General features: G+C 44.6%; 1 protein-coding gene and 1 long non-coding RNA gene across 2 annotated transcripts; one reads left to right on the forward strand and one right to left on the reverse strand.

The window, feature by feature from the left end:
- Positions 1–3,926: 3,926 nt before the first annotated feature.
- Positions 3,927–7,198, forward strand: LOC121544227 (retinitis pigmentosa 1-like 1 protein). The gene is made up of 5 exons (XM_045218622.1): positions 3,927–4,861; positions 5,151–5,465; positions 5,538–5,876; positions 6,004–6,198; positions 6,656–7,198. The coding sequence occupies exons 1-5, from the start codon at positions 4,172–4,174 to the stop codon at positions 7,196–7,198; spliced, it is 2,082 nt and encodes a 693-aa protein (XP_045074557.1). The 5' UTR covers positions 3,927–4,171.
- A 26,569-nt stretch (positions 7,199–33,767) lies between these two features.
- On the reverse strand, positions 33,768–35,704 carry LOC121544560. Its single transcript, XR_006659752.1, has 3 exons — positions 35,643–35,704; positions 35,410–35,496; positions 33,768–33,872 (listed from the first exon to the last, which is right to left on the reverse strand). It is a non-coding gene; the product is annotated as an uncharacterized LOC121544560 (long non-coding RNA).
- Positions 35,705–68,251: the final 32,547 nt, after the last annotated feature.

Below are 68,251 nucleotides of genomic sequence, written 5' to 3' on the forward strand. Positions count from 1 at the left end.
TGTTATCGTTGTTTCCTGCAGCAAGGCCAATCAGAAAGCTGCTCAGACCCTGACTCCGCCTCCTGTGTTGCTGAAGCTGCCGACTACGCCCCCAAGCCTCCACAGCCCTCCCTGGAGGAGCCACAGCCACACTGTGCCTGCTGCTTCCAGAGACAGGACCCGGAGTATGACCTCTGGGAGAACCCCGCCCACATCCAGACCTCTAAGCACTCCCACTCCAGGGTTAGACACACCCACTCCTCTAGCTCCTCCTCCTCCTGCCGCTCCAGCAAGTTGGTGAGGAGGCGGGCGACCCACAGGCAGTGCTCAGAGCCCGGAAGGGTTGTCCAGGAGTGCTGCGTCAGGGAGGAGGTACAGCAACGGGTGGAGGTGGAGAGGGATGGAGGGATGGTGGAGGTGTGTACAGTCAGCCGCAGCTGCAGCCGCAGCGAGCTTAACCTGAGTGCCACAGACAACCAGGGGGAGGAGCGTCCTCTGTCTAGCTCCTCCCATGTCCTCCAGGCACTTCAGGAAGATGTGGTTGACCACCCTCCCAGTGTCTCACGCTGTTGCCATAGCAACGACCCCCCACAAGCCCTCCCCTTGACCCCACAACCTCCCAGCCGTGTGTCTACTTCCTCCAGGAGCAGGAAACACACCCCACAGGGAAAGGAGGTGGGAGAGAGGGAAGAGGAAAGGCGTGACATGGGTGAGGAGAGGGGGAGCAGAGCCTCCTCCCGGCCTTCTAGTAACTCATGCTCCTGCCGCGGTGGAGAAGTCATCCCTAAGGCCGACAAGGAGAGAGTGGACAGCTCGTGGTCGAAGGCCAGCCAAGCCTCCCATGGATCCAGATCCTCCCACAGATCCTCCCATAGATCCAGATCTCCCTCCAACAGAATCAGGACCCCTGTGGCTCCAGAGGAGGGAGATGATGAAGCTGAGGAGGGGGAGGAGAGGGCAGTCAGCGTTATGTCCACTCTCACCGGCCTCTCCGGTGGCTCGGGGGGGTCCATTGGGTCTTTGGGGTCTATGGGGTCCAGTGTATGTCCTCACTGTCGGGGGTGTGACCAAGGGTACAGCCCTGCATCCTGCCCCTCACAGAAGTCACATAGGTCAAAGCGATCAAAATGTGAGGAGGAGGTGGAGGAAGAGGAGGAGGAGGAAGAGGAGGAGGAGAGGTCAGGGAGCGGACTCTTAGGTGGCTCAGATGAGTGTGGTTTTTCTCAGAGGACCATCAGGTCCAACTGTACCCACTACTACCAAGAGGGCCGAGCAGCCAGCAAGATGTCACACCTGTCTCTGCTCGAGGAGGGGGAGGAAACAGGGAAGGAGGGAGATGTGGAGGGGGGAGAGAAAGAGGAGAGAGCAGCCAGCGCCCTCTCAGCCAAATCCTTCTCTTCAGTCAAGGGCAGGAACTCCAGAACCTCCCATAAGTCTAAGGCCTCAGAATCCCTTGCAGATATGGAGGAAGAGATGGAGGGAGAGATGGAGGGAGAGATGGAGGGAGAGATGGAGGGAGAGATGGAGGGAGAGATGGAGGAAGAGATGGAGGGAGAGATGGAGGAAGAGATGGAGGGAGAGATGGAGGGAGAGATGGAGGAAGAGGGAGAAGTGAAAGAGGGAGAGGTGGAAGAGGGAGGAGAGCAGAGAGCAGCAAGCATTATGTCAGCTAAATCTAGTCTCTCAGCCAAGTCCAGCAGGTCTCATAAGTCTACCTGTAGCAAAGCAGATGGGTCCACCAAAGCTTCAGAGAGGGCATCATCTCCCAGATCAGAACCAGAAGTTGCTGAGGATACAGGAGCAGCAGAGACAGAGGAGAGAGGAGCCAGTGCCATGTCAGCTAAAAGCAACGCTTCAGCAAAGTCCAGCAGATCCCATAAGTCTACCCGCAGTCATAATGTTAGGGCTGCTTCTGCGAACTCTGAAACACCTGAAGTCCCTATTATTGAGACAACGGGTGAAGGTGAAGAGGCAGAAGAGGGAGAGGAAACAGACGAGAGGGCAGAGAGCTCCATGTCAGCTAAATCAAGCCACTCAGCCAAGTCCCGTAGGTCCTGTCAGTCTACCTGCAGCAAAGCAGAACAGGCCCCTTCCCCCAACTCACCAGAGGTAGCAGCTACTGAACCTGAACCTGCTGAAGATGATGAGAGAGAAGCAAGCGCCATGTCAGCTAAAACTAGGGCTTCTATCAAGTCCAGCAGGACGCATAAGTCTGCCTGTAAGGCTACCACTCCAAAGCCAGCCGCTTGTGAAACTCCAGTCAACGATCAAGCAGAGAAAACAGAGGAAGAGAAGACTGTGTCAGCTTCTGTCAGGTCCAGCAGGTCCCACAAGTCCACCTGCAGTAGGAGTGTTAGGGCTGAGAGGCCTGTTGCTAAAGAGTTCCCTGCTACTACGACGACAGGGGGAGATGAAAACGGATCGGCTGCTGCTGCCGGAGACACAGAGGAGAGACCAGCGAGTGCCATGTTGGATAACAATGACGCCTCAGTGAAATCTAGCAGATCTCATAAGTCTACCTACAGCAAGGCAGAACGGGCCCCTTCCTCCAATTCACCAGTGGTACCAGCTTCTGAGCCTGCTGTAGATGCTGAGGGAGAGGAGAGAGCAGCAAGCGTCATGTCAGCTAAAACTACGGCTTCAGCAAAGTCCAGCAGGTCCCACAAGTCCACCTGCAGTAGGAGTGTTAGGGGCTGAGACTCCAGGGACTAAAGACATCCCTGTTATTACGACGACAGGGGGAGATGAGACGGTTGACGATACAACTGCTGCTGGAGACACAGAGGAGAGACCAGCGAGCGCCATCTCAGCTAAAACCATTGCTTCAGTCAAGTCCAGGAGGTCTCATAAATCTACCTGCAGCAGGAGGGCTGAGACTCCAAGCTCCCGACCAGCCGATGTCCCTGTTATCGAAACAACAGGAGGAGACGAGGTCGGAGAGGAGAAGGAGAGAGCAGCCAGTCTCATGACAGCTAAATCTAACGCTTCAGCAAAGTCCCGCAGGTCTAACAGGCCTGGAAGTAGTAGAGCTCAAGATGTTCCTGCTATCGAGACGACAGGTGAGGAAGAAGAGGGAGACAAAGAGGAAGAGGAAACTGAGAGACCAGCGAGCGCCATGTCAGCTAAATCCACCGCCTCTGTCATGTCCACCAGATCTCATAAGTCTACTAGTAGTAGGAGGGCTGGAACTCCAGCTTCAGAACAAGCTGATATTGTTGAGACCACCGGAGGAGAGGGGACAGAGAGACCAGCGAGTGCCATGTCGACTAAATCTAATGGTTCAGCAAAGTCCAGCAGCTCTCACAAGTCCACCTGTAATGGAAGTACTGGAGCGGTCTCTCCAGCACCCATAACAGCAGAAGTCCCTGCCATTGAAACAACAGGGGTTGACGGGGAGGGAGAGAAAACAGAGGAGAGACCAGCTAGCGCCATGTCGGCTAAATCTCACGTCTCAGCTAAATCCAGTACATCTCATAAGTCTAATGGCACTAATAGAAGTATGTTTCTGCACCTGAAAAAAGAGAGAGGTGAGAAGGGTTATAGAACTGCCCCCAGCACTACAGGAGATGACCTTGAGACAGGCAGTGTGAAATCTGCCGTGAGCACAAAACCCAAAAGTAAAGCAGATTCCTCAACCACCAGACCCCCTCTCCAGAGCACCACAGGCCAGTGCTAAATCCACCAATCAGACACCGCCTGCCACCACCGAAACCACCAAGACCAAAGAGGAGTCTCAAAGTAAAGCCGCCAGCCGAACTGCCAGCAAGGCTACACACAGAGATGATGATGTCAGAGATGATGTCACAGAGAAGAAAGCTCCCAGCGTGCACACTAGAGACTCCAGAGCTGCTTCCTCCGCCTGCTCCACCAGGTCAAAGGTGAAAGTTCAGAAGGCCAGCGAGGCCCAGGACGAGGAGAGGCCAGAGACAAGGCATCCTTCCTACAAGTGAAAGGTCACAGGGTCAGAGCTCAGAGTAACACGGGCAGCGTTCGCTCTGTGAAAACCTCCAAAACTGAGAAGATTGTAATCAAAGGGAACTCCAGACCAAAGTCAGCCAAAGCGGGAGACCCTCTCTCCCAGTCCCTCAATCCCCCCGAGGGCTCCAGACCCACCATCCAGCTGGGGACAGCCAGCGTCAGTGATAGCCTCCTCTCCCAGTCCCTGTCAGCAACTGACCTGCTCAGGGGGAACATGGCTGCCTCGCGTCCCTCCAGCCCTGCAGGGTCAAAGGTTAGCATCACTGATAGTGGGAAGAGTGGGAGTAGCCAGAGGAGCAAGAAGCCCAAACAGGAAGAGGAGGAGATAGAGGAGCTGGATCCCCTCTGTCTACCCAACACCTCGCCCAATGACGTCGTCAGTGATTGGCTGAGAGGCATCCCTGCTGACAGCAGCATGGATAACCCTGAAGACGAGATGAACGAGGGAATTGAGGAGACAGAAGAAAAAGGAGAGGAAGGAGAGGAGAAAGGAGGGGAAACAGAGGGACAGGGAGGAGAGGAGACTGAGGAGAAACAAGAACCGGTTGAAACCACAGAGATGGAGCAGGAGAACACGGCTGAAACAGGACAACAGGAACAGGAAGTAAAGAAGGCTGCCCAGCAACCAGAGGAAGAGGGAGAGGTGAAAGAGGAGGAGGAAGAAAGGGAAGAGGAGGAGGAGAAGGAGGTGAAAGAAGAAGAGGAAAGGGAGGAGGGAGAGTGCTCTGAGTGTGCTGACTGCTGCCCTGACCCAGCCCCGCCCACCAATGACATCACTTCTCCTTGTCATCCCCACCTGTTCCTCAGCAGCGAGTCCGAGCTGCCCCGGAGCTGCCACTCATCTGTGGCGGTGATGAAGGTTCTACTGAGCCCTTCACTGGGCCGATGCAGCTCCCTACCCGAGGTATTTCCTGTTTCTAGACTTTTACTCACATACTTTTACTTCCCAGTGAGCACAAGACGTTCAAAATACATATTTTCAATGTATTTTCAACTTACATGTCTTGTACTCATAGGGTTATATACTTTACAGTATAGTTTTACTTATATATTGCATACTAATAACTGTTATTATTTGAATACTTTTATTGTCATATTCACATGGTTTGTATGACTTTCAGGGGGAGAAAAAATAACTTTTTGATATGATTTATTCCTAATCCTTAATTCTCCCACCTGTCTCTTTACTCCAGATAGGTTCTGTGTACGGACGCAGACTGAGCTCCTCTGCTAAAGGTCTGCTGGACTGTCTGGCCCAGCTGCAGCTCATCGACCCGCCCACTTCTCCAGCTGCAGACCCGAGCCCTGACAGGGGCCAGAGTTACCAAGAGGTCATGGATATACTACAGTCACTGTGGCTGTCCGAGCCTGAGAAGGGGAAGGAGGACGAGGGAGAGGAGAAGGAGAGGCTGAAAGACTCTGGTGTGGACCTGACCAGCGTCTCAGCAGGGTCTGGGGGTTCTGGGAAGACCAGACCAGATGAAACAGCGGGTGACATCACTCTCATAGCGGAGGGAGAGAGAGGGGAAGGAGAAGGAGAGGGGGAGGCAGGAGAGGGGGAGGCAGCTGGAGGAGGAGAGGAAGCAGCATCACCAGCGGCGACCCCAGACATCACCAGCCGAGTGCGGGGCAGCCCAGGGGATGATGAAGGGAGAGGTGAATTGCTGCAGACCCCTGAGAGCCTACAAATCCCAGGGAGCCCGTCCTCTTCAGACAGCACAGCCTACAAGTCCCCCACTGACACAGAGAGAGACACCCCAGAGGACACCCCCAGCTCAGGGACACCCCCATCAGTCCAGAGAGCGCTGCTCACCAAGCGTGTCTCACAGGACCCTGACCCGGTCTGGGTTCTCAACCTGCTGAAGAAGCTGGAGAAACAGTTCATGACCCACTACGTAGACGCCATGGCTGAGTTCAAGGTACTGCTACAACAGTAATAAAAACCACAACAACAAACACAACAGCATTAATAATAATCATCATCATGAAAATCATAAATACGTTTTTTTATGGATAATCTTTGATAATACTGTTGTGTTTGTGAAGGTGAGGTGGGACCTGGACGACAATGCGATGTTGGACGCTATGATCACTGAGCTGAGAGACGAGGTGAAGAAGAGGATCCAGACGAGCATTGATCATGAACTGAGGAAGATCCGGGGGCGGGCAAGCCGGGGGCCACGCCCCCCTAACCTGTCCCGGGAGTCAGCTGAAACAGACCAGAGGAGGCGGAGATTAAAGGTGAGTGGGGCAAACCCCTGAGGTTTCTAAATCAGTTAGTGATTCTATTGCTCTTAAAGTTTAACAGCTTTAAAACAAACTTTTAGTAAGATTTGAAAGAGATTTTAGCAGTGAACTTTTTTTCTACTTACCCAGAGTCAGAGGAAATCATGGATTCGATTTGTATGTCTCTGCGTGCAGTTTGAAGGAAGTTGAAGGTAGTTTTAGCGTTAGCACAATGAATGCTAGCATGCTGATCCCCAAGACTTCCATTCATCGCGCTAATTCTAGTTAGAAACTTCCTTCAAACTGAACGCATACACATTTCATCCATGAGTTCATCTGATTCTGGGTAAGTAGAAAAATCTTGCACTATCCCTTTAATACATAGTGTTTTAATTCCTACTTTATTGTCAACTGTAGGCCCTATTGCCATATTATAAATGCACTCCAAATAAAGTTAGACTTTGCTTTGAAGGTCATGAAGGTCCAGTCGGTGAATGAGAGTGATGGAGAGCAGGGTTCAGGCGATGTTAGCGACCAGCGCAGCGAGGACGAGTACTGTCCCTGCGACGCCTGCATACGGAAAAAGGCGGAGGCCCAGGCAATCAAAATGGAGGCTGTGGTTGCCAAGGCGCCGGTGATGATGGCGTTTGATCTGTGTAAGATCCTACGGATGAAGAAAGACCCAGAGCCTCCGGCGCCCCCTACCCCCAAGGAGGGGAAGAACAATGACAACCTGGAAGAGGAGGAGAAGAAGGAGGAGGAGGAGGAGGAGCAGGTTGGGGATCTAGAGGTGGTACACGAAGACGAGGAAGACAAGGAAGAGGAGGATATTATACCAACTGTTGTCATACAGGAAGCTATCCCTGAGGAGGAAGAGGAAGAAGAAAGAGTGACTGGGGGAGAGGAGGAGGAGGAGGGACAGGAGAGTGATGGAGCTGAGTCTCTGATTGGGGAAGTAGAGGAGAAAATAGCTGAGGAGATAGAAGCTGAAGAACAGGAGGAGGACGGAGGGTAGAGGGAACTGAGGATGAGGAGGAGGAGGAGGAGGAAGAAGGAGAGACGGGAGAGGGGAGGAGATGGGTGAGGGTGAGGAGGAGGGGAGAGGATAAGGAAGTAGAGACTGAAGAGGGAGCAGCTGAGGAGGGGGGTGGAGAAATGACTGAAGGAGAGGGAGCAGTGGAGGAGGAGACAGACAAAGCTGAAGAGGAGACAGAGGAGGGTGGAACAGGAGAAGAGGAGGAGGAGGAGGAGGAGGAGGAGGAGGAGGAGGAGGAGGAGAGCAATGTGGTGTCTGAATTCAAGGTGGAAGAAGAGAAGGGAGAGTTGGAGAATGAAAACACAGCAGGAGAAACAACAGAGAAAGAGAGTGAAAAGGAGGAGGGAGAGATAGGAGGAGAGGGAGAGACAGGAGGAGAGGAAGAGACAGGAGGAGAGGGAGAGACAGGAGGAGATGGAGAGACAGAGGGAGGAGAGGAGGAGACTCCTGAGGAAGACACAGAGGATAATGTGGGGGTGTCAGCAGAGGCTGAGGATGAGGAAGAGGGAGGAGAGGAGGAGATGCCGGAGAATGCTGTGGAGGAGTTTAATCCTGAAGAAGATGGCGGTGAGGAGACAGAGGGAAAGAGAGAAATCCCTCTGATCCACCAGATGACCAGAACCTCTGTGGAGTCCCAGCCAGGATCAATGGAGAACACAGACCCAGATTCACAAATGTGCTCCTTAACCCTGATAGAGCCCAATGAAACTGTCTCTGATGGACACAAGATGGCGTCTGCGGGGGAGGGGTCAGGGGGGAAAGGCCAGAGGAGGAGCCGATCTCCAGCCAGAGCCAAACGCAGGAAACCAAAAGAGAGTGACATAGAACTGGACGTCCAAGATCTGTAATCCTCACAGGACATAGAACTGGACGTCCTAGATCTGTAACCCTCACAGGACATAGAACTGGACGTCCTAGATCTGTAACCTTCACAGGACATAGAACTGGACATCCTAGATCTGTAACCCTCACAGGACATAGAACTGGACGTCCAAGATCTGTAATCCTCACAGGACATAGAACTGGACGTCCTAGATCTGTAACCTTCACAGGACATAGAACTGGGCGTCCTAGATCTGTAATCCTCACAGGACATAGAACTGGACGTCCTAGATCTGTAATCCTCACAGGACATAGAACTGGACGTCCTAGATCTGTAACCTTCACAGGACATAGAACTGGACATCCTAGATCTGTAACCCTCACAGGACATAGAACTGGACGTCCAAGATCTGTAATCCTCACAGGACATAGAACTGGACATCCTACAGTAGATCTGTAACCCTCACAGAACAGACTGAGTCACATAAAGCACTTTATAATCCTCTCTATGGGTTAGGAATATCTATACTGGATGTATTGCACAGGTGAACGTGGATTCTGCCAGGTCCGAGTAGCATATACTGGTTAATTTAATCAAAGGGTTTAACTGAAACTTGAAACAATCATAATATTATGAAAACTATAAGATATCATGTGAAAATTATATTTGTATATTTCCAGAAACAATTGTATTTATGTATGATTATATTTTCATGGAGTGGTGTATATTCTGTACTGTATGGAGGGGTGTATATTATGTACTGTATGGAGGGGTGTATATTCTGTACTGTATGGAGGGGTGTATATTCTGTACTGTATGCTATGAGTATTTCTGCTTCTGAATAGGTGTGTTGTTAAACAGAATGTCACTCTAGAGTAGTGCTCCCCAAACAGGGCTCAAGCGGAGACCAATTCCTCTTGCGTCCCAGCCTGAAATATGGTATAGTTTGGGAAGCACTACTCTAAGGATAACCTGAATATATGTACACAATGCTGAGAGCACAGGGTACTGACATCACATACAGGGTGGCTTCTATCACTTAGCTATAAACATATACCTCCCTGTGACAATAGGTATTGGAGGAATGTATTCAAAGTAACCAACAAACCACATATTTATACTTTATGCGATTATTGTAGTGACAAGCTCTGAAGTGTTTGAGGACTGTTGTTGGAATCTCAGGGAAGGAGGGTTGTATGATGTATTATGCTAGGTATGGCTGTTTAATATACAGTTGAAGTCGGAAGTTTACATACACCTTAGCCAAATACATTTAAACTCAGTTTTTCACAATTCCTGACATTTAATCCTGGTAAAAATTCCCTGTTTTAGGTCAGTTAGGATCACCACTTTATTTTAAGAATGTGAAATGTCAGAATAATAGTAGAGAGAATGATTTATTTCAGCTTTTATTTCTTTCATCACATTCCCAGTGGGTCAGAAGTTTACATACACTCAATTAGTATTTGGTAGCATTGCCTTTAAATTGTTTAACTTGGGTCAAACGTTTCAGGTAGCCTTCCACAAGCTTCCCACATTAAGTTCGGTGAATTTTGGGCCATTCCTCCTGACAGAGCTGGTGTAACTGAGTCATGTTTCTAGGCCTCCTTGCTCGCACACGCTTTTTCAGTTCTTCCCACAAATGTTCTATAGGATTGAGGTCAGGGCTTTGTGATGGCCACTCCAATACCTTGACTTTGTTGTCCTTAAGCAATTTTGCCACAACTCTGGAAGCATGCTTGGGGTCATTGTTAATTTGGAAGACCTATTTGCGAGCAAGCTTTAACTTCCTGACTGATGTCTAAGATGTTGCTTCAATATATCCACATAATTTTCCTTCCCTCATGATGCCATCTATTTTGTGAAGTGCACCAGTCCCTCCTGCAGCAAAAGCACTCCCACAGCATGATGCTGCCACCCCCATGCTTCACGGTTGGTATGGTATTCTTTGGCTTGCAAGCCACCCCCTTTTCCTCCAAACATAACAATGGTCATTATGGCCAAACAGTTCTATTTTTGTTTCATCAGACCAGAGGACATTTCTCCAAAAAGTACAATGTTTGTCCCCATGTGCAGTTGCAACCCGTAGTCTGGCTTTTTAATGGCGGTTTTGGAGCAGTGGCTTCTTCCTTGCTGAGCGGCCTTTCAGGTTATGTCGATATAGGACTCGTTTTACTGTGGATATCGATACTTTTGTACCTGTTTCCTCCAGCATCTTCACAAGGTCCTTTGCTGTTGTTCTGGGATTGATTTGCAATTTTCGCACCAAAGTACGTTAATCTCTAAGAGACAGATCGTGTCTCCTTCCTGAGCGGTATGACGGCTGCGTGGTCCCATGGTGTATATACTTGCGTACTATTGTTTGTACAGATGAATGTGGTACCTTCAGGCTCCCAAGGATGAACCAGGCTTGTGGAGGTCTACAATTTTTTTTCAGAGGTCTTGGCTGATGTCTTTTGATTTTCCCATTATTTCAAGCAAAGAGGCACTGAGTTTGAAGGTAGGCCTTGAAATACATCCACAGGTACACCTCCAATTGACTCAAATGATGTCAATTAGCCTATCAGAAGCTTCTAAAGCCATGACATCATTTTCTGGAATTTTCCAAGCTGTTTAAAGGCACAGTCAACTTAGTGTATGTAAACTTCTGACCCACTGGAATTGTGATACAGTGAATTATAAGTGAAATAAACAATTGTTGGAAAAATTACTTGTGTCATGCACAAAGTAGATGTCCTAACCGACTTGCCAAAACTATAGTTTGTTAACAAGAAATGTGTGGAGTTGGTGAAAAACAAGTTTTAATGACTCCAACTTAAGTGTATATAAATTTCTGACTTCAACTGTACATGCTAAAGTGTATGGTATGGGTGTATGGTATGGGTGTATGCTATGGGTGTATTGTATGGGTGTATGCTATGGGTGTATGGTATGGGTGTATGCTATGGGTGTATGGTATGGGTGTATGCTATGGGTGTATGCTAGGGTGTATGGAATGGGTGTATGCTATGGGTGTATGCTATGGGTGTATGGCATGGGTGTATGCTATGGGTGTATGCAATGGGTGTATGCTATGGGTGTATGGTATGGGTGTATGGTATGGGTGTATGCTATGGGTGTATGGCATGGGTGTATGCTATGGGTGTATGGTGTGGGTGTATGCTATGGTATGGGTGTATGGTGTGGGTGTATGCTATGGTATGGGTGTATGGTGTGGGTGTATGGTATGGTATGGTATGGGTGTATGGTGTGGGTGTATGCTATGGTATGGGTGTATGGTGTGGGTGTATGGTATGGGTGTATGGTGTGGGTGTATGCTATGGTATGGGTGTATGGTGTGGGTGTATGCTATGGTTGTGTGATGCACAACTGCCCTATAATGTTTGCTACCAAACCTGTTTAAGTGTCTGCGTTTCTACCGCAGGTTAAAGGAGACAGGTTAGAGGGGTGACATAAATAACCATTAAGGCTTCTGTCACCCCTCGAACACACACAGTGTGATGCTGTAGAGTTGCACACTCCGGCTCAAGGTAACGCACCCCTGATCTGAGTCTGTGTTGTTGCGTTCAGGAGATGTGACGCAGGAGCTTCCCAAGTATTTAACCCATGTGGGATGGTATAATCACACAATATACTCAAGGCTTTAACTAGGAACTATTTAAGAGAAGTGCAAGGGTGCAGCAAATATATTTGGCCGCAACTGTATAAATGCATGCTGTAACATATTATTATACAGGGTTGAAACAGAGACGTGCACCATTATTCTCTCAGGCTCAGAGTATAAGGAGTCTATGGTTTTATAGTTTCAGGCATCAATCATAAAGTCCTATTAGTTGGTGCTGTGGGATATGTCTATGCTGCTATTGGTCTGTTCAGGTGTCAATCTTCTTCTGTGACATAACCTAGAGAACACCATGTAAAGTCTCAAACGAAGATTCTAATGTATTTTAATGTATAATAATTTATGAAATAAAATGTTTTAAACTAAATACTGTTTAGTTGAAATGTGTTGCTACTTAAAGGTGCCATGCACAAGAATTCCACTGACTACACCATTTCAACTCTTTTGTAAAGCATCTATTCCAGATAAAGACTTTAACAATTTTTTTAAGACTAGTTCAGATAATGCCCTATACAGTAATAATTTATGATTTGTTCTTTGTTTAAAGTAGGACTGACAAATAACATTGATAGGTTGTCTGCGGGGACCTGTCAAGATACAGCGTTAGATCAGTGTTTGGGGAATGTTAGAGGATTGATTGATTGATTTTATTTGCAAGTTAAAAAAATAAACTTACACACAGTACATACATTTAAAACATGTGACAGGGATTTCACAATAACGTCATACTTATTTCCATTGTGGTCCCTTTAGATTCTGTGGTCCCTACGGAGTGTGTGTAGTGTGTAGTGTGTATAGTGTGTAGTGTGTATAGTGTGTAGTGTGTATAGTGTGTGTAGTGTGTGTAGTGTGTAGTGTGTATGGTGTGTATAGTGTGTAGTGTGTATAGTGTGTATAGTGTGTAGTGTGTAGTGTGTATAGTGTGTAGTGTGTATAGTGTGTATAGTGTGTAGTGTGTAGTGTGTATAGTGTGTAGTGTGATAGTGTGTAGTGTGTAGGTGTGTAGTGTGTGAGTGTATAGTGTGTAGTGTATGTAGTGTTGTAGTGTGTATAGTGTGTGTAGTGTGTGTTGTGTGTAGTGTGTATAGTGTGTAGTGTATAGTGTGTGTGTGTGTAGTGTGTATAGTGTGTAGTGTGTGTGTAGTGTATTGTGTAGTGTAGTGTGTATAGTGTGTAGTGTGTAGTGTGTATGTTAGTGTGTAGTGTGTGTAGTAGGTGTGTGTGCATAGTGTGTAGTGTGTATAGTGTATAGTGTGTAGTGTGTATAGTGTGTAGTGTGTGTAGTGTGTGTATAGTGTGTAGTGTGTATAGTGTGTGTAGTGTGTGTGTGTGTAGTGTGTATGGTGTGTATAGTGTGGATAGTGTGTGTATAGTGTGTAGTGTATAGTGTGTAGTGTGTAGTGTTTGTAGGTGTATAGTGTATAGTGTGTATAGTGTGTAGTGTGTATAGTGTGTAGTGGGTATGTGTGTAGTGTGTATAGTGTGTAGTGTGTAGTGTGTAGTGTGTGTGTGTGTGGTGTGTACGTGGTGTGTGTATAGTGTGTAGTGTGTATAGTGTAGTGTGTATGGTGTGTAGTGTGCAGTGTAGGGTGTATAGTGTGTAGTGTGTATAGTGTGTAGTGTAGTGTGTAGTGTGTATAGTGTAGTGTATAGTGTGTGTATAGTGTGTGTAGTGTGTAGTGTGTAGTGTGTATAGTGTGTAGTGTGTAGTGTGTAGTGTAGTGTGTATATGTGTAGTGTGTGTAGTGTGTATAGTGTGTGTAGTGTGTATAGTGTGTATAGTGTGTGTAGTGTGTATAGTGTGTAGTGTGTGTGTGTATAGTGTGTATGTGTATAGTGTGTATAGTTGTGTGTGTGTGTAGTGTGTGTAGTGTGTATGTGTGTGTGTAGTGTGTAGTGTGTAGGTGTATGTGTGTATAGTGTGTATAGTGTGTATGGTGTGTATAGTGTGTAGTGTGTGGGTGTATAGTGTGTAGTGTGTAATATGTGTAGTGTATATAGTGTGTATAGTGTGTATAGTGTGTAGTGTGTGTGTATTGTGTAGTGTGTGTAGTGTGTGGTGTGTATAGTGTGTAGTGTGTATAGTGTGTGTAGTGTGTAGTGTGTATAGTGTGGTGAAAGGTAGTGTATAGAGTAGTTGTAGTGTGTTGTGTAGTGTATAGTGTGTAGTGTGTGTGTGTGTAGTGTGTAGTGTGTAGTGTGTATGTGTGTGTGTATAGTGTGTATAGTGTGTGTGTAGTGTTGTAGTGTGTATAGTGTGTAGTGTGTAGTGTGTATAGTGTGAAAAGTGTGTAGTGTATAGGTGTGTAGTGTGTAGTGTGTATAGTGTGTAGTGTGTATAGTGTGTAGTGTGTATAGTGTGTATTGTGTGTAGTGTTGTGTGTAGTGTGTAAATATAGTGTGTATAGTGTGTATAGTGTGTGTGTGTAGTGTATATAGTGTAGTGTGTATAGTGTGTAGTAGTATGTAGTTGTATAGTGTATAGTGTAGTGTGTAGTGTGTATAGTGTGTAGTGTGTGTGTATAGTTTGTAGTATGTATAGTGTGTATAGTGTGTAGTGTGTGTAGTGTGTGTGTGTATAGTGTGTAAGATAGTGTAGTGTGTATAGTGTGTGTGTAGTGTGTATAGTGTGTAGTGTGTATAGTGTGTAGTGTGTGTGTATAGTGTGTAGTGTGTAGTGTGTATAGGTGTAGTGTGTATGTAGTGTGTGTGTAGTGTGTAGTGTGTATAGTGTGTAGTGTGTATAGTGTGTAGTGTGTTAGTGTGTAGTGTTTGGTGTATAGTGTGATAGTGTGTAGTGTGTATAGTGTGTAGTGTGTAGTGTGGTGTGTAGTGTGTGTAGTGTGTAGTGTGTATAGTGTATAGTGTGTGTGTGTATAGTGTGTATAGTGTAGTGTGTAGAGTGTTTAGTAGTGTAGTAGTGTGTATAGTGTGTATAGTGTGTATAGTGTGTATGTGTGTGTAGTGTGTATAGTGTGTGTAGTGTGTATAGTGTGTAGTGTGTATAGTGTGTAGTGTGAGTGTGTAGTGTGTATAGTGTGTAGTGTGTAGTGTGTATAGTGTGTAGTGTGTAGTGTGTATAGTGTGTTAGTGTGTATAGTGTGTAGTGTGTATAGTGTGTATAGTGTGTGTAGTGTGTGCATAGTGTGTGTAGTGTGTGTGTAGTGTGTAGTGTGTAGTGTGTAGTGTGTATAGTGTGTATAGTGTGTATAGTGTGTATAGTGTAGTGTGTAGTGTGTATAGTGTGTAGTGTGTAGTGTGTATAGTGTGTAGTGTAGTGTGTATAGTGTGTATAGTGTGTATAGTGTGTGGTGTATAGTGTGTATAGTGTGTAGTGTGTATAGTGTGTAGTGTGTGTAGTGTGTGTGTAGTGTGTGTAGTGTGTATAGTGTGTAGTGTGTATAGTGTGTATAGTGTGTAAGTGTATAGTGTGTGGTAGTGTGTGTAGTGTGTATAGTGTGTGTGTAGTGTGTGTGTATAGTGTGATAGTGTGTATAGTGTGTAGTGTGTATAGTGTGTATAGTGTGTGTATGTGTATAGTGTGTGTAGTGTGTATAGTGTGTATAGTGTGTAGTGTGTAATGTAGTGTGTATAGTGTGTATAGTGTGTAGTGTGTGTAGTGTGTTAGTGTGTAGTGTGTAGTGTGTATAGTGTGTATAGTGTGTAGTGTGTAGTATGTAGTGTGTAGTGTGTATGGTGTATAGTGTGGTGTGTAAGTGTGTGTAGTGTGTAGTGTGTAGTAGTGTGTAGTGTGTAGTGTGTAGTAGTGTGTGTAGTGTGTTAGTGTGTTAGTGTGTAGTGTAGTGTGTATAGTGTGTATAGTGTGTATGTGTGTGTAGTGTGTATAGTGTGTGTAGTGTGTATAGTGTGTAGTGTTGTGTAGTGTTAGTGTGTAGGGTGTAGAGTGTATAGTGTGTGTAGTGTGTGTAGTGTGTATAGTGTGTAGGTGTAGTGGTGTGTGAGTGTGTATAGTAGTGTGTATAGTGTGTAGTGTGTGTAGTGTGTATGGTGTGTGTAGTGTGTAGTGTGGGTAGTGTGTGTAGTGTGATAGTGTGTAGTGTGTATAGTGTGTATGGTGTGTGTAGTGCAGGTGTAGCAGTGTGTAGTATGTGTAGTGTGTATAGTGTGTATAGTGTGTATAGTGTGTAGTGTGTAGTGTATATTGTGTAGTGTGTATAGTGTGTATAGTTTGTATAGTGTGTAGTGTGTATATTGTGTACAGTGTGTAGTGTGTAGTGTGTATAGTGTGTGTAGTGTGTATAGTGTGTATAGTGTGTAGTGTGTGTAGTGTATAGTGTGTAGTGTGTATAGTGTGTATAGTGTGTAGTGTGTATAGTGTGTATAGTGTGTAGTGTAGTGTGTATAGTGTGTATAGTGTGTATAGTGTGTAGTGTGTGTAGTGTGTATAGTGTGTGTAGTGTGTATAGTGTGTAGTGTGTATAGTGTGTATAGTGGTATAGTGTGTAGTGTGTGTAGTGTGTATAGTGTGTATGTAGTGTATATGTGTGTATAGTGTAGTAGTGTGTAGGTAGTGTGTATAGTGTGTATATGTGTATAGTGTGTGTAGTGTGTAGTGTGTATAGTGTGTAGTGTTTATAGTGTGTAGTGTGTATAGTGTGTATAGTGTGTATAGTGTGTAGTGTAGTGTGTATAGTGTGTATAGTGTGTGTAGTTTGTAGTGTGTATAGTGTATAGTGTGTCGTGTGTAGCGTGTATAGTGTGTAGTGTGTATAGTGTGTGTAGTGTGTATAGGTGTGTATAGTGTGTAGTGTGTATAGTGTGTATAGTGTGTGTAGTGTGTAGTGTGTATAGTGTATAGTGTGTAGTGTGTAGTGTGTATAGTGTGTAGTGTGTGGTGTGTAGTGTGTGTAGTGTGTAGTGTGTATAGTGTATAGTGTGTAGTGTGTATAGTGGTATTGTGTAGTGTGTATAGTGTATAGTGTGTATAGTGTGTAGTGTGTAGTGTGTATAGTGTATATAGTGTGTAGTGTGTATAGTGTGTGTGTGTAGTGTGTATAGTGTGTAGTGTGTATAGTGTGTAGTGTGTAGTGTGTATAGTGTGTAGTGTGTATGGTGTGTAGTGGTGTAGTGTGTGTAGTGTGTATAGTGTATGGTGTAGTGTATAGTGTATAGTGTGTAGTGTGTATAGTGTATAGTGTATAGTGTGTTATAGTGTGTAGTGTATAGTGTGTATAGTGTGTGGATAGTGTGTATAGTGTGTAGTGTGTATAGTGTGTGTGTGTAGTGTGTATAGTGTGTATAGTGTGTAGTGTGTAGTGTGTATAGTTTGTGGTGTGTAGTGTGTATAGTGTGTATAGTGTATATAGTGTATAGTGTGTAGTGTGTAGTGTGTAGTGTGTGTAGTGTATAGTGTGTATAGTGTGTAGTGTGTAGTAGTGTATAGTGTGTATAGTGTGTATAGTGTGTATACGTGTTTAGTGTGTATAGTGTGTAGTGTGTAGTGTGTTAGTGTGTATAGTGTGTATAGTTTGCATGTGTAGTGTGTGTATGTGTATAGTGTGTAGTGTGTAGAGTGTATAGTGTGTATAGTGTTATATTAGTGTGTAGTGTATGTGTAGTGTGTAGTGTGTAGTGTGCAGTGTGTGGTATAGTGTAGTGTGTATAGTGTGTAGTGTAGTGTGTATAGTGTAGTGTGTATAGTGTGTGGTGTGTAGTGTGTATAGTGTGTAGTGTGTATAGTGTGGTGTGTATAGTGTGTAGTGTGTCTATGAGTGTGTATAGTGTGAAGTGTGTATAGTGTGTAGTGTGTGATATTGTGTAGTGTGTGTATAGTGTGTGTAGTGTGTAGTGTGTGATGGAAATGTCTGTTGTTACGTGTGACATGTTTTTCTTTCTCCCAGTCTTCCTTTGTAGTGTGTGGGCGTGTGGTTCAGAGTGGTTGTTCTGTTTGTGTGTTCTGGTTATTACAGGTGTGCTGACTGGCGGCTGACGATGGTCAACACGGCCGGAGTCAGTCCGAGTCCTGGCAGCTGTGGTTGAGTGACTGGTTGACTAGAGTATAAAACTGTTTGCCGTGTTGCTCAAGAGGAAGAGGGGGGCACTTTTTGTTTGGCTGTTTGTCTGAGGATTTGGTTATTGGTTGTGAGTAATTTATCTTTGTTTGTGTGCCAGCCTGTCGTCCTGCTGTATTCCACCCTACCTGGGTCCTGGAGAAGGGAAAAGGTAGTTCTGCCCATGGGTGTACATTCACACGTAGATAACCCACTGTTTTACACACTAGGTTAGCTGAGGGTGTCACCCCTGTATTTGTGGTAAAAGCTGGTTAAGGCTTAGAGTGTGTTAGGAAGGATTAGGTGTGTGTAGAGAGAGGGAGCTTTTGTTTATTTTCATTACTTGGACCCCGTTCCCAAACATTCCCCTTCTCTTACCTTCCCTGGTTTACTTGGACCCCGTTCCCAAACATTCCCTTCTCTTACCTTCCCTAGTTTACTTGGACCGTTCCCAAACATTCCCTTCTCTTACCTTCCCTGGTTTGTTTGATTGGTCTATGTTTTATTACTGTTTCTTTATGGCTGTTGTATATTATTTGTTTAAGTACTTTACTAAACGTCCCCAGAGGGCTAACCTTGAGATCTGGTTGTTTATGTCTACACCCACATTTCTTCCCCATCCATCTAGTTTACATTGTGTGCGCAGGCACGGGGGCATTTATCTCCTCCTCAGACGAGCACACCCGAGGGAGAAACGTACCTGTAGTGTGTGTAGTGTGTAGGGCGTGTGGGGTGTGTAGCGTATAGTGTGTGTGTAGTGTACGGAGTGGTATCGTGTTTATGGAGCTCAGGCCGCAGGATCTAAAACAGCTCAGTCACTTTGAAGAGAGCAGCACCCACATCACTCTAATCATCTACCTGTGTGTGCGCTCGTGTGTGTGTGTGTGTGTGTATGTATGTGTGTGTGTGTGTGTGCGTTTGTGTCTGTAATTAGCCACAGATGGATTGAGGTTACTTTACATCACATCCCAAACTGAGCCATAGCCTCAGAGACACAAGCGGAAGCAGACACTGTCAATATAAACTACAGTACAGGTTACGTCAGTGTAACAGACACTGTCAATATAAACTACAGTACAGGTTAAGTCAGTGTAACAGACACTGTCAATATAAACTACAGTACAGGTTATGTCAGTGTAACAGACACTGTCAATATAAACTACAGTACAGGTTACGTCAGTGTAACAGACACTGTCAATATAAACTACAGTACAGGTTACGTCAGTGTAACAGACACTGTCAATATAAACTACAGTACAGGTTATGTCAGTGTAACAGACACTGTCAATATAATCTACTGTCAATCGGTGTAAAGTACTTAAGTAAAAATACTTTGAAGTACTACTTAAGTCGTTTTATGGAGTATCTGTACTTTACTTTACTATTTATATTTTGACAACTTTTACTTTTACTTCACCACATTCCTAAAGGAAATATTGTACTTTTTACTCCATACATTTTTCCCTGACGACCAAAAGTACTGCGTTACATTTGAATGCTTAGCAGGACTGGAAAATTGTCAAATTCACGCACTTATCAAGAGAACACGTGGTCATCCCTTCTGCCTCTGATCTGGTGGACTAAACACAAACACATCTTTGTAAATTATGTCTGATTGTTGGAGTCTGCCCTGGCATGCATCCATTTAAAAACAAGAAAATGTTGCCGTCTGCTTTGCTTAATATAAGGAATGTTGAACTATTTCTACTTTTACTTTTACTTTTGATACTTAGGTATATTTAAAACCAAATACTTTTTAGACTTTTACTCAAGTAGTATTTTACTGGCTGACTTTCACTTTTACTTGAGTAACTTTCTATTAAGGTATCTATACTTTTACTGAAGTATGAAAATTGGGTTCTTTTTCCACCACTGTCTACAGTACAGGTTACATCAGTATAACCGACTGTACAACACATAATGAGATATTTGCTGTGGGACACATTTGTGATAAATATTATATCTCGCCGGGTAGACGGATCCTAGAGATTTACATTTAAAAGCGTTGATTCATGGCTGAAAACATGGATGCGTGGTAGAAAAATGTATTAAAATATTCAAAAGTAAGTTGTATGCCCCTTGACTGTGTAGGTAAAACTTGCTTTGCAGAAATTGTTAGACAACGGGGTGAAACAGCTATTCTATAACCGGAACTGTACCAATAAAACCCTCAGGACCGTGTCAGAACAGTGGCTTTGTTCACAAAGAACTCCCAAATATCTAGAGGTGGATCACAGCTTTGACATGTTGGCGACTACTGGCTATAGGTGCTGATATTGGCAGCCAGGTCGACGTGATACAAGTCACTATTCGACGTCCATCCATGTCTGAGGTACGACGGGAGATGATGTGGAAACCAGCCACTAAGGGCAACCAACAGTGAGCGCTGTTACCTTCAAGTTGGTTTCGGTTTTGCAAGGGTGTTGTGGATGGTGGTTTGGTGGATGGAAGTAAACATCTGCCTCTGATTCCCAAAAAGTTGCAAGTTTGAATCCAGCCATAGAAAGTTGTTTTTGATAATTTTGTTTTAAGCCTATTCCAAACCTTAACCCTTACCTATAATAATAATAATAATATGCCATTTAGTAGACGCTTTATCCAAAGCGACTTACAGTCATCGTGCATACATTTTTTATTTTTTTGTGTATGGGTGGTCCCGGGGATCGAACCCACTACCTTGGCGTTATAAGCGCCGTGCTCTACCAGCTGAGCTACAGGGACCAGGTTACAGAACCATTCAGAGTTAATGCCTAACCTTGAGAATTTGGAGTTAATGCCTGAACATAACCTTAAAATATTGGAGTGAATACCTAAACTTAACCTTAAACGTTTTAAAATGTGACATTTGGAAAACATACAAATTTGACGTTTGAGAAACATGGATGAACGTCTAATTCTGATGTGAGACTGTGATAGCTGGTAGGATATTCTGATGTGAGACTGTGATAGCTGGTAGGATATTCTGATGTGAGACTGTGATAGCTGGTAGGATATTCTGATGTGAGACTGTGATAGCTGGTAGGATATTCTGATGTGAGACTGTGAGAGATAGTAGGATATCCTGATGTGAGACTGTGAGAGCTGGTAGGATATTCTGATGTGAGACTGTGATAGCTGGTAGGATATTCTGATGTGAGAATGTGAGAGATGGTAGGATATCCTGATGTGAGACTGTGGAGAGCTGGTAGGATATTCTGATGTGAGACTTGTGATAGCTGGTAGGATATTCTGATCTGAGACTGTGAGAGCTGGTAGGATATTCTGATGTGAGACTGTGAGCTGGTAGGATATTCTGATGTGAGACTGTGAGAGCTGGTAGGATATTCTGATGTGAGACTGTGAGAGCTGGTAGGATATTCTGATCTGGAGACTGTGAGAGCTGGTAGGATATTCTGATGTGAGACTGTGAGAGCTGGTAGGATATTCTGATGTGAGACTGTGAGAGCTGGTAGGATATTCTGATCTGAGACTGTGAGAGCTGGTAGGATATTCTGATGTGAGACTGTGATAGCTGGTAGGATATTCTGATGTGAGACTGTGAGAGCTGGTAGGATATTCTGATGTGAGACTGTGATAGCTGGTAGGATATTCTGATGTGAGACTGTGATAGCTGGTAGGATATTCTGATGTGAGACTGTGAGAGATGGTAGGATATCCTGATGTGAGACTGAGAGAGCTGGTAGGAATTCTGATGTGAGACTGTGATAGCTGGTAGGATATTCTGATGTGAGACTGTGATAGCTGGTAGGATATTCTGATGTGAGACTGTAGAGGCTGGTAGGATATTCTGATGTGAGACTGTGAGAGCTGGTAGGATATTCTGATGTGAGACTGTGAGAGCTGGTAGGATATTATGATGTGAGACTGTGATAGCTGTAGATATTCTGATGTGAGATGTGATAGCTGGTAGGATATTCTGATGTGACGAGATAGCTGTTAGGATATTCTGATGTGAGACTGTAGGAGAGCTGGTAGAGATATTCTGATGTGAGACTGTGAGAGCTGGAGGATATTCTGATTGATGATGATAGCTGGTAGGATATTCTGATGTGAGACTGCAGATAGCTGGTAGGATATTCTGATGTGGGACTGTGAGAGCTGGTAGGATATTCTGATGTCCGAGACTGTGAGAGCTGGTAGGATATTCTGATGTGAGACTGTGATAGCTTGTAGGATATTCTGATGTGAGACTGTGATATCTGACGTAGGATATTCTGACCAGTGTGGCCACACCATTCTATGGCAGCCATGTTACAACCTTCTGGTCAAGATTGACCAATAGCAGTTCATGGAAATGTCTGAACTTCCAAAGCCCATGGGCCAATGGGTAAATGGAATGTTCAGAGGAACCTATGATTTGGTTACAACTACAGATGCAGCAGTTTGTCTCAATGTTCTACTGCCCTCTAGTGATGCCATATATGCTGTTCTACAGCCATATGTTTGGGTCTACCCTGCCTTATTGTCATGGTTACAGTTTTCTGTTCTACAGCCCTATGTGGGGGGCCTACCCTGCGTTATTGTCATGGTTACAGCCTGCTGTTCTACAGCCTACCCTGCGTTATTGTCATGGTTACAGTCTGCTGTTCTACAGCGTACCCTGCCTTATTGTCATGGTTACAGTCTGCTGTTCTACAGCCATATGTGGGTGCCTACCCTGCGATATTGCCATGGTTACAGTCTGCTGTTCTACAGTGTACCCTGCCTTATTGTCATGGTTACAGTTTTCTGTTCTACAGCCCTATGTGGGGCCTACCCTGCCTTATTGTCGGTGGTTACAGTCTGCTGTTCTACAGACCTATGTGTGGGGGGGCCTACCCTGCCTTGTTGTCATGGTTACAGTCTGCTGTTCACAGACCTATGTGGGGGCCTACCCTGCCTTGTTGTCAAGGTTACAGTCTGCTGTTCTACAGCCCTATGTGGGGGCCTACCCTGCCTTGTTGTCATGGTTACAGTCTGCTGTTCTACAGACCTATGTGGGGGCCTACCCTGCCTTATTGTCATGATTTACATCTGCTGTTCTACAGACCTATGTGGGGGCCTACCCTGCCTTGTTGTCATGGTTACAGTCTGCTGTTCTACAGCCCTATGTGGGGGCGTACCCTGCCTTATTGTCATGGTTACAGTCTGCTGGTTCTACAGCCCTATGTGGGGGCGTACCCTGCCTACAGAAAGGCTGTTAGAATCAGATACTACATGCTAAATACTTGCATACTGCAGGAGTATGTACTTCACACTATACTTTATAGTGATCACACTATGTAGTATTTGCGTTTGTTACTCTTTATTGAAGGAAGATAAATAATGACGGTTTCATCCACCAGATTCCTATAGAGGGTAAGAATTGATGTTATCAAAGTATTTAATTAAACATACTTAATTAAAGTATTATATAATAATAATAATAATAATAATAATAATAATAATAATAATAATAATTCTTAAAATATTGTGGTTTCCAAATACAGGAAATGAGTAGTTTGTGATCGTCTGGCTCTGGTGATGATGTCAGATGTTGTGATGATGTCAGATGTGATGATGTCAGACAGCTTCTAAAAGCTTCACCACTTTGGGTGGGACTCCAGTGAGAGAGAGAAAAGACAGATAGAGAAAGAGACAGATGAATATATACACTACCATTCAAAAGTTTGGGAGTCACTTAGAAATGTCCTTGTTTACAAAGTTTTATGGCCATTAAAATAACATCAAACTGATCAGAAACAGGGACGGCTTGTTCAATAGGGCGATATGGGGCGCACGCGCCAAACGGGAAAAGGAAGGGGATTTTTTTTCTAATCAATTATATCACGGCAACAGCAGTTATCAGTGTTCACGTCTGATCTCCAGCCACTAAATGTCAAATCAGGCTAAAGTCGTACTTCAAATGGCCCGCCCGTTTTGGGGCGATTTCAGTCAAGTTGAAAATCGCCCAGAAGTCTCTCCTAGCCTGTCATGTAAAATCTATTTTCATTTCAAAGCTTTCAATCACATTCTCTATAGGTGTCTGTGGGCTTGCACTTACGGCTTTCGTCATACGTGACGTAACGTTGAACGCAACTAAGACAAAGGCGGCTAGAAGCGTCTCTGTTGCGACACCCTGCAGTGCAGCGTTATTTTATGTTTTTAATTTGTAGACTTAGTTTACAAACATTCTGCCAACCATGGATTTCCAGTGGTTGGTTTTGGACTGATCTTGTTGATGCGTGTACATACCGCCACGAACGGACTAAATAATGAAAACGCTGCTGGCAGCTGAATCCCAACACAGCTGGGAGACTTGGCTGGATAGAGTCCCGGACAGAGAAGTGGAGCCGGCCACCTTCACCCTGGTCAGAGCGGACCGCGATCCTGGTAAGAGCGACTCTGTACCCCATTGAACTGCTTTCTGTCATACGACCTTACTATCAATTCAATTCAATTTAAGGGCTTTATTGGCATGGGAAAGCGTGTGTTAGCATTGCCAAAGCAAGGGAAGTAGATAGTAAACAAAAGTGAAATAAACAATAAATATTAACAGTAAGCATTACACTCAGAAGTTTCAAAAGAATAAAGACATTTCAAATGTCATATTATGTATATATACAGTGTTGTTACAATGTGCAAATAGTTAAAAGTACAAATGGGAAAATAAATAAACATAAATATGGGTTGTATTTACAATGGTGTTTGTTCTTCACTGGTTGCCCCTTTTCTTGTGGCAACAGGTCACAAATCTTGCAGCTGTGATGGCACACTGTGGTTTTTCACCCAGTAGATAAGGGAGTTTATCAAAATTGGGTTTGTTTTCGAATTCTTTTGTGGATCGCTGTAATCTGAGGGAAATATGTGTCTCTAATATGGTCATACATTTGGCAGGAGGTTAGGAAGTGCAGCTCAGTTTCCACCTCATTTTGTGGGCAGTGTGCACATAGCCTGTCTTCTCTTGAGAGCCAGGTCCGCCTACGGCGGCCTTTCTCAATAGCAAGGCTATGGTCACTGAGTCTGTACATAGTCAAAGCTTTCATTAAGTTTGGGTCAGTCACAGTGGTCAGGTATTCTGCCACTGTGTACTCTCTGTTTAGGGGCCAAATAGCATTCTAGTTTGCTCTGTTTTTTTGTTTGTTCTTTCCAATGTGTCAAGTAATTCTCTTTTTGTTTTCTCATGATTTGGTTGGGTCTAATTGTGTTGTTGTTGTTGTTGTTGTTGTCCTGGGGCTGTGTGGGGTCTGTTTGTGTTTGTAGAACAGAGGGGCCCAGGACAAGCTTACTTAGGGGACTCTTCTCCAAGTTCATCTCTCTGTAGGTGATGGCTTTGTTATGGAAGGTTTGGAATCGCTTCCTTTTAAGTGGTTACTATCTGCCCCGTTGAGTTCCCCCAATTGTTTGTTACCGTTGTGTACTGTTGATAATCACAAGTTTACTGGAGAACTGAGACCAAGTAGAGACTTTGGACAGGTGGATATGGTATAATAAAGGCAGTTTATTCAGAGGTAAAGATATCTGGAATCGCGTGTACGGACTCGTGCACGTGTGTAGGTCACCCTAAATCATCAGAAAAAATTGCCCCTCCTGAGAATTTTTTCAGGAGCCGCCACTGATCAGAAATACAGTGTAGACATTGTTAATGTTGTAAATGGCTATTGTAGCTGGAAACGGCTGATTTCAAATGGAATATCTACATAGGCATACAGAGGCCCATTATCAGCAACCATCAGTCCTGTGTTCCAATGGCACGTTGTGTTTGCTAATCCAAGTTTATCATTTTAAAAGGCAAATTGATCATTAGAAAACCCTTTTGCAATTATGTTAGCACAGCTGAAACTTTTGTGCTGATTAAAGAAGCAATAAAACGGGCCTTCTTGAGACTAGTTGAGTATCTGGAGCATCAGAAATTGTGGGTTCGATTACAGGATCAAAGTGGCCAGAAACAAATAACTTTCTTCTGAAACTTCGTCAGTCTATTCTTGTTCTGAGGAAATGAAGGCTATTCCATGCAGAAATTGCCAAAAAAACTGAAGATCTCGTAGCAACGCTGTGTACTACTCCCTTCACAGAACAGTGCAAACTGGCTCTAACCAGAATAGAAGAGGAGTGGGAGGCGCTGCACAACTGAACAAGAGGACAAATACTTAGAGTGTCTAGTTTGAGAAACCGATGCCTCACAAGTCCTCAACTGGCAGCTTCATTAAATAGTACCCGCAAAACACCAGTCTCAACTCCGGGGATGCTGACCTAGGCGGGAGTTGCAGAGAAAAAGCCATATCTCAGACTGGCCAATAAGAAAAGATTAAAGATGGGCAAAAAGAACACAGACACTGGACCTTTTCTTTCGCAACTCTGACAAGGTCAGCATCCCGGAGTCGCTTCTTCACTGTTGACGTTGAGACTGGGCGAGTCGAGTTTCAAGTTCCTTGGTGTCCCATCACCCAGCAGTACTATCATGGTCCCAAACACACCAAGACAGTTGTGAAGAGGGCACGACAAAGCCTATTCCCCCTACAGGAGACTGAAATGGCATGGGTCCCCAGATCCTCAAAAAGGTTCTACAGCTGCACCATCAAGAGCATCCTGACTGGTTGCATCAGCACCTGGTATGGCAACTGCTCTGCATCTGACCGTAAGGCGCTACAGAGGGGTGAAAAAGAGCGTTGCGGCACAGTACATCACTTGGGGCAAACTCCCTGCCATCCAGGCCATATATAGGCGGTGTCAGAGGAAAGCCCAAAAATTGTCAAAGACTCCAGTCACCCAAGTCATAGACTGTTCTCTCTGCTACCGCACGGCAAGAGGTCCCTGAGCGCCAAGTCTAGGACCAAAAGGGCACCTTAACAGCTTATACCCCAAGCCATAAGACTGCTGAATAATTAATTAAATGGCCACCGGACTATTTACACTGACCCCCTCCCTTTGTTTTTACAACTGCTGCTCCTCGCTGTTTATTATCTATGCATAGTCACTTTACCCCCTACCTACATGTACAAATTACCTCGACTAACCTGTACCCCGCACATTGACTCGGTACCGGTACACGCTGTATATAGCCTTGTTATTGTTATTTTATTGTGTTACTTTTTTATTATTTTTTTACTTTAGTTTATTTGGTAAATATTCTCTTAACTCTTTCTTGAACTGCATTGTTGGTTAAGGGCTTGTAAGTAAACATTTCACGGTAAGGTCTACACTTGTTGTATTCGGAGCATGTGACAAATAAAGTTTGATTGTGTGTGTGTGTCTGTGCAGTATGTGTATAGCCCTGTGGTTGCTGTAGGTCTACCGTGTGGTTGCTGTAGAGCGTTCCCCTTTAAGAGGTGACCTTCTGTACACACGTTATTCAGCACCAACTTGCTGGACTCCACTGCTGGAGAAGAGAGAGAAGAGTAGGAGAGAGAGAGAGAGAGAGAGAGAGAGAGAGAGAGAGAGAGAGAGAGAGAGAGAGAGAGAGAGAGAGAGAGAGAGAGAGAGAGAGAGAGAGAGAGAGAGAGAGAGAGAGAGAGAGAGAGAGAGAGAGAGAGAGAGAGAGAGAGAGAGAGAGAGAGAGAGAGAGAGAGACTAGAGGAGAGAGGGCAGAGAGAGAGAGAGAGCGAGAGAGAGAGAGAGAGAGAGAGAGAGAGAGAGAGAGAGGGAGAGAGAGAGAGAGAGAGAGAGAGAGAGAGAGAGAGAGAGAGAGAGGGACAGGAGAGAAGAGAGAGAGAGAGAGAGAGAGAGAGAGAGAGAGAGAGAGAGAGAGAGAGAGAGAGAGAGAACATGAAAACAGTAATCTTAAAGGGCTGTATTGAACTGATAAAAGTCATGTGTTTTACCAGTGGGGCTCTGTCTCAGGGCTGCTGGTCTCTCAGGGTTCTGTTAGAGCAGTCTCCTCATGCTGGTCTCTCAGGGTGTTGCTGCTCAATATGCGATATTTGACAAGAATGGTGTTGTAAACAACAGCCAACTTTCCAGGACATAGACATGTCTTATATGGTCAGAAAGCTTAAATGATCGTTAATCTGACTGCAGTGTCCAATTTACAGTAGCTATTACAGCAAAAAAAATGCCATGCGCTATTGTTTGAGGATATGTGCACAACAACAAAACACGACTGTTATCAATACAATTGGTGTCACGTTCGATTGAAAGACGGGACGGACCAAGGCGCAGCGTGATATGACGACATGTTTATATTAACTGTTAAACAACCACGAAAAACAACAACTTAAACCGAAACGTGAAGTCAAGGGTAGCACACACAACATACCTTAACCGTAACAAGATCCCACAACTCAATAGTGCCAATAGGCTGCCAAAGTATGGTCCCCAATCAGAGACAACGAGCGACAGCTGCTCTGAATGGGAACCCACACAGGCCAACATAGATCTATACATACTGGATCCCACATAGAAAATACTACATAAGAAAGAATATACACACCCTGACTCAACATATACAGGGCGTGACAGTACCCCCCCAAAGGTGCGGACTGGGTTTTGCGCCAGACATAGCGTTTTCCTTGATGGCCAAAAGCTCAATTTTAGTCTCATTTGACCAGAGTACCTTCTTCCATATGTTCGGGAGTCTCCCATGCCTTTGGCGAACACCAAACGTGTTTGCTTATTTTTTTATGAAAGCAATGGCTTTTTCTGGCCACTCTTCCGTAAAGCCCAGCTCTGCGGAGTGTACGGCTTAAAGTAGTCCTATGGACAGATACTCCAATCTCCGCTGTGGAGCTTTGGAGCTCCTTCAGGGTTATCTTTAGTCTCTTTGTTGCCTCTCTGATTAATGCCCTCCTTGCCTGGTCCCGTGAGTTTTGGGTGGGCTGCCCTCTCTTGGCAGGTTTCTTGTGGTGCCATATTCTTTTCAATTTTTTATAATGGATTTAATGGTGCTCCGTGCGGATGTTCAAAGTTTCTGATGTTTTTTTATAACCCATCACTGATCTGTACTGATCTGTACTTCTCCACAACTTTGTCCCTGACCTGTTTGAAGAGCTTATTGGTCTTCATGGTGCCGCTTGCTTGGTGGTGCCCCTTGCTTAGTGGTGTTGCAGACTCTGGGGCCTTTCAGAACAGGTGTATATATACTGAGATCATGTGACAGATCATGTGACACTTAGATTGAACACAGGTGGAATTTATTTAACTAAATATGTGACTTCTGAAGGTAATTGGATTGCACCAGATCTTATTTAGGGCTTCATAGCAAAGGGTGAATACATATGCACGCAACACTTTTCCGTTATTTATTTTTTTGAATTTTTTGAAATAAGTAATTTTTTTGAATTTCACTTCACCAATTTGGACTATTTTGTGTATGTCAATTACATGAAATTCAAATAAAAATCAATTTAAATTACAGGTTGTAATGCAACAAAATATAAAAAACGCCAAGGGGGGATGAATACTTTTTGCAAGGCACTGTATACACTGCCAGTCAAAAGTTTGACACACCTACTCATTCAAGGGTTTTTCTTTATTTTTATTATTTTTACATTGTAGAATAATAGTGAAGACATCAAAACTATGAAATAACACATATTGAATCATGTAGTAACCAAAAAATGTGTGAAACAAATCAAAAATATATTTATATTTGAGATTCTTCAAATAGCCACCCTTTGCCTTGATGACAGCTTTGCACACTCTTGGCATTCTCTCAACCAGCTTCATGAGGTAGTACACCTGGAATGCATTTCAATTAACAGGTGTGCCTTCTTAAAAGTTCATTTGTGAATTTCTTTCCTTCTTAATGCGTTTGAGCCAATCAGATGTGTTGTGACAAGGTAGAGGGGGTTATGCAGAAGATAGCCCTATTTGGTAAAATACCAAGTCCATATTATGGCAAGAACAGCTCAAATAAGCAAAGAGAAATGACAGTCCATCATTACATTAAGACATGAAGGTCACTCAATCGAAACATTTCAAGAACTTTTAAAGTTTATTCAAGTGCAGTCACAAAACCATCAAGTGCTATCAAGTCCACCACGGGAATGGAAGACCCAGAGTTACCTCTGCTGCAGAGGATAAGTTCATTAGAGCTATCAGCCTCAGAAAATGCAGCCCAAATAAATGCTTCACAGAGTTCAAGTAACAGACACATCTCAACATCAACTGTTCAGAGGGGACTGTGTCAATCAGGCCTTCATGGTCGAATTGCTGCAAAGAAACCACCACTAAAGGACACCAATAAGAAGAAGAGACCTGCTTGGGCCAAGAAACATGAGCAATGGACATTAGACCGGTGGAAATGTGTCCTTTGGTCTGGAGTCCAAATGTGAGATTTTTGTTCAAACCATTGTGTCTTTGTGATTCGCGGTGTGGGTGAATGGATGATCTCCGCATGTGTAGTTCCCACCGTAAAGCATGGAGGAGGAGGTGTGATGGTATGGTGGTGCTGTCTGCGATTCATTTAGAATTCAAGGCACACTTAACCAGCATGGCTACCACAGAATTCTGCAGCGATACGCCATCAAATCTGGTTTGGGCTTAGTGGGACTATCATTTGTTTTTCAACAGGACAATGACCCAACACATCTCCAGGCTGTGTAAGGGCTATTTTACCAAGAAGGAGAGTGATCAGATGTGCTGCATCAGATGACCTGGCCTCCACAATCCCCGACCTCAACCCAATTGAGATGGTTTGGGATGAGTCGGATGGCAGAGTGAAGGAAAAGCAGCCAACAAGTGCTCAGCAGTTGGGGAACTCCTTCAAGACTGTTGGAAAAGCATTCCAGGTGAAGCTGTTTGAGAGAATGCCAAGAGTGTGCAAAGCTGTCATCAAGGTAAAGGGTGGCTATTTGAAGAATCTCAAATATAAAATATATTTTGATTTGTTTCACACATTTTAGTTACTACATTATTCAATATGTGTTATTTCATAGTTTTGATGTCTTCACTATTAGTCTACAATTTAAAAAAAATAGTCAAAATTAAGAAAAACCCTTGAATGAGTAGGGTGTGTCCAAACTTTTGACTGGTACTGTATATGTGGACTAACTAATATCACAGGCTAATTAATTTTGTGTTCAACACCTGAGAAAGTGGAAACTCAAAACACTGCCCGTATACACGTATACAACGGTCACAAGACGAGGAGATCTTTGTGTTCTATACTAAGCCTTGTCTCAGGGTAGTAAGTTAGTGGTCTGTTGATATCCTTTTGGTGGTATGGGGGCTGTGCTTTTGCAAAGTGGGAGGGGGTTATATCCTGCCTGGTTTTCCCTGTCCGGGGGTAACTTTGGGCGGGGCCACGTGTACCCTACCACCCCTGTCTCAGTCTCCAGTATCTCTGCTGCAATTGTCTGTGTGCCGGGGGGCTAGGGTCAGTCTGTTATATCTGGTGTATTTCCCCTGTCAAATCAAATCAAATCAAATCAAATTTTATTGGTCACATGCGCCGAATACAACAAGTGCAGACATTACAGTGAAATGCTTACTTACAGCCCTTAACCAACAGTGCGTTTATTTTAAACAAAAAAAGTAAGAATAAAACAACAAAAAAAAAAAAAAAGTGTTGAGAAAAACAAAGAGCAGAAGTAAAATAAAGTGACAGTAGGGGAGGCTATATATACAGGGGGTAACGGTGCAGAGTCAATAATGCGGGGGCACCGGCTAGTTGAGGTAGTTGAGGTAATATGTACATGTGGGTAGAGTTAAAGTGACTATGCATAAATACTTAACAGAGTAGCAGCAGCGTAAAAAGGATGGGGTGGGGGGGCAGTGCAAATAGTCCGGGTAGCCATGATTAGCTGTTCAGGAGTCTTATGGCTTGTGGGTAGAAGCTGTTGAGAAGTCTTTTGGACCTAGACTTGGCACTCCGGTACCGCTTGCCGTGCGGTAGCAGAGAGAACAGTCTATGACTAGGGTGACTAGGGTGTCTTATCTGGTGAACAGTCTATGACTAGGGTGACTAGGGTGTCTTATCTGGTGTCAGGTTAGATTTTAGGTATGCTTTCTCTAATTCTCCCATCTCTCTCTCTCTCCCCTCCCGGAGGACCTGAGCCCCCATGGCTCAGGACTACCTGGCCTGACGACTCCTGGCTGTCCCCGTCCCCAGTCCACATAGTTGTGCTGCTAATCCAGTTTCCACTGTTCTGCCTGCGGCTACGGAACCCTGACCTGTTCACCGGAAAATGCTACAGTCTATACTAGCAATACAGTCTATACTAGCAATACAGTCTATACTACCAATACAGTCTATACTGGCAATACAGACTATACTAGCAATACAGTCTATACTAGCAATACAGTCTATACTACCAATACAGTCTATACTGGCAATACAGTCTATACTGGCAATACAGTCTATACTAGCAATACAGTGTATACTAGCAATACAGTCTATACTAGCAATACAGTCTATACTAGCAATACAGTCTATACTAGCAATACAGTCTATACTACCAATACAGTCTATACTGGCAATACAGTCTATACTGGCAATACAGTCTATACTAGCAATACAGTGTATACTAGCAATACAGTCTATACTAGCAATACAGTCTATACTACCAATACAGTCTATACTAGCAATACAGTCTATACTGGCAATACAGTCTATACTAGCAATACAGTCTATACTAGCAATACAGTCTATACTAGCAATACAGTCTATACTACCAATACAGTCTATACTAGCAATACAGTCTATACTACCAATACAGTCTATACTAGCAATACAGTCTATACTAGCAATACAGTCTATACTAGCAATACAGTCTATACTACCAATACAGTCTATATTAGCAATACAGTCTATACTAGCAATACAGACTATACTACCAATACAGTCTATACTAGCAATAAAGTATATACTAGCAATACAGTCTATACTACCAATACAGTCTATACTAGCAATACAGTCTATACTAGCAATACAGTCTATACTACCAATACAGTCTATACTAGCAATACAGTCTATACTAGCAATACAGACTATACTAGCAATACAGTCTATACTAGCAATACAGTCTATACTAGCAATACAGTCTATACTAGCAATACAGTCTATACTACCAATACAGTCTATACTACCAATAAAGTCTATACTAGCAATAAAGTCTATACTAGCAATACAGTCTATACTACCAATACAATCTATACTAGCAATACAGTCTATACTAGCAATACAGTCTATACTACCAATACAGTCTATACTACCAATAAAGTCTATACTAGCAATAAAGTCTATACTAGCAATACAGTCTATACTACCAATACAGTCTATACTAGCAATACAGTCTATACTAGCAATACAGTCTATACTGGCAATACCGTCTATACTAGCAATACAGACTATACTACCAATACAGTCTATACTAGCAATACAGTCTATACTGGCAATACAGTCTATACTAGCAATACAGACTATACTACCAATACAGTCTATACTACCAATACAGTCTATACTACCAATACAGACTATACTACCAATACAGTCTATACCAGCAATACAGTCTATACTAGCAATACAGTCTATACTACCAATACAGTCTATACTACCAATACAGTCTATACTAGCATGTCTTGTCTGCAGCCCAGGGGCTTAATTTACTGGGCTAAGTGTTTGTCCCTGTCACGCCCTGACCTTGAGAGCCTGTTATTCTCTAGTTGGTTTGGTCAGGTGTGAAAATCTATGTATCTATGTTTAGATTCTATGTTATGTATTTCTACGTTGGCTGGGTGTGGTTCCCAGGCAGATGTCGATCGTTGTCTCTGATTGGGGATCATACTTAGGCAGCCATTTTGCCTACCTTTAGTTTTGGGATCTTGTTTCTGTGTGTTTGGCTTGTTTATGTTAGCCTGTAGAACTTCACGTTTCGTTGGTTTTGTTGTTTTGTTCTGTGTTTTATTCAATTAACGAATATGTACGCATACCACGCTGCACCTTGGTCTGACCCGTCTCTCAACGAACGTGACAGTCCCAGGTTCACGGTTTGAACATGTTTTTATAACGGTGGACAAAACATTCAAGACAGAACAAAAATATAATATGAAGGTTAAGAATTTTTTTATCTTTGCACCTTCAAATCTCCCCCCAAAATTTTACATTTCAAATAATGCCTAATGATTCTGTCTAACAGACATTTAGGAGTACTTAGAGTATGATTGAACAGAGAAAACACCCACCTTCCCCAGATTTTGTACCACATTAGCCAAGACCTGTTCATCGATAGCATCCACCTTGCCTCCAGGCCAGAGAGCCAGCAGAAACAGAAGGACCACTCCCATCATAGCTACACACATCTGAAACACACACGATGACACTATATATTCACATCTGAAACACACACGATCACACTATATATACACACATCTGAAACACACACGATCACACTATATATACACACACATCTGAAACACACAGGAACACACTATATATACACACACATCTGAAACACACAGGAACACACTATAGATACACACACATCTGAAACACACAGGAACACACTATAGATACACACACATCCGAAACACACAGGAACACACTATATATACACTGAGTATACAAAACGTTATCAACACCTGCTCTTTCCATGACAGACTGACCAGGTGAATCCAAGTGAAAGCTATCATCCCTTATTGATGTCACCTTTTAAATCCACTTCAATCAGTGTAGATGAAGGGGAGGAGACAGGTTAAAGAAGGATTTTGAAGCCTTGAGACATTTGAGAAATTGATTGTGTGCCATCCAGAGGGTGAATGGGCAAGATAAAATATTTAAGTGCCTTTGAACAGGGTATAATAGTTTGTGTCAAGAACTGCAACGCTGCTAAGTTTTTCACGCTCAACAGTTTCCCATGTGTATCAAGAATGGTCCACCACCCAAAGGACATCCAGCCAACTTGACACAACTGTGTCCAGGACATAGACATGTATTAGATGGGCAGAAAGCTTACATTTTTGTTAATCTAACTGCACTGTCCAATTTACAGTAGCTATTACAGTGAAAAAAGACCATGCTATTGTTTGAGGAGAGTGCACAACAACAAAAAACGTATCACGGCAACTGGTTTGATACATTCACTTCTGAAAGTAAATAATGTACTTACATTCAGTAATCTTGCTCTGATTTGTCATCCTAAGGGTCCCAGAGAGAAAAAGTAGCATAGTTTTGTTTGATAAAATCAATTTTTATATTCAAATGTAGGAACTGGATTCTCTCTGGCTCCACACCCACCCTGCCCGGCCATCTAGATGTGTGAAAGTTAGTGTATAAGCTAATGATCCATCATGTATGACATTCCTGGGTGTGTAAACTTACATTTTGTATTACCATATCATTTTTGTATGTTCTCTATAGTTGTACTTGAAAATGTATCAATTGACCAATTCGGGCACATTTGGGCAGACTTGATAAAGAATTGTCCAGTATTGCAATGCTTCACTGTATCAATCTGAAACTTTGCACACACACTGCTTCCATCTAGTTGCCAAAATCTAAATTGCGCCTAAACTTCAATATAATATTGTGGCCTTTCTCTTGCATTTCAAAGGTGATTAAAAAATAGTATTTTTTTGGGGGGGGTTGTATTGTCTTTTACCAGATCTAATGTGTTATATTCTCCTACATTAATTTCAGATTTCCACAAACTTCAAAGTGTTTCCTTTCAAATGGTATCATGTATATCCTTGCTTCAGGTCCTGAGCTACAGGCAGTTAGATTTGGGTATGTCATTTTAGGTGAAAATGGTGGGCTAAAAAGGGCCTAATAAAATAAAATCCACAATTTTGATAAGCAGTAAATATAACATTAGATGTAAGTCAAGTAGAATACACTTACAGAGATTGTAGAAGGCTGCCTGATGTCCTCTAGATTGTAGAAGGCTGCCTGATGTCCTCTAGATTGTAGATGGCTGCCTGATGTCCTCTATGCAAGACAAAACAGATAAAGGTTAACTCAAGTTATGGAAAACATCTTTAAACACACTTAGACATTTTCTTTATTCCAAACAGCAGAACAACAGTTAACACATTTAGTTTGGAGAGAAGGTAAGCACAAATACAGCCAGGTACCTGTTGAAGTCTTGTTGCTGTGTCCATGTGAGCAGCGCTTTATAGCGTCTTCATGTCTCAATATTTATCTAGGGGAAGGGAGGGCAAAGGGAGGGACAGAGGCTGCTGGCATCATTACCATATTTATCCAGGGAGGGACAGGTGATGCAATAGCTTTACTGGAAATAGACAGTTATTATTGACCTGGTGACAGAGTTGCTGTTAATTTCTTGCTACTTTCTTTAGATTTATGTTTTGTTTTATTCACATATTATCTCTTTCAGTGTATACATCTGCAAAATATGTTGTCTGTAAAGCCTATTGTCTCTGTCAATCCCAATAGTTATTTATACGTTTAATACAAAATTGTTAATAAAAACATGACTGCCTTATGTACCCCCTCCAAGTAAAATTCCATGTCTGCCATTTAGAAGAAAATATATATACAGTACCAGTCAAGAGTTTGGACAAACCTACTCATTCAAGGGTTTTTCTTTATTTTCACTATTTTCTACATTGTAGAATAATAGTGAAGACATCAAAACTATGAAATAACACATATTGAATCATGTAGTAACCAAAAAAGTATTGAACAAATCAAAATATATTTTAGATTTTAGATTAATCAAAATAGCCACCATTTGCCTTGATGACAGCTTTGCAGCTCTTGACATTCTCTCAACCAATTCTGTCCGAATGCACTGTAGTTTGAAAATGTATGCACTTACTAACTGTAAGTCGCTCAGGATAAGAGCGTCTGCTAAATGACTAAAATGTAAATGTAAAATGTACTCTGACCCGCATTCTTCCGTCTTCTACGGAATTAAAATGACATAATTCACTAAGAAATTCATGATAATTCCAAGGACTTTACCAAGTAACATCATGCCACATTGAAAGATTACAAGAGAGGATACACAGCACTCAATGCACACAGTCACTAACCGTTAACCCTGTGCAGCTACCAACACATTACAGTCACTAACCATTAACCCTGTGCTGCTACCAACACATTACAGTCACTAACCATTAACCCTGTGCAGCTACCAACACATTACAGTCACTAACCATTAACCCTGTGCTGCTACCAACACATTACAGTCACTAACCATTAACCCTGTGCTGCTACCAACACATTACAGTCACTAACCATTAACCCTGTGTTGCTACCAACACATTACAGTCACTAACCATTAACCCTGTGCTGCTACCAACACATTACAGTCACTAACCATTAACCCTGTGCAGCTACCAACACATTACAGTCACTAACCATTAACCCTGTGCTGCTACCAACACATTACAGTCACTAACCATTAACCCTGTGCAGCTACCAACACATTACAGTCACTAACCATTAACCCTGTGCTGCTACCAACACATTACAGTCACTAACCATTAACCCTGTGCTGCTACCAACACATTACAGTCACTAACCATTAACCCTGTGCAGCTACCAACACATTACAGTCACTAACCATTAACCCTGTGCAGCTACCAACACATTACAGTCACTACCCATTAACCCAGTGCTGCTCCCAACATGTTACAGTCACTAACCATTAACCGTGTGCTGCTACTGTTGTTTATAAAGAATAATGCTAATCTTTGCTGTGAGACCAAGGAGTCCGCTTACACTGTACTTTGATTATAAAGGTTTATTTATATCACAAGATTTCAGCATAAGTTTACAGATGTCTGCAGGCATCTGGAGAACAGCGACCCAAAATAATATGTTTGTTCTGACTTCCTTTGTCTCAACCAAGTATTTTATAATCTTTACCATGATATGGGTGGTTTCCCATACAGACCAATCACCTGTCTCCACACAACATACTTCCTCTGTTCTATGGGGTGCCCCCATGAAACTGCTCCCCAGATGCTCCTCTAAGCTGAATAAACATCCTCTCAGATACCATTTGAAAATGTTAGCAAAGTCATAAATTCCTCAGATACCACACTGCCAACATGTTACAGTCACTAACCATTAACCGTGTGCTGCTACCAACACGTTACAGTCACTAACCGTTAACCCTGTGATGCTACCAACACATTACAGTCACTAACCGTTAACCCTGTATTTGTATTTTGTATTTGTATTTATTATGGATCCTCATTAGCTGCTGCTCAGGTTTCTCCATTGAACAAAGAGACAGGATGTATTTTATATCCAAGCCTAACCTGTGGTTGACCAATTAGAATTCATTGCAGTAAAATTGGGCCAATGGCCCAATACATTTACATTTACGTCATTTAGCAGACGCTCTTATCCAGAGCGACTTACAAATTGGTGCATTCACCCTATAGCCAGTGGGTTAACCACTTTACAATAATTAATTTTTTATTTTTATTTATATATTTTTTTATTTGGGGTGGAAGGATTACTTTATCCTATCCCAGGTATTCCTTAAAGAGGTGGGGTTTCAAATGTCTCCGGAAGGTGGTGAGTGACTCCGCTGTCCTGGCGTCGTGAGGGAGCTTGTTCCACCATTGGGGTGCCAGAGCAGCGAACAGTTTTGACTGGGCTGAGCGGGAACTATGCTTCCCGCAGAGGAAGGGAGCCAGCAGGCCAGAGGTGGATGAACGCAATGCCCTCGTTTGGGTGTAGGGACTGATCAGAGCCTGAAGGTACGGAGGTGCTGCCCCTCACTGCTCCATAGGCAAGCACCATGGTCTTGTAACGGATGCGAGCTTCAACTGGAAGCCAGTGGAGTGTGCGGAGGAGGGGGTGACGTGAGAGAACTTGGGAAGGTTGAACACCAGACGGGCTGTGGCATTCTGGATGAGTTGTAGGGTTTAATACAAAGTATTCCGTTTCAGCTTCAATGTATACAGTGAGGTAAATAAGTAGTTGATCCCTGCTGATTTTGTACGTTTGCCCACTGACAAAGAAATGATCAGTCTATAATTTTAATGGTAGGTTTATTTGAACAGTGAGACAGAATAACAACAAAAAAATCCAGAAAAACGCATGTCAAAAATGTTATAAATTGATTTGCATTTTAATGAGGGAAATAAGTATTTGACCCCTCTGCAAAACATGACTTAGTACTTGGTGGCAAAACCCTTGTTGGCAATCACAGAGGTCAGTAGTTTCTTGTAGTTGGCCACCAGGTTAGCACACATCTCAGGAGGGATTTTGTCCCACTCCTCTTTGCAGATCTTCTCCAAGTCATTAAGGTTTCTAGGCTGACGTTTGGCAACTCGAACCTTCAGTTCCCCCACAGATTTTCTATGGGATTAAGGTCTGGAGACTGGCTAGGCCACTCCAGGACCTTAATGTGCTTCTTCTTGAGCCACTCCTTTATTGCCTTGGCCGTGTGTTTTGGGTCATTGTCATGCTAGAATACCCATCCACGACCTATTTTCAATGCCCTGGCTGAGGGAAGGAGGTTTTCACCCAAGATTTGACAGTATATGGCCCCCGTCCATCGTCCCTTTGATGCGGTGAAGTTGTCCTGTCCCCTTAGCAGAAAAACACCCTCAAAGCATAATGTTTCCACCTCCATGTTTGACGGTGGGGATGGTGTTCTTGGGGTCATAGGCAGCATTCCTCCTCCTCCAAACACGGCGAGTTGAGTTGATGCCAAAGAGCTCCATTTTGGTCTCATCTAACAACAACACTTTCACCCAGTTCTCCTCAGAATCATTCAGATGTTCATTGGCAAAGACGGGCATGTATATGTGCATTCTTGAGCAGGGGGATCTTGGCAGGCGCTGCAGGATTTCAGTCCTTCACGGCGTAGTGTGTTACCAATTGTTTTCTTGTTGACTATGGTCCCAGCTGCCTTGAGATCATTGACAAGATCCTCCCGTGTAGTTCTGGGCTGATTCCTCACCATTCTCATGATCATTGCAACTCCACGAGGTGAGATCTTGCATGGAGCCCCAGGCAGAGGGAGATTGACAGTTATTTTGTGTTTCTTCCATTTGCGAATAATCGCACCAACTGTTGTCACCTTCTCACCAAGCTGCTTGGCGATGGTCTAGTAGCCCATTCCAGCCTTGTGTAGGTCTACAATCTTGTCCCTGACATCCTTGGAGAGCTCTTTGGTCTTAGCCATGGTGGAGAGTTTGGAATCTGATTGATTGCTTCTGTGGACAGGTGCCTTTTATACAGGTAACAAGCTGAGATTAGGAGCACTCCCTTTAAGAGTGTGCTCCAAATCTCAGCTCATTACCCGTATAAAAGACACCTGGGAGCCATACATCTTTCTGATTGAGAGGGGGTCAAATACTTATTTCCCTCATTGAAATGCAAATCAATTTATAACATTTTTGACATGCGTTTTTCTGGATTTTGTTGTTGTTATTCTGTCTCTCACTGTTCAAATAAACCTACCATTAAATTTATAGGCTGATCATTCCTTTGTCAGTGGGCAAACGTACAAAATCAGCAGGTGATCAAACACTTTTTCCCTCACTGTAGATAATTTGAACCAATGAGAACTTGCCACACGTAGCTATGAGTCCTGGACTGGAACTCCTACACAGAATGTAAACAGATGTTTAACTGAAAAACAACCCGTGTCCCTGAACCATTAATCTTCAGTTACCCATTACTGTCATGATTTAACTGGATTTGAACCCAAATGCAGACAACTACACCAAGCCAGAGAAGGTTTAACAGATTTATTTACAATGTTCAATTAGTCCAGGTTTCCAATAATAGGGGAGAGCAAGTCCAGGTTACAGGGAGGGTAACAGATCCAGATCAGGGCAGGTGTGGTACCGTAATGTCCTAGTGTCCGTGGTGAGTCCAAAAGGGAGGTCCGGTAGTGGAAAGCAGGATGGTGGTGGCAGGAGTGAAGCGGAGGCAGGAGTCAGGTTCCAACAATCTGTGGCACAGGGAGAAAAGTAAATAGAACAGGCCAAAAACACAAAGAGTGAAAACAAACAGGGTTGAGTCGGCAGCGAGACTAACATGGTCGTCTTGACTATGATCTGACGATGAGTGGTAAGTTTGACCGGGTCTTAAAGGCTGAGGTGATTATGGTGAATGAGCTGCAGCTGGAACCCTGACTCAGCACACCAGACTTCACTCCTGCAATCAGGACAGACAGAGGGGAGGGGAGAGCAGAGAGAGAGCTACCTAGCAGCAGTAGGCCTAACAATTAAAGAAAAACAAATAGTTCCATTGAACCCTAGTTCTCTTGATCACTAGTTCTCTGCGTTGTGTATTTACCTTGAATATTCTTACACTTGCCACCCCATTCTGAAACTAACTGCAGCTCTTTGTAAAGAGTTGCAGTCATTCAGTCGCTGTAGTACCTGTGCTGCTCCCAACATGTTACAGTCACTAACTGTTAACCCTGTGCTGCTACCAACACGGCGCATAATTGGCCTGCGTCAGTCCAGGGTAGGGAGGGAATGGCCGGCAGGGATGTAGCTCAGTTGGTAGAGCATGGCGTTTGCAACGCCAGGGTTGTGGGTTCAATTCCCACGGGGGGCCAGTATGAAAAATAAAATAATGTATGCACTCACTAACTGTAAGTCGCTCTGGATAAGAGCGTCTGCTAAATGACTAAAATGTAAATGTAAATGAACACATTACAGTCACTAACCGTTAACCCTGTGCTGCTACCAACACATTACAGTCACTAACCATTAACCCTGTGCTGCTACCAACATGTTACAGTCACTAACCATTAATCCTGTGCTGCTACCAACACATTACAGTCACTAACCATTAACCCTGTGCTGCTACCAGCCTGTTATGTTAATAGTGTGTAAGAGGGTTTAGGTAAAGAAATATATATGTTATTTAGAATATGTATTAAACATGTTATTGATTTCCTTTTGTACCCCCTTCAGTGTGAGAGTGTCACGATCGTCGGGTACAGAGGACCAAGGCGCAGCGTGGAAGGTGAACATATTTATTTAATTTGAATGATAACACGAACAAAAACAACAAACGATAACGTGACGTCCTCGGTCTAACACAAACCACACTGTGTACACGGAACAAGATCCCACACCCCACTGTGGCAAACAGACTGAATAAATATGGTTCCCGATCAGAGACAACCAGCAACAGCTGACACTAGTTGCCTCTGATTGAGAACCACTTTGGCCAACCTAGAAACACAACAACTAGAATACACAAAGGAAACTCACACCCTGGCTCAACATACAAGTGTCCCCAGAGCCAGGGCGTGACAGTACCCCCCCCCTAAAGGCGCGGATCCCCACTCCCTCTCTAACCCCCCAAAGTACCCCTGGTCCGGTCTGGCCCTGCTGACCGGAGCTGAACTGAACACTGGTGGAGCCGGTTGCTCTAGCTCCGGCGTGGAGCAGCTGACCGGGTGCCGGACCAGGCACCAGTGGAACAGGCACGGCTGTGCCGGACTGACAGCACACCACTGGCTTGTGTGGGGAGCAGGCAGTCATTTGTTTTACTGTGGTTTGAATCAAAGTGATTTTAACAGAGGTAGTGTACAACAAAACACTACTCCCATTACTACAAGTGATATTCCTATCATTATTGCCATTTTTGTAAACATTGCACCCCATTTTCCCAAAGTTAATTCCATCCAGTCCCAAACATGAGCATCATACCCAGCATTATCCTTAACCTCTTTTCGTAGCCCCTTGAGTTTAGTAATTGCTTCAGTGAAAGAACCATCCGGGGCAGTATTATTGGGGATAAAAAGTACAACATTCATCTCCAAACATAACACAAACTCCACCTTTTTTCCGCTAATAGCCAGTTTAGAGCCTGTCTATTCTGCCATGCCATTCTACTGGTAGCCTGTACTTGCTCTCCTAAAGCTGATAATGCAGAGTCTGTGTAATTAATAAACCTTTGTTGATTATAATAAATATAATTGATCCATTCTAGGTTTTTGTTGGTTGAAATCCAGACAAATATTGATTCAAATCCTGCTTTAATTTCATCTCTTGCCTTATATTCATTTGTAATTCCTCTGGGTTGACCTATTGCATCCAAATATACACTGGGGTCATGTTCATATGATCTTTTTACCCTTTTATAATTATTCTGTGCATCCCTATTTGTTGTTTGGTCTACCTCCCACTCCGATATAACCACCTCCTGAAGCATTTGTACTCTAGCTACATACTCCCTTCCATCCTTTAAGCAAAGTAGCTCTAATCCTTTGTCCTCCACATTCCCAAAAGAAATCTGCCACTGCCACCGATTGATCCTCATAAGGAGAAATCAATGGCATTGCCAGTGTTTGCTTCTCACATTCCCAGGGTCACCCGACCCTCCATTTGTAGCTATTACCCCAGTACTTGATCCTGCTGCCTGATAAACTGCTCTGTAGGGGGTATCTGCATTCCAGGACGTATCATTATTTAGGTGCCATGTGGTCTCACACTTTCCCTTAAATTTTCCCAAATCGTGCTCCCCATCCGTTTTATTGTAGCATTCATAATTTAGATTATAGTCTATACGGTATTTTTCCGGTGCTTCCATTTTTCTGGGCTCTATTCTGATATCAAATTTTTTACACCACTCTCCCCATCCTGCTTGATTATAGAATCTGTAATGATAGGGATTTCCCAAAAATTATAAACATTCTGCAGGACAGTAGGGCCTTTTTCCCCTCTTTTTAAGATGACAGTAGCTTCGTTGGAAGTTAGCACAGTCCTTGTAACTGTGTGGACTTGGTATTACTATCAATTCTTTTTAATGGAGAAGGAGCACATACTAAACAATTAGCTTTTCTATTAATTATTTTAGCTGAATATTGTGCCCATTTGTACCAATCATTTTGCATGGCTCCCTCCCATAGCCTTTCTATTTTTGGTGATGCTATTATTACTTTCGGTATTAATGTTGGGGCTGAGGTAGATTGTCTATTTTCCTGACTTCCCCAGTTTGTTTAAGAATCCCATACATTTTGAAAAACCCATTTGTTCCTATTTTTTCTAATCCTGTCTTTGTTGGTTCAACTGCTATAGTAATTAGTGGTCCTTGGGTAGTGGTCATAGTTACCTTAACTATTTCAGGTTCTTCCTCCTGTCTAGATTGGTGTTTGGAAATAGGATCAATGTCCATTGTTGTTATACTATTTCCTTCTAACCCTTTAACACTATCTATTTCCAATATGTACTTTGCATTCTTTTCTTGAGTCAATTCCTTAAAGGTAATTTCCCAACTAGTGTCTCCTTTGTTAACTTCTATTTGGCAGCCATATTCATCCCAGATTGCTTTTCCTCTTGTTTGATGTTTAGCCCACCCACAAAGTGATTTTTCTGGCAGAGGTTTTATCCTACGTATTGAAAAGGATCTTTGAGTTTCTTCAACTGTCAGTACTTGCGCTGGAATAGAAATACTAGTTCGAGCTATCCCCAATGGTACATGCTTTTTTATTCTATTCTTCAATCTAACTTTAGGGGCCAATTTCTTAAGCACTGATGGAATCATGAGATGTTTAGCTTGTTTTATATCCATTATTTTTCCATGTCTATTTACTTTTGGCTCAACTTCTACACAATGATTTTTTAGACATTTTATTCTAAAACATTACATATCCTTCAATCTGACATTTCCCCAATCTAGGCCATCCTGTATACGATACTTGTTATTTGTTTACAACAGCAATTCTTCCTGGCTCAGTAAGACTATCTCCAGAATATTGTATAGTTGTAGGCAGACCCACCACCATCTCTCCTAGGTTAACTGCTATTACCGTTAGAGCAATTCCACAGTTCTTAAATTGTCGGAGATCATGTGAGGGCAGAGAAGTCAATTGTGGGAAAGTCTCTTTCCTCAACAGCAGAGGAGTCTCTTCCTTCAATGGTAGAAAGATTGCTTTTTCCTCCTTCTCCTGTTGTCCCTCCACTCCCTGGGTGTCTGCTTGTGTTTGGGGGATCTGCCAATGCAGGCATCCTATCAGCAGTATTCCCACATCATCAGGCCCCACCTCCCGACTCTCCGGATTTTCAGGTGGGAGTGCCTGTTGTCCTTCGGACGTTGGCACTTGGACTCGTGCATGCTTCTTCTTCTTGGACTCCATCTGGTGCCTCGACATCCTCCTCTTCCCCATGGCTCGCCGATGGCAGACCGGTTCTCTTCGGGACCCTGGTGCAGTGGTTTAGATGGTACCACGTCGTGCTTCCTTCCACCTGTACTGCTGTGGGCGCGTTCGGATCACCGTATATGGTCCTTCTCTCCTGGGCTCGTTCCACTTCCTAGAAACACTCGGATGTAGACTTGATCTCCTGGAATCACTGGCCCTGGCTCCTCTGGTCCAGGTTCCGTTCTCGCCCTTTTTCCTGGAGATAGATCACTTTATGTATAGCAGTTAGTTGTCTTACATATGCTTTAAGTTCCATCTCTAATTGTTCCAATGAGGGTCCTTTGTAGGGCCCTCTTAGACCTGGCACTGGCATGGGTCGACCCGGAAGCATTTCATGCGGGGTTAGATGCGTATTTCTGTTAGTTTGCATGCGAGTAACTCATCAATGCTAGTGGTAGTGCATCCACCCAATTGAGCTTTGCACTAGCACAGATTTTATTCAGTTTAGCCTTGAGGGTGCCATTAATTCTCTCAACCATCCCCTGAGATTGCGGCCAATACACACACCTAATCTTTGCTTAATCCTTAGCTGCTGTAATACTTGCTTCACTGTTTTCTGAATAAACGCTGATCCATTGTCTGAACTGATTTCTGTTGGTATTCGAATCTGGGTATTACTTCTCCTAGTTAGAAATTTGATTACTGTTCCTGATCCTAGATCTACTGAGGGTACCGCTTCTACCCATCTACTGAATCTATCTATGATTACTAGCATGTACCTTTTGCCATTCACCTTTTTTATCATATCTACATAGTCCCATGACTAAATGTCGAAATGGTCCTTCAGGAACCGGTATGTGCCCTATAGGCGTTGTTATTCCTTTCCTTACATTGTTTTGTGCACACACCTCACATCTTGCTAATGCCTCATCTATTGTTGCCTGTAGGTATGGAGACCAGTATCCTTGTTTTTTAATTTTCCTTACTATTTCCCCCCTTGCGCAATGGTCAAAACCATGCGCGTAAGTTATCAGTAAGCTGAGCAACACAATGGGTGCTACTATGGTTCCTTCATGAGACCTCCATAATCCCTTCACATCTTTGGTGGCCCCTCTTTGGTGCCACATAGTCTGTTCATAAGGTCCTGCTCTTTCCTGCATCCTTATTATATCGTCTGGCTGTGGCATGGATTCAATAATGACCATTGGTGCTGTTAACACTGGAACAGTGCATCTAGATGCCTTTCTTGCAGCTTCATCACCTGCATTGTTTCCTTTAGTTATAAATCCTTTTCCTTTTCTATGCGCCTGACATTTCACTATCGCCAATTTAGTGGGATACATTAACGCCATCATTAATTCCACAATCTGCTCGTGGTGTTGTATGGGTGTACCATCGCTTTTCTTGAACCCTCGCTGCTTCCAGACTGCCCCAAATAGATGACACACCCCATGTGCATATGCTGAATCAGTATAGATATTAACAGTTTTTCGTTTTCTAGGATGCAAGCTGCAGTGAGTGCTTTAGTTCAGCCAACTGGGCTGAGCATGGCTGTGGACAGTACTCTGCTATCACCTCTTTGAAACGTTCTCCTTGTTTTTGCACTACTGCACTAGCCTGCATGATTTCCCACATTATCTTTATAACAGGATCCATCAACAAAATACTCTTCTATGCACTCTTCCCCTAGGCTGGACAACGGGGTTGACTCTAAGTCTGGCCTTAGTTGAGTAAATGTCAATGAATCTGCTACACAGTCATGTGCTTGCCCCTCAAACTCTAAGGGGATTCTTTCAGCTGGGTTTACTGTACTGCATCGTTTAATGGAAACATCTGGATAGGTCAAGAGAGTCAAGTATTCCAAAGTTCTAGCATTGGTAAGGACAAACTTCCCTTGTTCTATTAGTTCCACTATTTTATGGTGTGTATATATTATTACCGGGTATCCCATAGTAATTGTGGACGCTTTGTCTTATGCATATTGTAATGCAGCTAGACCTTGATAACAGGGTGGATATCCCTGGGCAACAGAATCTAGTTTAGAACTATAATACGTACCGCTGTTGCATACCTATCACATCTATTTGCCACATACAACAAGAATGGTTTTGTGTAATCTGGGGCTGATAGAGCCGGAGCTGACTGTATTTCCTTCTTTATTGTTTCGAACGCAGTCAATGCATCACTGTTCCATTCCAGGCTTGCTCTAAGGTCTAGTTGTCCTGCTTCTTTGATGATTTCTCGCAGAGGAGCAGATTTAACTGCATACTCCTCTATCCAGTCTGAGCTGAATCCAGTCATCCCTAAGAACGTCATTATCTGAGCAACTGTTTGAGGTAGTGGTGCCTTGCTGATTCCTTCCAATTGTCCTGGTGCTATTGCCTTTGTTCCATGTGCAATTGTTCTTCCTAGATATTCAACTTGAGATTGGCAATACTGAAGTTTCTTTTTTGACACCTTGTGTCCTCCTTCTGCCAGTCGCTTTAAAACCTTAATAGAATCAGCATGGCATTGTTCTAAGGAGGGAGCGCAGATCAACAGGTCATCCACGTACTGGATCAATGTTCCTTCAAGTATTAGATCTTCTAGATCTACTCTTAACACCCGATTGAGCACATGAGGAGAATGCTTAAATCCCTGTGGAGATCGAGTATATGTAAGTTGTTTACCTTTGTAGGTAAATGCAAACAAGTGTCTGCATTCTTCTGCCAGGGCATACTAAAAATGCTCCACATAGGTCAATCACTGTGAAGTACTTTGCTTCTGGGGGAACATTGGTGAGTAGCGTATGAGGGTTTGGAACATCAGCAGGCCAATCTTGTACTATTTCATTTATGGCCCTTAAATCATGTACCAGCCTCCACGTTTTCCCATCTGCTTTAAGGACCGGCAACAAAGGGTGTGTTACAACAACTTTGTGTTTCTAATAGTACTCCTGCTTTTATCAGTCCTTCAATTGTGCCACTGATGCCCTCTTCTGCTTCAGGTTTCATATAGTATTGAGCCCTCCAAGTGGGCTTAACATGTGGCTTTGTTTTGACAAACACAGGACTTGCCGATTTTACCAATCCAACATCTGTATCATGTTGTGACCATACCTCCTGAGGTATGTTTTTCTCCATTTCCTGTTTTAGCTTGTCCTCAAATTCTGTTACTTCCCCTAGCTGTGTTAGCTGTTGGGATGTAACTTCCACTGCCCTGGGGTCCCCAGTCATTATTGTAGTATGGTGTATCTTGATTAAGGCTTTATCTTTCGAGTGATAAATCAGAGGATTTTCTGTTTTGTTCCATTGAATTGTTTTTGCTCGCATCATCATGGTGCCCAAATCCTTAGCCTCCATTCCCTTGTTCACCAGCAAGGTAATGTGTGGGGCAGCTTCAGAAACATTATACCATTTTGCCACAAAGTCTGAGCCATCCATGTCCGTCACCTCCATTGCTGCTCCTTGTTTTCCTATAATTATGTACTGAGACATTATATGTACTGATTTCCCATTTGTATTTAACAACCACAGTTGCTCTAAAAGATCATCACGATAGGGATCATATTGCATGGTGCAGTGAAATTCTGACTTTCCTCTTTCCGCTTCTGGTAACTGAGCCTGAATAAACCTACCCCATTTCTTTACTACTCTATCTACTTCTGTCTCAATATCCCCTAAACAATAGACATTTGCTGTATCCTGTTTCATTACCTTTTGTAAGTTTAACCCTGCCCTCTCTATAATTACTCCTTCAGAGGAACATCGAATTTGTATACCCATTTTGCATAGGGCATCTCTTCCCAATAGATTGACAGGGGTGTGTTCTGATACAAGTATAGGGAGGGTTGCGGATTTGTCATCCGCTGTCAGACGAACTGGAGCTGTCATTGGAATTAACTGCGTTTGTCCCGAGAATCCTATAGTTTTTGCATATTTGCCAGACATGGGGAGGTGAGAGGCATAATTTGGACTTACACAAGTGTAAGTGGCTCCAGTATCAACCATCATAGGTGTGCCACTGTTCTCTATATGAACCTGCAGCATAGGTTCTTGATCAGCTTGTGTAGTTAGTACTGTAAACTGACCCTCCCGGTAGGATTCTCTGGGCACCCCTAGTACCCCTGATTAGGCCCAGCCCATGGATTCACAGGACCTTGGATTTGTTGCTGATTTTGTTGCCAGCCGCCAGGTTGCTTCCAATTATTTTGGTTTTTGTTCCCCTGTTGTTGCCAGGGGTTTGTGGGGCAGTTTCGTCTGATATGCCCTTGCTGCTGGCATCCCCAGCAAATTCCAGGTTGCCCTTGTGGGCCCTGATTTCCTCCTTTTGGATTATTTTGCTGAAATTTTTGTTGTTTATTGTTATTATTCCATTGCCGGGGTTGTTGTGCATACACATTCACTACTGGTACTGTGGGTTGTACTTGGGCCTGTGGCGCGGGGAGGCAGACATGGCCCTCCTGGAGTAACTGCAGCCATCATTCCTGTTTCATTCGCAGGTGCTGTTACTGGGGCCTGGATTTTCTTCTTCCCTCTGTTTGTCAGTTCTTCCAATTGGAGTTGAGTCAGTTTCCTCTGAATGTCTCTCCCCTGCTCCATAAGTCTCTGTTCATCCTTTCTGTGTTTTTCTACTGCATGTATCACACGGTCACATAATTCTTTTGTGTGTCTTTGAGGTTAGTCCACCACATCCTCCAGCCTGCTTCTTACTGATTGGGGCATTGCCTCTATTATGGAGTTTCGAATAGAGTTGTCATCAGTGGGTCCCCTTCTGGATCTCGTTCCGTTTCCAGTCTCCATCGTTTCATCTGTTCATGTAGATAGGCAGCTGGATTCTCAGTTTCTCCCAGTGTCCCCCCCTTTCAGTGACTTGGGGTCAATTCTCGCCGGGTATTCCAGTCTTAGTGCTTTCCAGACTTTGGGCGGTGTGAATCAAAGTCCATCCCATCTCCTTGTGGGTCACTCACTTCTCTACTCAGGTCACTGTTCCCCAGTATATCCTCCATCTTTGCCTTTCCAACCACCCTTGCCAACAGTGCCTTCAGATCCCCCACAGCCAGCAGTTTCCCCATGGTCTGTTCCTCAAAAATCCTAATCCATTTTCCCGCCCCATCATGCAAATCTGGCAGACGGGCAACCAATCCCTTCCAGGTCCTGTGATCCCCCATGGAACATAGTGAGCCTGGGTACCTTTATCAGAATTGGATATTGTCCCTTATATTTTTCAGGTCTTCTCAATGTTCTCCTATTGCGCAATCTTTCTTCCCTTACGCCTTGATTGCAATCTCCCCATATCTCAGCTGATGCTCCTTCTTCCCCCTCTAGCTCTCTGCCTGTATGCTGTCTTACCTCACTTTGCTCCCTCTTTTTTTCTTCCTTTTCTCTCAACATTCGCCTCATCCTGTCAATTTCTCTCTCTCTATTTGTTCGTTTGTTGCTTCAATATCTGCCATTTCTCCATCTGAGAGTTCTCCATCATCTCTCTTCGTCATTTTCATTCTTCCCAATGCTTCCCTCAGCTCTCCATAGCAGTCCAATCTATTTGGCTTAATTTCTACCCTTCGCTTGATTCCTTCTGTTTCCTTTGAGTCTTTTTCCATCCTTTGGGAGGATGTAAACAAAGGTCTTTCTTCTTCCATTTCTATTTCTCCTTTTATTGATACTACTCCGGACACCTGGGGATATTGTCCCACCAACATGTGGTGGGGGTCCCACAGACCAATCTGCTTTCTTTTGTTTGTTTTCTCATCATCTTTTCTCAACATGTTTCTGGCTTCTCGCATGTTCTTTAGCAATCCTTCTCCTTCCATTTTGAACATGTTGAGTACTTCTTTTTCTCTTTCTTTTTGACGCTTCTCTTCTTTCCTGTGTCTTTTGCTTTATGGTTCTTTATCAGTGTTTCTATTTCCTCACACACCCGAGACATCAAATGTTCCTCCTTCTGGCCATTTGGTGCCCATTTTCCTGGTGCGTTTCTCCCATTTTTCAGATGTTTTCGCTATTTCTTACTTGCCTAAGGGGATACCTGGCACTCAGTATTTCTACCGCCGTTTTATTCATATTTATGGCCTTTTAATCTAATTTAGTATTCCTCCTATTTATTTATTCTTATATTAGTATTTGCTTTTATTGTTAGACTATTTGTGCTTCTTTGATTATTGTTTGGTTAGAACTTATTTATTATTAATGGGCATTTGACAGTCTCCTTATATCATAATAATATTTCCTGATGTCCACTTTTCTTTTGTGTGGACACCTCATAAATCTTTCCCTTAATCGTGTTTTTATCTTAGCTTTAAATCACTCAGCTATATTCCTTATGTAATAATAAAATGATTTATCCTGATGTCCACTTTTCTTTTGTGTGGACACCTCATAAATCTTTCCCTTCCAAGGACAGAGATTTTCACACTCACTTGCACTCTCACTCTTTCACTCTTGGTGTGAGACCGGGTGCGTCCCTCATACCAGGTTACACTTAAGTAAGGGTCCAGAGAAGGTGCGCCAACCTTTCCCCAACAAGGACAGAGATTTTCACACTCACTTGCACTCTCACTCTTTCACTCTTTCACTCTTGGTGTGAGACCGGGTGCGTCCCTCTTACCAGGTTACACTTAAGTAACGGTCCAGAGAAGGTGCGCCAACCTTTCCCCACCAAGGACAGAGATTTTCACACTCACTTGCACTCTCACTCTCTCACTCTTTCACTCTTTCACTCTTGGTGTGAGACCGGGTGCGTCCCTCTTACCAGGTTACACTTAAGTAACGGTCCAGAGAAGGTGCGCCAACCTTTCCCCACCAAGGACAGAGATTTTCACACTCACTTGCACTCTCACTCTTTCACTCTTTCACTCTTGGTGTGAGAACGGGTGCGTCCCTCTTACCAGGTTACACTTAAGTAACGGTCCAGAGAAGGTGCGCCAACCTTTCCCCACCAAGGATAGAGATTTTCACACTCACTTGCACTCTCACTCTTTCACTCTTTCACTCTTGGTGTGAGACCGGGTGCGTCCTCTTACCAGGTTACACTTAAGTAACGGTCCAGAGAAGGTGCGCCAACCTTTCCCCACCAAGGACAGAGATTTTCACACTCACTTGCACTCTCACTCTTTCACTCTTTCACTCTTGGTGTGAGATCGGGTGCGTCCCTCTTACCAGGTTACACTTAAGTAACGGTCCAGAGAAGGTGCGCCAACCTTTCCCCACCAAGGACAGAGATTTTCACACTCACTTGCACTCTCACTCTTTCACTCTTTCACTCTTGGTGTGAGACCGGGTGCGTCCCTCTTACCAGGTTACACTTAAGTAACGGTCCAGAGAAGGTGCGCCAACCTTTCCCCACCAAGGACAGAGATTTTCACACTCACTTGCACTCTCACTCTTTCACTCTTTCACTCTTGGTGTGAGACCGGGTGCGTCCCTCTTACCAGGTTACACTTAAGTAACGGTCCAGACAAGGTGCGCCAACCTTTCCCCACCAAGGACAGAGATTTTCACACTCACTTGCACTCTCACTCTTTCACTCTTTCACTCTTGGTGTGAGACCGGGTCGTCCTCTTACCAGGTTACACTTAAGTAACGGTCCAGAGAAGGTGCGCCAACCTTTCCCCACCAAGGACAGAGATTTTCACACTCACTTGCACTCTCACTCTTTCACTCTTTTCACTCTTGGTGTGAGACCGGGTGCGTCCCTCTTACCAGGTTACACTTAAGTAACGGTCCAGAGAAGGTGCGCCAACCTTTCCCCACCAACCACCGACACTTCAAACGACCTCAAACACAGCTTCTCTCCTCAACACAGAAAATGAGCTGTTATCTGCAGGATTTCTTATTATTCTCATTCATATAGATGAGCAGCCACTTGTGCCCAAATGAATCAGACAGTTGAATGACTCACAGCTGCCAAAGCAAAACCACTCACTCACACAAGATGAGCAGACCTACTCTTTTTAACACTATCAAAATGTTTAAGCCCTTGTGACTATTTAACCCGTTCACCTACTCAGGATGACCGGTGTTACTCCAATTTATGGTGTCACCTACGCCGGATGACCTAACTTTTTTTACCTGATCGACCCTACCTAATTTTGGCATCACCACAACACAGGATGATGCCCTACCTGCCCGTTCAGACCTCTGGAGTGCTAAGTTTAGCTCTCCAAAGCGGTATCCACAGGATTTATATTTATTTAGCCCAGGTGTTACACTTCCTCTACACACCTGGACTTCTACTTCGCTTTCCTAAGCGACCTGTAAATTCTGCCCTATTTTTTTCTGTTACACTTCCTCAACACAGAAAAAAGGAGCGGTATTACACAGGATTTCTGCCTACCTAAGCAGCCTATAAACGATACACTTTCGCTACACGTTTATAGCGGTATTCGAGGACTTAACATGTTATTGTCTGATCGCTCAACCAGCTGGACAGCCGCCCGTGTCGAAATGACCCAGACAGAGCGATCAGCAAAATGAATCAAATGAATCGACCGAATCGAACAGACGCATCAGATGAGCAACCGAGTGACCCCGACGATTGAACGCATTCGAGTTGAGCAGTCGAATCAAACAGATCAATCAGACTGTCCAACTCAGCAACCCGAATGAGACAGATTAATCATCCAACCTGACCACAATCTATCAAATCACAATGGATTAAACAGAATTAGTAGCAGGATGAACAATTGAATCAAATGTTTTGAAGAAACGGTTCAGACAAACAACCGAGTGTCATTGACGAGTACAAGACGCATCAAACCGTCGGTTTAGTCAAACAGATGCATTCATACTGACCAAATGATCAACTCAAACGAGACAGATAACCCACCCCACTCAACCACAATGACTGACCTACACCAACCCAGGCAGACCTATTTATACTATTTTCTACTTATTGCAACCCTCGAGGCTTTTCATCATTTAGCATGTATTTTAAATTCAAAAGCTCCCAGTGTCTAATTTTCTGGTTCTTATATTTGGAGAGACCTACTAGGTATTTCTGCAGATGTTGCCGAGCCCCGGATCGAACCACACAAACGTTATACTATTTAAGTAAGAACTTGGCTTACCTCTTAAAAGGGGCCGCTTTTGTTTGTATGGTCCGTCCAATCCGTTTCACAACTGCAGATGTACACCGTCTCTGATCCCTATTTTTCCACTCCTGGACAAGCTCGCCAATATGTTGTAGAAATATTTGACTAATAGATAATCAACTCAAAAATATCTTTCAAGACACCGGAGCTTGTGAATTCAAGAATTAGACTTTATTGCATAACAAAGCCCGAGCTTGCCCCATGGAACAACTGTCTCTCTCTGGCTTAGAGAGCAGGAACGGGCCGAGCCGGCTGACTGGCGCACCACAGACTTGGTGCGGGGAGCAGGAACAGGCCGGGCCGGGCTGGCGACGCGCACCACAGGCTTGGTGCGGGGGAGCAGGAACAGGCCGGACCGGGCTGACGGGCGCACCATAGGCTTGGTGCGGGGGAGCAGGAACAGGCCGGGCCGGGCTGGCGACGCGCACCATAGGCTTGGTGCGGGGAGCAGGAACTGTTGTAGAAATATTTGACTAATAGATAATCAACTCAAAAATATCTCTCAAGACACCGGAGCTTGTGAATTCAAGAATTATACTTTATTGCATAACAAAGACGAGCTTGCCCCATGTAACAACTGTCTCTCTCTGGCTTAGAGATCTCTTATACAGTGGGGAGAACAAGTATTTGATACACTGCCGATTTTGCAGGTTTTCCTACTTACAAAGCATGTAGAGGTCTGTAATTTTTATCATAGGTACACTTCAACTGTGAGAGACGGAATCTAAAACAAAAATCCAGAAAATCACATTGTATGATTTTTAAGTAATTAATTTGCATTTTATTGCATGACATAAGTATTTGATACATCAGAAAAGCAGAACTTAATATTTGGTACAGAAACCTTTGTTTGCAATTACAGAGATCATACATTTCCTGTAGGTCTTGACCAGGTTTGCACACACTGCAGCAGGGATTTTGGCCCACTCCTCCATACAGACCTTCTCCAGATCCTTCAGGTTTCGGGGCTGTCGCTGGGCAATACGGACTTTCAGCTCCCTCCAAAGATTTTCTATTGGGTTCAGGTCTGGAGACTGGCTAGGCCACTCCAGGACCTTGAGATGCTTCTACGGAGCCACTCCTTAGTTGCCCTGGCTGTGTGTTTCGGGTCGTTGTCATGCTGGAAGACCCAGCCACGACCCATCTTCAATGCTCTTACTGATGGAAGGAGGTTGTTGGCCAAGATCTTGCGATACATGGCCCCATCCATCCTCCCCTCAATACGGTGCAGTCGTCCTGTCCCCTTTGCAGAAAAGCATCCCCAAGGAAGGATGTTTCCACCTCCATGCTTCATGGTTGGGATGGTGTTCTTGGGGTTGTACTCATCCTTCTTCTTGCTCCAAACACGGCGAGTGGAGTTTAGACCAAAAAAGCTCTATTTTTGTCTCATCAGACCACATGACCTTCTCCCATTCCTCCTCTGGATCATCCAGATGGTCATTGGCAAACTTCAGATGGGCCTGGACATGCGCTGGCTTGAGCAGTGGGACCCTGCGTGCGCTGCAGGATTTTAATCCATGACGGCGTAGTGTGTTACTAATGGTTTTCTTTGAGACTGTAGTCCCAGCTCTCTTCAGGTCATTGACCAGGTCCTGCCATGTAGTTCTGGGCTGATCCCTCACCTTCCTCATGATCATTGAAGCCCCATGAGGTGAGATCTTGCATGGAGCCCCAGACCGAGGGTGATTGACCGTCATCTTGAACTTCTTCCATTTTCTAATAATTGCGCCAACAGTTGTTGCCTTCTCACCAAGCTGCTTGCCTATTGTCCTGTAGCCCATCCCAGCCTTGTGCAGGTTTACAATTTTATCCCTGATGTCCTTACACAGCTCTCTGGTCTTGGCCATTGTGGAGAGGTTGGAGTCTGTTTGATTGAGTGTGTGGACAGGTGTCTTTTGTACGGGTAACGAGTTCAAACAGGAGTAGTTAATACAGGTAATGAGTGGAGAACAGGAGGGCTTCTTAAAGAAAAACTAACAGGTCTGTGAGAGCCGGAATTCTTACTGGTTGGTAGGTGATCAAATACTTATGTCATGCAATAAAATGCAAATTAATTACTTAAAAATCATACAATGTGATTTTCTGGATTTTTGTTTTAGATTCCGTCTCTCACAGTTGAAGTGTACCTATGATAAAAATTACAGACCTCTACATGCTTTGTAAGTAGGAAAACCTGCAAAATCGGCAGTGTATCAAATACTTGTTCTCCCCACTGTATACATACACACAAATGAAAAAACATGCGTACATTCCTAACTTTTTTCAGTTCTGCACCACCCTTCTTTTTCAACGTCCAGCTGTCACACAATGTCCACTCCAAAATGTCATGAATGCTTTTTTTCTATATGAAGCCTCTCATTCTATCATTCTATTGGCTGCGTGGCTTAGGCCCCTTCTTAAAAAACTAATGTAATGCACACTGTTTGAGAGCCTCTGTGAAAGAACACATGCATTCATTTAAAAAACAGCATGTACTACATGTCTATATTCCTTATTTAAGCATGTATCTTAAATAAGGAGATCCGCTAGAGATTCCCCTGGCGATGGCTCCTGGACACGCTGCTTGGTCCAGTTTTGGTGGGATCTTCTGTCACGATCGTCGGGTACAGAGGACCAAGGCGCAGCGTGGAAGGTGAACATATTTATTTAATTTGAATGATAACAGGAACAAAAACAACAAACAATAACGTGACGTCCTTGGTCTAACACAATGTCACAGTTCCCTCAGCCAGAACCCAAAAGCAGACCAGGACAAGGAGAGTTGAACGAAGGTGAGGGTTTATTGGATACGACAAAAAGGTGCAGTATAATCCAGGGACAGAGCGGGCGGCGTGGTTGAGTAGTTGGGGGTGCAGTCTGGGTCCAGTGATGGCTCGGCAGCCGCCGACCATCAGGCAGAGGTGGAGTGAAGGTTCCGGACGTGTGACTGCAGGTGGAACAAAAACGGAGGTAAGAACACAAAACTCAACAAAGTACAAAATAACAAAACTCACGCAAGATACTCTTAAACTGATCCACAGTACACCTACTGTTCATGGCTAACGATCCGGCAGGAACTGGATGTTGGGCCAGAGCCTAAGAAAGGTGCTGATTAGGCCCAGGTGTGCAGATTGCTAACAGGAATCAGGTGCGGCAACCAGAGCGCTCCCGGGAGCGTTCCCCGAACCTCGGGAAACTGGAGACTACGACCAGACCCCGACTCAGACAGCCGGGATCGTTACAGTACCCCCCTCCGACGAACGCCACCGGGCGGACTCCCGGAGCGCCAGGATGGAGGCGGTAAAGTCCCTGATGAGATCCGCATCTAGGACCTGTCGCCGCGGAACCCAACTCCTCTCCTCCGGACCATACCCCTCCCAGTCCACGAGATACTGGAAACCCCGGCCCCGCCGTCTGGCATCCATAATGCGACGTACCGTGTAGGCCGGACCACCTCCGATCATCCGAGGAGGAGGAGGAGGAGGCGGAGGAGGCAACAGAGGACTGAGGAAGACAGGCTTGAGGCAGGAGACATGAAAAGTGGGATGGACTCTGAGCGTCCTCGGTAGTTTGAGTCGCACGGCCACTGGATTGATCACCTTCTCCACCACAAACGGACCAATAAACTTCGGTAACAACTTCCTAGACTCAGTCCGTAACGGAAGATCCCGTGTGGCCAACCAAACCCTATCTCCGATGGTATAGGTGGGAGCGGGGATCCGGCGACGATTCGCCTGGAGCTGATACCGGTCCGAACCTCTAAGGAGTGCCTTTCTGGCCCGATGCCAGGTCCGGTGGCAACGCCGAATATGGGCCTGAACAGAAGGCACTGAGAGCTCCTTCTCCTGAGAAGGGAACAGGGGAGGTTGGTAGCCATACAGGCACTGGAAGGGGAGACATCCCAGTGGCCGATGTAGGGAGAGTATTGTGGGCATACTCAACCCAAGGCAACTGAGAGGCCCAGGAGGTGGGGTTGGAAGAGACCAGACAGCGTAGCGTGGATTCCATCTTCTGGTTGGCTCTCTCCGCCTGACCATTGGATTGGGGGTGAAAACCAGATGTGAGACTGACTGTAGCTCCAATGGCCAAACAGAAGGACTTCCAGACAGCAGAGGTAAACTGAGGGCCACGGTCGGAAACGATATCACTGGGCAACCCGTGGACCCTGAAAACCTCCCTAACCAGGATCTCGGACGTCTCAGAGGCAGAGGGAAGCTTGGCAATAGGCACAAAGTGGGCGAACTTGCTGAATCTGTCCACGATAGTCAGAACGACCGTGTTCCCCTCAGAAGCGGGCAACCCCGTGACGAAGTCCAGGGCCAGATGCGACCATGGACGCCGGGGAATAGGAAGGGGATGAAGTAGTCCAGAGCTGGGCCGATTGGTACTCTTATTCTGCGCACACACTGGACAGGCAGCAACAAAACCCCGAGTATCCTCGGCCATGGCAGGCCACCAAAAACGTCTGCGAAGAAACGCCATCGTCCGAGCCACGCCGGGGTGACAAGCCATCTTGCTGGCGTGGGACCATTTGAGGACAGCAGGACGAACCGACTCAGGCACAAACAACCGACCGGGTGGACCGTTACGGACCGGGCTGAGTCCGAAGGGCCGCCAGCACCTCCTCCTCAATCTTCCACATCACTGCTCCCACGACGCAGTGCCGGGGGAGAATAGTCTCGGTCTTGGACCCACTCTCCTCCGTCTTGGAGAACATCCGGGACAAGGCGTCCGCCTTGCCGTTCTTAGATCCAGGTCGGAACGCCAGGGCAAACTTGAATCGTCCGAAAAACAACGCCACCTGGCCTGACGGGAGTTGAGACGTTTAGCCGATTGCACGTAAGCAAGATTCTTGTGGTCAGTCCAGACAATAAACGGGTTGCTCCGCCCCTCCAACCAGTGGCGCCACTCCTCCAAGGCAAGTTTCACCGCGAGAAGCTCCCGGTTACCCACATCGTAATTCCTCCCGCAGGCGAAAGGCGACGAGAGTAGTAGGCGCAGGGATGGAGTTTACTGTCCGTGGAGCATCGCTGCGACAGGATGGCGCCAACTCCCACATCAGACGCGTCCACTTCAACGACGAACTGACGGGCCGTGTCCGGTTGAGAGAGAATCGGTGCGTTGGTGAATCGCCTCTTCAAATCCAGAAACGCTCGATCCGCCTCCGGACTCCACTTGAAGGTCCTGATGCTGGAAGTCAAGGCAGTTAATGGAGCGGCCACACGGCTGTAATCCCGGATGAATCTGCGGTAGAAATTCGCAAACCCCAAAAATCTCTGGAGCTGCAATCTCGTACCGGGCTGGGCCCATTCCAGAACCGCTCTAACCTTCTCCTGGTCCATCCTAATCTCACCCCTGGAGATGATGTACCCGAGAAAGGATGTCGTGTGGGCGTGAAACTCGCACTTCTCGGCCTTCACGAACAGGCGATTCTCCAATAATCGCTGCAGAACCTGCCGGACATGCTGGACGTGGGTCGGAAGGTTCCTTCGAGAAGATCAGAATGTCATCCAGGTAAACAAACACGAAGAGACCGATCATATCTCTCAGGACGTCGTTCACCATACTCTGGAATACCGCTGGAGCATTGGTCAGTCCAAACGGCATCACCTGATACTCGAAGTGCCCCATCGGTGTATTGAAACTCGTCAACCACTCGTCCCCCTCTCTGATCCGGACCAGGTGATACGCAGCGTAGGTCTAACTTGGTGAACACCGTAGCACCCTGTAAGGAGTCGAAGGCAGAACTCATCAAGGGCAGGGGATACTTGTTCTTGACCGTGATGTCATTCAACCCCCGATAATCAATACACGGTCGAAGAGAGCCATCCTTCTTTCCCACAAAGAAGAATCCTGACCCCCAGGGGGTGATGACGAGGGACGAACGAGACCAGCAGCTAGGGACTCCTTGATGTAGGTCTCCAACGCCTCACGTTCAGGTCGGGAGATACTGTATAACCTTCCCTTGGGGTAGACAGCTCCAGGAACCAGGTTGATGGCACAATCATATGGTCGGTGGGGAGGAAGTGACAGAGCCTTCTGCTTACTGAAAACTTCCCCCAAATCGTGATATGTCTCGGGAACCAGGGACAAATCTGGGGGTTTAGCCTCAATCACCTGACTGGGAACCGAATGGGGGCAGGCAGTCTTGAGACAGTTAGCATGACAATCAAGGCTCCAACTCGTTACCTTGCCCGTCGCCCAATCGAACGTGGGATTGTGTTCCCTTCAGCCAGGGGTATCCAAGGACCAGAGGAACATGGGAAGACGGCAGAATGAAAAATGAAATCATCTCCGAATGATTCCCCGACAACCGCATCTTAACCGGTTCAGTCCTCATCGTGATCCGTGCCTGACTACTGCCGTTCAGAGTGGTCGCTTCAATGGCTTCCGGCAATTGCTCCTTGGAAAGCCCCAGCTGTTCCACCAACTCGGCATCAAGAAAGCTTCCATCGGCACCTGAATCGATAAAGCGTAAGCGCTAAGCTCTGATTCCTGTTCACAAGGGTAGCCGGGAAGCGGGTCTGACAGAGGTACTGAGAGGTTGAAACTGGCTCGCTAAAAGTCCTCCCAACTTTAGCGAGCCGGGGCAGTTTGACGACCGCCGGGAACAAGTGGAGATGTAATGTCCCGAGCGACCACAGTAGAGGCAGCAGTTGGTCTTACGTCTAGGTTGACGCTCCTCCTTGGTTAACCCGTGCCGCCCCACTTGCATGGGTTCAGAATCGGGAGAGGTCCTCTCTACTAATCCTTAGTGGTGGAGAATGATCGACGTGTTCTGGTCCACCACCCGATCCGACTGGGAACTGAGAAGCTGATCGATTGGACGGACCCCATTGCTTCTCCCTCCTTCGGCTCTCGGACTCGGATTATCCACCCGAATAGACAAGGCTACCAAGCTGTCCAGGTCACTAGGCTCGGATAGGAGATCAACTCATCCTTGAGCTGCTCCGACAGGCCCTGGTAAAGGCCGCTTGCAAAGACTCTCGTTCCACCCACTCTCCACAGCCAACGTCTTGAACTCGATCACGAAGTCGGCCACGCTGCGAAGTTCCTTGGTGAAGAGAAAACAGACGCCTAGCTGCGTCCTCCTCGGACGGAATGGTCGAAGAGCTTCTCATCTCGGCCGTGAACCCCTGGTATGAAGCCATGCAGGGATCCTGTCGTTCCCAAACGGCTGAAGCCCACTCCAGCGCTCGACCACGCAGCAACTCAATCAAAAAGGCTATCCTAGCCTTGTCAGTGGCATAAGAGTAGGGCTGTAGATCGAACACTAATCCACACTGCATAAGGAAGGAACGGCATCTTCCCAGCTCCCCCTCATATTTATCCGGTGTCGGCACCTTGGGCTCACGGAGGGACACAACTTCAGAAGCGGCAGGCGAGATGGGTGAAACCGGTAGTGAGTCCTCCACCGGACACTGGCGTTGGTTCTGGACCTCCGTCAGGCCGGTAGAAAGGTTCCGAACTGACAACGCGATCTCCTGTAGTACCATGCTATGATGGCCCAACATCTTCTCCTGCTGGGTAATGGCATGGCGAACAGAGTCCAGGTCCGCTGGGTTCAAATTGGCCGGATCGTTCTGTCACAGTTCCCTCAGCCAGAACCCAAAAGCAGACCAGGACAAGGAGAGTTGAACGAAGGTGAGGGTTTATTGGATACGACAAAAAGGTGCAGTATAATCCAGGGACAGAGCGGGCGGCGTGGTTGAGTAGTTGGGGGTGCAGTCTGGGTCCAGTGATGGCTCGGCAGCCGCCGACCATCAGGCAGAGGTGGAGTGAAGGTTCCGGACGTGTGACTGCAGGTGGAACAAAAACGGAGGTAAGAACACAAAACTCAACAAAGTACAAAATAACAAAACTCACGCAAGATACTCTTAAACTGATCCACAGTACACCTACTGTTCATGGCTAACGATCCGGCAGGAACTGGATGTTGGGCCAGAGCCTAAGAAAGGTGCTGATTAGGCCCAGGTGTGCAGATTGCTAACAGGAATCAGGTGCGGCAACCAGAGCGCTCCCCGGAGCGTTCCCGAACCCTCGGGAAACTGGAGACTACGACCAGACCCCGACTCAGACAGCCGGGATCGTTACACACAAACCACACTGTGTACACGGAACAATATCCCACACCCCACTGTGGCAAACAGACTGAATAAATATGGTTCCCAATCAGAGACAACCAGCAACAGCTGACACTAGTTGCCTCTTATTGAGAACCACTTTGGCCAACCTAGAAACACAACAACTAGAATACACAAAGGAAACTCACACGCTCAACATACAAGTGTCCCCAGAGCCAGGGCGTGACAGAGAGTCCAGTCCAGTGTGAGAGATATATGCATTTTGAGGAATGAGGAAACACTGGGATCTCTCACAATATGTTCTCACACTAGGGTTTTATAGTAACAGATTAAATGTAACAGGGATTATGTAATTTTAATCAGCCCAGATTACATTAAACAAATGTAATCCGAAAACGGTTACGTTCTTAAAAACAGCAGAGTACATATCAAGATGTGACCTGCAAGATTTTGCCTCAAACACACGGAAATGGCAGATCTTTGAAAGCAGTGCTGAGCCACACTGCTCGAAAGTCACCTTTCAGTGGTTCATTTTCCTGTCTGTTCAAATATATTTTGAAATCTCAATAACTTCTTGGTTGCTTTCCACAGTTTTTAAACCAAAAAAGTCAGACCACCACTTCAGGACAAATGCATCCTCCCACTTTTCATCAGGATCTTAGTGTTAAATGACATGTTTGATTAGTCAACACAACACCTTCCTGTTTCCCCAAGCACTGGGATGACACACAGACAAATCAGCTGCTTACTCAGCTAAACCTCAAGTTTAGCTAAAAAGGGAAGCACAGCCGCGAGCTGCCCAGTGACACGAGCCTACCAGACTGACCCTAAATCACGTCTATGCTCAGCTCGAGGGCAAGCAACGCTGAAGCATGCATGAGAGCATCAGCTGTTCCGGATGACTATGTGATCACGCTCTCCGTAGCCGATGTGAGTAAGAATTTTAAGCAGGTCAACATTCACAAGGCCACAGGGCCAGACGGACTACCAGGTTGTGTCATCCGAGCATGCGCTGACCAACTGGCAAGTGTCTTCACTGACATTTTCAACATGTCCCTGGCTGAGTCTGTAATACCAATATGTTTCAAGCAGACCACCATAGTCCCTGAGCCCAAGAACACTAAGATAACCTGCCTAAATGACTACCGACCAGTAGCACTCACGTCTGTAGCCATGAAGTGCTTCGAAAGGCTGGTCATGGCTCACATCAACACCATTATCCCAGAAACCCTAAACCCACTCCAATTTGCATACCGCCCCATCAGATCCACAGATGACGCAATCTCTATTGCACTCCACACTGCCCTTTGCCACCTGGACAAGAGGAACACCTACGTGAGAATGCTATTCATTGACTAAAGCTCAACATTCAACACCATAGTGCCCTCAAAGCTCATCATTAAGCTAAGGACCCTGGGACTTAACTCCTGCCTCTGCAACTGGATCCTGGACTTCCTGACGGGCTGCCCCCAGGTGGTAAGGGTAGGTAACAACACATCTGTCACGCTGATCCTCAACACGTGGGGCCCCGCAGGGGTGCGTGCTCAGTCCCCTCCTGTACTCCTTGTTCACCCATGACTGCATGGCCAGGCAAGACTCCAACACCATCATTAAGTTTGCAGACGACACAACATCACCCACAACGATGAGACAGCCTATAGGGAGGAGGTCAGAGACCTGGCCGTGTGGTGCCAGGATAACAACCTCTCCCTCACGACAAAGCCTATTCCCCCTCAGGAGACTGAAAAGATTTGGCATGGGTCCTCAGATCCTCAACAAGTTCTACAGCTGCAAAATCGAGAGCATCCTGACTGGTTGCATCACCGCCTGGTATGGCAACTGTTCGGGCCTCCGACCGCAAGGCACTACAGAGGGTAGTGCGTACGGCCCAGTACATCACAGGGGCCAAGCTTCCTGCCATCCAGGACCTCTATACCAGGCGGTGTCAGAGGAAGGCCCTAAACATTGTCAAAGACTTCAGCCACCCTAGTCATAGACTGTTCTCTCTGCTATCGCACGACAAGCGGTACCAGAGCGCCAAGTCTAGGTCCAAAAGGCTTCTTAACAGCTTCTACCCCAAGCCGTAAGACCCCGGGACCACCCACACGTAAAAATGTATGCACACATGACTGTAAGTCGCTTTGAATAAAAGCGTCTGCTAAATGGCATATAATTTTTTTATTTTTTGACTCTGAACAGCTAATCATGGCTACCGGACTATTTGCACTGTCCAACCCACCCCACCCCACCCCCTCTTTTACGCTGCTGCTACTCTGTTTATTATCTATGCATAGTCACTTTAACTCTACCCACATGTACATATTACCTCAATTACTCGACTAACCGGTGCCCCGCACATTGACTCTGTACGGTACCCCCTGTATATAGCCTCCCTACTGATATTTTTATTTTACTGCTGCTCTTTAATGATTTGTTATTTATATTTTTACTTATCATTTTTTACTTAACACTTTTTTCTTAAAATTGCATTGTTGGTTAAGGGCTTGTAAGTAAGCATTTCACTGTTGTATTCGGCGCATGTGGCAAACAAAATTGGATTTGATTTGATTTGAAGTTTCAGTGGAAATTAGTTCACTGAAATCTACCGGTCTGTCTTTGCAGACCGATCTACATGTTTTTGCAAACTTTGAATAGTCTACATTTAGAGTAGTTGCACGAAGCGATCATCCAACTCATGAAATAATCTGATTTCTCTTGGATCCGGTCCGTTGAAGTTTTTGTCATATGAGACTGTTCTTTCAGGCACTCAAATGACCATTTCCTCTTTTACTGGCCACAGTCTGTTTGGTGTAGTAATAATAGCAAAATCAATGAGTGTTGGGAAAGCTTTCCTGGAACTTGACAGTGGAGCTGACCTTTTAGCAGTGATGCTATTGTAACGGAGTTAAGAACGTACCATAAACTCCCTCCACAGCTAGCTTGAAATGTTGTGGCTGGAGCCATCCAATCGGTACCTTCTTTTTTGGGTGGCCCAAACCATTGGAACGTTGTCAAGGAGGGCGTGTGACTTGTGTGTTAGCAAAGCAGAGGTCCCGTGTTCGAGCCAGAAATTAGCCGTATCGGGGAAGTGGTACTGCTAAGCTAAGCCATTTTACCATGAAGATGCAGCAGACAGCTGAGCCAGCACTTGCCCAAAGATGATGTGGAGTTTGGTGGGTTATAAAGTAACTGTCCAGTGTTTCCAGATTTCGATGAAATATGACCTATAATTAATTACAATAACCAACAGCTTGCAGATACAGTGAGGGTATATCCTACATGATGAGATCACGAGCCATACATGCCAGAACGTTGCAATTCAAAACCAAGTTTTGCATGCAAAACCTTTGCAGAGGTTTTAGTTAAAGGGCAATTCCACCACTTCTCAAACTTAGTTTCATTATCTCTTTCACAATACAAAGTGTCTATATATGTGAAAATGGCTCATTTGTACGTTTTGCTGAAAAAATATGAAGTTCTACTCGATGACATCATCAAAAGTAAAAAAAAAACGTTTAAAAACAGTGATTTTCAACACTATGAGATTCGGACAGTGTTGTGGGGGCAAGACAATACCTTTGCTCTGGCTAGGAAGTCATTGCAGGTTTTGAAAATCACCGTTTATCGTACTTTTAATCCTACCCTGTGATGTCACAAACACTCTTATTTTTAGGACCTTTCTTCTTATCACTTTAACCACAGATCATAGAAACACGCTGTTTTCACATATGTAGACACTGGTATGGTGCTGGAGATAATGAACATGAGGAAGAAAAGTGGCGGAGTTGCCCTTTAAGGTAGTTGATTAAAACTAGCCACTTGCGAAATGCACTCATTAAAAATAACCTCTGTGATTTCCATCTTGCTAGATACTATTTGGTATTTTATTCAATAGGGTAAAGTAATGAGGTAGGCAGTGACTTAATTCTTCTATGCCAAAAAAAACTGACCTTAGTGACTGGGCGCGTTTTTTATGTGGTAAGCCGAAAGTAGCTGACTGTAGACGGAAGTCGACAAGTAAAGTCAGGGGCGGTACATATGCACCGACAGCAAGTCAGACGCCTTTGTTGTTTCCAGGAAACGCCTTTGTTATTTCAGATGAAGTTTCCTGTCTTAGGTCAGTTAGGATCACCACTTTATTTTAAGAATGTGAAATGTCCGAATATGAGTAGAGAGAATGATTTATTTCAGCTTTTAATTTCTTTCATCACATTCCCAGTGGGTCAGAAGTTTACATACCCTCAATTAGTATTTGGTAGCATTGCCTTTAAATTGTTTAACTTGGGTCAAACATTTCGGGTAGCCTTCCACAAGCTTCCCACACTAAGTTGGGTGAATTTTGGCCCATTCCTCCTGACAGAGCTGGTGTAACTGAGTCAGGTTTTTAGGCCTCCTTGCTCGCACACGCCTTTTCAGTTCTGCCCACACATTTTCTATAGGATTGAGGTCAGGGCTTTGTGATGGCCACTCCAATACCTTGACTTTGTTGTCCTTAAGCCATTTTGCCACAACTTTGGAAGTATGTTTGGGGTCATTGTCCATTTGGAAGACCCATTTGCGACCAAGCTTTAACTTCCTGACTGATGTCTTGAGATGCTGCTTCAATATATCCACATAATTTACCTTCCTCGTGATGCCATCTATTTTGTGAAGTGCACCAGTCCCTCCTGCAGCAAAGCACCCCCACAGCATGATGCTGCCACCCCCATGCTTCTCGGTTGGGATGGTGTTCTTCAGCTTGCATGCTCCCCCTTTTTCCTCCAAACATAACAATGGTCATTATGGCCAAACAGTTCTATTTTTGTTTCATCAGACCAGAGGACATTTCTCCAAAAAGTAAGATCTTTGTCCCCATGTGCAGTTGCAAACCGTAGTCTGGATTTTTTATGGCGGTTTTGGAGCAGTGTCTTCTTCCTTGCTGATTGGCCTTTCAGGTTATGTTGATATATGACTCGTTTTACTGTGGATATAGATAATTTTGTACCTGTTTCCTCCAGCATCCAGGTTCTTTGCTGTTGTTCTGGGATTGATTTGCCCTTGTCGCACCAAAGTACGTTCATCTCTAGGAGACAGAACGCATCTCCTTCCTGAGCGGTATGATGGCTGCGTCGTCCCATGGTGTTTATACTTGCATACTATTGTTTGTACAGATGAACGTAGTACCTTCATGCGTTTGGAAATTGCTCCCAAGGATGAAGCAGACTTGTGGAGGTCTACAATTTTTTTTTCAGAGGTCTGGCTGATTTCTTTAGATTTTCCCATGATGTCAAGCAAAGAGGCACTGAGTTTGAAGGTAGGCCTTGAAATACATCCACAGGTATACCTGCAATTGACTCAAATGATGTAAATTAGCCTATCAGAAGCTTCTAAAGCCATGACATCATTTTCTGGAATTTTCCAAGCTGTTTAAAGGCACAGTCAACTTAGTGTATGTAAACTTCTGTCCCAGTGGAATTGTGATACAGTGAATTATAAGTGAAATAATCTGTCTGTAAACAATTGTTGGAAAAATTACTTGTGTCATGCATAAAGTAGATGTCCTAACCGACTTGCCAAAACTATAGTTTGTTAACAACAAATTTGTGGAGTGGTTGAAAAACAAGTTTTAATGACTCCAACCTAAGTGTTTGTAAACTTCCGACTTCAACTGTAGGTGTTTTTGCAGCATACGGGATATGCTCTGTTGTTTGCATACACACAAAAACCAATAGACAGTGATAGCACTGACCTCATCAACCTATTTCTCTCTCTCTCTCTCTCTCTCTCTCTCTCTCTCTCTCTCTCTCTCTCTCTCTCTCTCTCTCTCTCTCTCTCTCTCTCTCTCTCTCTCTCTCTCTCTCTCTCTCTCTCTCTCTCTCTCTCTCCCCTCCATTACAAATGAGGCTGTCATCCACCTATTATCATATTGCCGAATAGCACCAAAAAGATCTCTAAGGATCATGCCCTTGTACCTTCCTCATTATTATGTGTGATTGTGCAACATGGAATGTAACTGATGTGATTAAATGGAGTCCACAAAGATTCTTACTGGATGGTCATTGATTGCATGTCAGCATCACTACAGCCTGGAGTGTATTTCGTTCATTCTCAACCTCTATGTTGCTTTCTTCAGTAAGCATGTAAAGAACATAACTTGATTCAATCACATGAAGGACACAACACAGACAGAAAAGGATTAGACTACATGTACATTGTTTCACATAAATTACTGGGTAAACAATATGAACAGGATTAGACTACATGTACATTATTTCACATAAATTACTGGGTAAACAATATGAACAGGATTAGACTACATGTACATCAGTTCACATAAGTCACTGGGTAAACAATATGCCAAGCAGTCAAATGCACTTTGTATTGACCCCACGACTTGGTTCTGGGTTACTTGCTCATTAAGGGCCAGTTTCCCAGACATAGATTAAGCTCTCACGGGATTGGTGTCCCAGTATAGGCGGGACGGTTGAGCTAACGTGCGTAATGTGATTAGCATGTCTGTTTTAAGTA

The sequence above is a fragment of the Coregonus clupeaformis genome, unplaced genomic scaffold (assembly GCF_020615455.1).
Source record: "Coregonus clupeaformis isolate EN_2021a unplaced genomic scaffold, ASM2061545v1 scaf1692, whole genome shotgun sequence".
NCBI classification, from domain to species: domain Eukaryota; kingdom Metazoa; phylum Chordata; class Actinopteri; order Salmoniformes; family Salmonidae; genus Coregonus; species Coregonus clupeaformis.

Excerpts from the sequence above, each read along its gene's own strand:
- LOC121544227 (XM_045218622.1), top strand. The coding sequence starts at position 4,172 with ATGGCTGCCTCGCGTCCCTCCAGCCCTGCAGGGTCAAAGGTTAGCATC. Across the intron at positions 4,862-5,150 it reads GATGCAGCTCCCTACCCGAG|ATAGGTTCTGTGTACGGACG; the intron begins GTATTTCCTGTT and ends TCTTTACTCCAG. Across the intron at positions 5,877-6,003 it reads ACGCCATGGCTGAGTTCAAG|GTGAGGTGGGACCTGGACGA; the intron begins GTACTGCTACAA and ends GTGTTTGTGAAG.